This window comes from Epinephelus lanceolatus, chromosome 16, assembly GCF_041903045.1.
Source record: "Epinephelus lanceolatus isolate andai-2023 chromosome 16, ASM4190304v1, whole genome shotgun sequence".
Taxonomy (NCBI): domain Eukaryota; kingdom Metazoa; phylum Chordata; class Actinopteri; order Perciformes; family Serranidae; genus Epinephelus; species Epinephelus lanceolatus.
Genome location: NC_135749.1, coordinates 21,904,794 through 21,976,631, shown reverse-complemented (window position 1 = coordinate 21,976,631; position 71,838 = coordinate 21,904,794). Strand labels below are relative to the sequence as shown.

The 71,838-nt window shown below is 39.9% G+C and overlaps 4 protein-coding genes across 5 annotated transcripts; 2 read left to right on the top strand and 2 right to left on the bottom strand.

Annotated features, from left to right (window-relative positions):
- Window positions 1–18,872: 18,872 nt before the first annotated feature.
- LOC117264176 (TBC1 domain family member 20) lies at window positions 18,873–38,613 on the bottom strand. Of its 2 annotated transcripts, XR_004502253.2 has the most exons (11): window positions 38,386–38,613; window positions 36,766–36,820; window positions 34,807–34,937; window positions 34,619–34,699; window positions 33,750–33,936; window positions 33,537–33,638; window positions 29,596–29,737; window positions 28,596–28,780; window positions 26,669–26,778; window positions 25,376–25,734; window positions 18,873–23,935 (listed from the first exon to the last, which is right to left on the bottom strand). XR_004502253.2 is itself a non-coding variant. In XM_033638032.2 (10 exons), the coding sequence occupies exons 1-10, from the start codon at window positions 38,453–38,455 to the stop codon at window positions 25,553–25,555; spliced, it is 1,245 nt and encodes a 414-aa protein (XP_033493923.2). In that variant the 5' UTR covers window positions 38,456–38,613; the 3' UTR covers window positions 18,873–25,552. The 2 variants fall into 2 exon arrangements, 1 of the variants encoding a protein (XP_033493923.2); XM_033638032.2 differs by having other exon boundaries at window positions 18,873–25,734.
- A 1,646-nt stretch (window positions 38,614–40,259) lies between these two features.
- dgat1a (diacylglycerol O-acyltransferase 1a) lies at window positions 40,260–56,947 on the top strand. The gene is made up of 17 exons (XM_033637310.2): window positions 40,260–40,732; window positions 43,142–43,229; window positions 49,079–49,119; window positions 49,292–49,377; window positions 49,909–49,961; window positions 50,472–50,577; window positions 50,733–50,861; window positions 51,375–51,449; window positions 51,550–51,653; window positions 51,838–51,876; window positions 52,047–52,088; window positions 52,229–52,273; window positions 53,035–53,147; window positions 53,239–53,304; window positions 53,519–53,606; window positions 53,743–53,805; window positions 53,892–56,947. The coding sequence occupies exons 1-17, from the start codon at window positions 40,449–40,451 to the stop codon at window positions 54,057–54,059; spliced, it is 1,590 nt and encodes a 529-aa protein (XP_033493201.2). The 5' UTR covers window positions 40,260–40,448; the 3' UTR covers window positions 54,060–56,947.
- A 98-nt stretch (window positions 56,948–57,045) lies between these two features.
- On the bottom strand, window positions 57,046–59,441 carry LOC117263704 (cilia- and flagella-associated protein 20). Its single transcript, XM_033637311.2, has 6 exons — window positions 59,080–59,441; window positions 58,118–58,197; window positions 57,902–58,013; window positions 57,583–57,771; window positions 57,347–57,460; window positions 57,046–57,155 (listed from the first exon to the last, which is right to left on the bottom strand). The coding sequence occupies exons 1-6, from the start codon at window positions 59,161–59,163 to the stop codon at window positions 57,150–57,152; spliced, it is 585 nt and encodes a 194-aa protein (XP_033493202.1). The 5' UTR covers window positions 59,164–59,441; the 3' UTR covers window positions 57,046–57,149.
- An 8,407-nt stretch (window positions 59,442–67,848) lies between these two features.
- On the top strand, window positions 67,849–70,909 carry LOC117263042 (G-protein coupled receptor 20). The gene is made up of 4 exons (XM_033636175.2): window positions 67,849–68,034; window positions 68,226–68,482; window positions 68,584–68,716; window positions 69,707–70,909. Exons 1-4 carry the CDS (start codon window positions 67,849–67,851, stop codon window positions 70,286–70,288), a joined length of 1,158 nt encoding a protein of 385 aa, XP_033492066.1. The 3' UTR covers window positions 70,289–70,909.
- The last annotated feature ends 929 nt before the right edge of the window (window positions 70,910–71,838 follow it).

The window sequence follows — 71,838 nt, the reverse complement described above, 5'->3', positions numbered from 1 at the left end:
ATGGGCCTTAATACTGCAACATCTACATCGCAACAGAAGATGTTTAAAGATGGCGGGGATGGCGCAATCTGGAAATACGGAACCGGAAATGCGTTGCTACCAAGCAAACCAATCATAGCCCTCTCGGCCTGTGCTGGGTCTGTGTCGCCTCGACGTGTAGTTACATTTTTGGGGAGGTGCACTTCAGGCTACGCTGGGGGCTATGGCGAGCCTTCTGCGTAGCCACGTACCCTACGACGTAGCGACGTCGTTGATTTAACGCAGGACCATAAATCAGGCTTAACCTGTGTGCGTGTGTGTGTGTGTGTGTGTGCGTACTTGAGATGCACATCCAGCCCTCTGCCAGTTCACCCAACAGCAGCGAAGAAGCTCAGCGTAGCGTGAGAGAGCAAAGCATTATTCTATCTAAATACATTCAACTCCCTCTGTCTCTCCGCTCCTACAGAATCAATAGTCATTACACTCAGAGTGAATTGATCTCTCAGTGCTGTTTGCTGATTCCTTGGACTAAACTAACACCAAACGAATCCTGGGCCCTCTGTAAGGGTCGATGGTATCAGGTGAATGAATGTCGAATGTGAGGCGGCCGGCAGGGGAAGTGGGAGAGGAGCGGAGGTCACATGTAATAGGATCTGGCTCCTTTCAGAATGCCACATCAGTCCACTATGATCTTTATGTTTACCTGGTAAACCAGCATGCTGGAATCAGCGAACAGGCTGGACTAAATGGCTGCTGATTTACTCAGCGTTATGTGGTGGTGATGGAGGGATGAGTGGTGGGTCAGAGAGGAAAAGCTGAGATACAGATGAAAGGGAATGATGGAGAGGAGGTGTGAGTGAGTGGGAGAGTGAATATGTATAATTGAGAAAAGACATCAAAAGAAATCCTTCCGTGGCATTTGAAAATGATCATAATATTTTCAAAAGTGAAAATATGAGGTAGAGTTTTGCTAATGCACAGAAACCTTGCTTGGATGTGACTCTGATCCCTTTGTTTATTCTGAAATAATAAACCTGTAAAGCATTATTATTAAATAATCTGCTGTCATAGCAAATGTCTTCCTTTTTTAAGTGTTATTTTGGTAATAAAACAATAGCTGACCCCCTTTATTTTTCTACTATGTATACCATCAAATAGATGAAATACTGTTTTAAAGCAATATTTTGGGAAACAGTAGCTACGGCGTTGACATGGAGCCTCATGGTGCACCTCCCCAGTGCTGTAACTACACGTCGCGGAGACACAGACCTTCTGTCTATTTTTGTAAGCTGAAACCATTTCCCTCAGTGGAAACAAATCTTTTATTTACTTTTATTTCACAGATAAGTAACAATAAATTGTGAAGACAATAAAACCTCCACAAAAATAGCATTTTAAGTCTTGTGTGTAATTTATCCTTCAGGGATTTATACTTCGGGATTTATCCTGGCTTCATATGAGCAGAGGAAATCTTCGCTCATTGCTAGTCTAATTTATACAATGTAAAATGCCATAGGCTTGTGGCTACTAATGTTAGCATGTTGTATTTGTTTGGAAAACGTGTTTAATATAAGACAGTTGTTTTGTCAGTGAACTTTGAGAGTCATAATAGAGTTGAATTTTGTAAAGTTATCTTTGTTAAATGTTGCTATTGTCCCTGGTTTTACATGAGAAGAGGAAAAGATCGCCTGCCGCTAGGCTAATTTATGCAATGTAAAATGCTATAGGCTTGTCCTAATAACATTAGCATGTTGTATTGGTGGGGAAAATGTGTCCAGATAAAAAGAAGTGTTTGTGTTTTGAATCAACTAAACTTTACGGCACTTCACAGAAACCCTGTCGCCAACTAGTGTTTTGGAGGTGTAACTGCAGAGTGACACAGACACACCACCGCACAAGTATAAATCCTCACGATGGTGTAGGCGTCGTGCGTAGGCAACATGCATAGGCTACGGTGTAGGGTCTACCGCACGAGTATAAATCCTGCTGAAGTGTGCTAAAAAACTTTTTTGGTTTCACAGCGTAAACAAACAAGTCTCAGAGTGAAAGTCCAGAGTTGTTTGACCCATCTACCTCCCCATGTCTTTTCTAGGTGGACTGTCTCGCTCTTAATATGGCAGTTGCTAGGAGTGTCAAAAAATACTGTCGCCTGGTGTGTCTCATACAGCCACTAAAAGGTACCTTGCTGCGCTGGCATCTGCAGCTGACGGCCCTGACCTTGCCTGGGTCCGGCCCTTTGAATTCACCCACTCCTCGGAGCTGACCGATTCATCTGGTTTCTTTGTTAAAATAAAAAACAACCAATTATTAGCAAGTCCGTACCATGGGCAGGACTAATGCCACTGTCAAGCTGTTGTCAAGTGGAGGGCCGAAATCAATGAGGAGTAATAACAACAATGGCAAGTGCTTAAGACAGGATAGATGCTGCTATCGAGGCTGTTTTAAATCAACATGTCGTCTCAATTTTGCCCGACATCATAAGTTGTTGTTACTTTGCTTCTTTCTGCTCTTAAAACCTTGACCAACCAGGTATGTTGGCATGACTACACATCAGTATGGGCTTAAAATATCTTTAGATTCAAGCAATTACATTGGTCTGTAGTGGGAAAATCGAATCCCCTCCCCTACAGAAATCGGTGAGAGTGGACGCAACGTCAGACTGCAGATGGAAACAAAGTATAACAAGTTGACAGTTCTGTCTGATATCATGCATCCACTGTCCAAGTGTCAGTATTTGATGAGCTGGGAATGAGACCAGGTTGAGTTGATATCAATCTCATGTCTCTGTGTGGTTAGTTTATCTCAGCACAAAGACTGAACATAAAGACTTTGCATCTAACACTCAGAAACAAAGAATATACGCATATTTGTCAGAATGTTGAACTGTTCCTTTAACACATTTTATGGGGATTAATGGTAGATGTTTGTGTGTATCTGCTTATTTTGACAGTCTATAGATGAAAAAGAGAAGACACGACAATATAAACTATATAGACAGCCAGATACTGTAGATCTACCGCTCTTTATAGTGGGTGGAAGGAGAGAGGGAATTACCGCGCGTGTGTGTGTGTGTTCTTGAGTTTCTGTCCTCCAGCACGAGGATATTTTGTCAGTTTTCATTTCCCAAACTGCCGTAAACAGAAACATTTAAATATATGGTGGAAGGCAACTTAAGCTGATAGTCAATTCCGGCTCGGAGCGGATCTGCGGATGAATGAGATTGAAACGTAATGTCACGTCCAAAGTTGTGACAGCGTAATCAAACATCGACTTGCACGCGCTCAGAAACACTTATTTATAACATAATCTGTGGTCATGGATATGGGTTTATGGCTTTGGATCTCACACATACACTCACACACACACACAAACACAATCCTGTTAGTACAATAACAACAGTGACTTCTTTGCTTGGGAAGAAGGAATGATTTGCATTTTTTCCTCCTCTTGGTGACCAACCTGCTGCTAGTAAAAAGACCAATTCTGATAGATCTTATCGAGGCCTGTCTCGAGGTGGTTTAATGTCCTTTTATCCTCTGCCGTCTCTTGTCTGTTTTGTTGACAGAGCTGACACCAACATCTGGAGCTGTAAATCGGTCCTTGCAGCAGTGCGTCTGTTCTGCCCTGAACAAGAATAAAGGACAAGGCCTGAAGCATCATGGTGTAATGCAGCTACATGGCCAGTGTAGCATAACTACTGAACCAAGAGATTAGATTTGGAGCTACTCTCTCACAAAACACATTATTTGTTTTGTGGTGTAGCTGAATGTGGATTGTAAAGGAGTAAAAGTCTTGAAACTGGAAGCACCTGAAGGCTTTATAAAGGACTATAGCCCTTTGCTTGTTCAGGATCTGGAGCAGTGAATAACTTTCAGCTCTGAGCCTTGACACGTCTCCTCTCTCCGCCTCTTTGGATGGATGAATATTTAGTGATTATGAGTCCTGCGTCCTGAAGTGCTCCACCGTGGTCAGCCATTTGATGTCTAATGGAGCGTGGACCTCATTTTAAAAGTTTAGGAAGTAGATCACAGCTCTCGTCTCCATGTTGGCGGCAGGGGTGTAATTTGTTCACCTTTTCTAGGGCTATTTCCATGTTAACTAAGCAGGGCTGTCCTTAAAAAGAGGCTAAATCATTCAGAGAGTTGCTGAAAGCCGAGGGTGCTTCAGTCAACAGTCACCGCCGCAGAGCCGCCTACATGCAAGTTTTAGGCTGCAGCACCAGTGTCACTTTACACCTGCTGCTTTGTCTTCCCTTCATGGTTTCATTTCCAAAAATATGATTATGAAGTAGACAGTGCGCACTCTCTAGACTCAGCAAACAGCTGCAACTTAAGTTTAAGGACAACACAAGTTTTTTGGAGTGGAGCCCAGTGGTGACTCTATTTATACGGTCAGTGCAGTCTCAGAATCAGAAATAGGTTTACTGCTCAGTTGGTGTCACACACAAGGATTTGTCTTGATGTTTGGTGGATAACAATAAATAAAGTAAGAGAAAATAAAATTAAACCAAGTACTGCAAAAGTCAAGAAATGTACATAAAGAATAGAACAATAGAACAATAGAAAACAATGTATAAAAAATACTATAAAAATAGTAGTCTAGTCTATAATAGTCTAATAATAGTCTATAGGATGTGTATTAAAGGTCCAGTGTGTAAGATTTAAAGACAATTAGCAGTGAGATTGCAGAACTAAAATTTCTCCTGTGTGCCAAGTGTGTGGGAGAACTATGGTGGTCAATGCGAAAACACAAATGGTCTCATCTAGAGCCAGTGTTTTGTTTGTCCGTTCTTGGCAACGGTAGAAACAAAATGGCGGACTACGCTCAATATGTGGATATAACCAGCTCTGAGGTAATGAAAACACAACAGTTCGTATTTTCAGGTGATGATAAACGAATAAAAATATAGTTAGTAATATCATATACCATTTCTGACAACAGATGCCTTTAAACCCTACACAGAGGACCTTTAATATAATGCATAGAGGCAAATGTGGAGGCTTTGTATGTAGTTACACTAATGTTACATTACTTACCTCTCCTGGTATCTCCCCATGCAGATAGTTTGGGTTTTACTCGCTCAAGTTTTGAGATATCCACCTCTCAGATTTCTGCCACCATGCCAATATAATTAGGTAAGTGGAGTTTTGCTTGTTGTGCTCACAGCATGTTAAAGACACATTTAAAAAGAAATCCATAAACAGTGTGTTTCTGGGTAATCCACAAAACAAACTGTCAACAGATTTATAGGGTATTTTCTTCTGTAGACAGTAGTTAGTAAACATTAGGTTTCTGGAAAGACATTTTGTTGCTGGAGTTTTTTATAGATGTTGTGAAATCTCAGACTGATATCTTTAAACCTGGGCAAATAAAAGCAAATCTGCGTAAACAGATATGACAGGAGTTCAGTGATAAAATGTTTTTATGTAACTGGTAGGTAAACCAAGCCTGAAAAATATAGCAAGAGGATTTGGACCAATTCTATGAGCCTGCACCTTCCAAAAATGTTTCACAATAAAAGCCTATTTAGAAAATGAAGGGATTCTCTCAACTGAAGTTATAAGGGGCTTTTAATTTTATACAGAAACAGGAAGTGTTGAGTTTGAAATGATGGCCCGATGCATTAACTTTATCAAAGCAAACGGGATAAAAAATAAAAATATAAAAATACAGAGGGTATAATAAATAAATAACGGCCTGTTTATAATGCAGTCCGTTTCAAATGAAGCCGGTACCCTCTGCAGTTGTGGTAAGTAAAAGCCCCACCACTATTTTTTTAAATTTTTTTTTTTACTTTATGTCTGTCTCCGTTATGAAGAAATAACATTGTTTGTTCGCTTGATGCTAATGGCAGTACTCAGCGGGTTGATAAAGTGCCTCTGCTGTTTCACGCCATCATTTTTCCCTTTTAACTCTGTGTGGTAATGTCACTAGAGGAAATATCATAAAGGCTGGGGTGTTGTTGTCGTACAGTTGTCCAAGGCAGCAGATCGCTCGGTGTTCCTATTGGTCAAAGTGAGGGCTGTGACGGGAGAAATCATGAATGAAAAAAAGAAAATCAAACATGCTGGACTTTCTGTTGGAAAGTCGTGAGGTGTCCCAGACATTGCGTCGGTTGTCGTCTATGATGACATATTACACGAGATAAAACGACGGATTATTGTGTACGACACTCATTGACGTTCACGATCCATGCAGACACCGTACGGCGCTGCATCGGGCTATAATCAGGCTGATATCATGTAGTGTGAACCAGGCATTAAGCAAAGGCGAATGCTACAGCCTTTTTTCTCTGTGTTTTCTGGTTATGCCGCACCAATTTCAAAAGTATTTTTGTCTCTCTACTGCAGACAGCCCAGTCTCATGAAAATACCATCTTTCCAGCAGTGAAATACCTCTTTAATGATAAAGTGTATAACAGAACAAGCTGTATCTCTGCAGATATTTGCAAACACACTCCCTAAATCTTTGCAGTGATCCTCGTGCTGAACAGAAGTTAGTGTGAAGAGCTGAAACAAGAAAGTGACAAACAAACGTGCAACAAGCAAATCCATTCTAGAAGTAATTAAATTGCAACTACACCACCGCACTACTTCACTCTATACACTCTATTTTACACAAACTACACACACTCTGCTCCACTATGACAGTTGCATTAGAATGAATGAGAATCTCCAAACCAATCACTTTATAGCTTTATGGATCATCTGTCAGCTCAGCCATTAGACTGCCAACTTCTTGACATTTACCAACAAATTCATATTTCTCACAGCACACCCACACTCGTATGCACACGCACGCACGCACACACACACAGAAGAAAGACGCACACTCAGTCACCCTGTTGGTCCTCACTTTGGTAGAAGTACACCCACAAACACCCACGCAGACACACACTGAACGCTTGTTGACATTTGCCAGCTCTACACATTTTTTTCTGCCAGGCTTTTTCAAATGAAGGACATGAGATAGATTCCTGTGACTTAAGACAGATTGATCCGTTACCGCCATAAAACTTGTGTCACAGCCTCCGAGGATGTGCTTCTCAGCGGCGCGCACTCGCTTGACACAGACAAATCCAATTCGAGCATAAAATTTACTCGCCATCTCTTGTTAGCCTCTCTGCAGAGCGTGTGTGTGTGAGTAAATTAGATTATGCGAGGTTGATAAAATGGATGAAGGCTGAGCGGGTCCAAACCACTGAGAGCTAGTTTGAAAGATTAACAAGACATCAGAACTTAGTTATGACACATCTTAAATTAGTCAGCGCAGAAAAGGGAAGAAACTTTTAACCAAATGACAAACTGTGAAATCAGTCAGCAAAGATCAGCTGCTGTGAAACCACATGAAACCAGTCGGAAAATAGGTTTTTCATACAACAAACCATCAAGTTGGGAAATACCGTAAAGAGTGACTAAACGTATTATTTCTTCAACACATTAGCGAGGATCGTGTGAATATTTCACAGAGGAATCTGTTGTAAAGCTTTATAGGATGTTCAGTGTCGTACATTAAAGTAGCACAGAGATGGAATACAACCACAGTGGCTGTTAAACAATGAGGCAATACTCTCAACAAATCTCAAAACTCAGCCAACAATGATTGATTCTACAAAGGCCTGATATATCTGCCTCTAGAGCTCCATTGTTGTCCAAAAACTATTAAAACACATCAGTGAGCCACACCGTTCCACAGGCTGACATCTTCCTTTATTAACATGAACACACAACTGCAGTTTATTTTGACTCAGTCCAACATCTGCTGCTGTAAATACTCACTAGAGCACAAAATCCACAGCTGACAATAGGCCCCAACAAATCCACTACTTATTTGTCTGCTAAAAACTACAGTTCCCAGATGCTTTAGGAAATTACTGCCCCTTTCATTAAAACTAAAGCTGTACATTTGTGACCTGTTGTTAAAGTTTTATAAAATGTACAAAAATACAGATTACCAGCCTTTTCTGTTAGTGTAAATAGGATCATAGATGCCCCAAACCCTGCCATCGAAGCTGCCATGTTTAGCTTATTGAATTGCGCTGTGGCAAATATACATTATTTCATCCTTAAATAAATCTAAATCTAAAGGTAAAAAAAAAAAAAAAATACTCTCTCTGAATATTGGACAACACCTCGTCAACCTCATTGTTGGTCCCCATTTTGTTCATCTCTTGCACCAATGACCTAATATACAGTCTGTCTTACACCCACACAACACAAGGATGCACATGCATGCATGCGTGGGTGAGTGATACACACTCCTAGCATTGGTGTAACATTATTCTACTGATCAGTAAGTGGTGGTAACACACTGAGATATGCAACAATGTGCCAGCAAAGCAAAGGAAGAAGAAGACTGCAAGCTAGTAAACACGGATGTAGACAATGCTGGATTTAAAATACCGAGTTTTTCATAAACACTTTTGTAAAACCTCAAGGATCCACACAATGCATTTTGGTGAGTAATACTAGATGTTAACTTTTGTTGGTGCAGCCAGTGGTGAAGCAGGCTGTAATGTAAACACTTGGGCATACAGTAAAATTGCTTGTTTTTGCCACTGACAGGCTCAGACCATTATTCTAAGTGTCTGACAACATAATGGAAAGGATCCCTACAGAGATAAGACCTTTTAGTTAAAGAATAAAATCCAGAAAATGTCCCCAAAACACCAACTGCAAATCCACCAGACTCCATTTAAATAAAAATTAATTGTAATGTGTATAGAGGCAGCATAGTTTCACATCTAACTGGGTGGATTAAGGGTTTATTTCAAACAAACCAGAGTTGATGATTGTTGGAACAGTGGAAATACAAACTAAGACAGCGTTAAGGAGTTGTTGTTTTTTTCTAAGGAATTTGAATTCTATCTTTTACTATGATAACATTGCTGTTTATTGAAATTGGGTCTGGTGGGTTTGGACAAAATTATTTTGGAGCTGTTTCTGGTTAAACAAAAAGGATCCTACTCTATAACAACAAGGTCTTTCTCTGTGGGGATCCTTATAATGTTATTGGGCCCAGTCTCACTCCGAAGTCATTGAAATCTGATGCTTAGGCAGTGACTTGCAGCAACAGAGGGAAACGCGACGGGACAAGGACGAAAGTTAAGGCGGCAAAAGTCCGAGTGGGGTGGATGGGAGGGGTAGTGGATGGGTCAGACAAACCATGACTTTCACCCGAGAGAGCGGTGTTCGCGTCCCTTAAGATTCTAAAGCCAAACCCTGTTTCCTAAATCTGACCATGTTTTTGTTGCCTACACCGAAGCATGTTGAAGGGAAAAAAAACATCAATTTGCAGTGTTGTACCAACGTAGTGCATTATTTTGAAAGAGGCTGTATGTAAACGTTAATTTCCTGTGAAAACGGAAGTGTATCTTGAAAGAAGACAATGCATGTGACAAGCAGAACTTGACACGGTGTCCCAGAACGTCAACAACCGAACATAAAGGTCTAAGTGCTGTTCACATCCTTCTCCACACTGCCAGGAATACAACTTTGGTGAAGAAACACTGAATCCTTTGTTGTTTGTCATCATTCGTATTCATTGGCCCTATTTTTTTAAATACTGAGCTCACAATCAAACTTAAATACCCCCCATGTGAGTAGCTACTTGCCTCTGGCTACCTTTAAGAGTGGGGGTGAGAAACTGGTCATCACCGGCTACAAAAACAAATGTGGAGAAAATATGTGCTCTTCCAACTGCTGTGAAAAGTGTGAATAACTGGTAAGTTAAAAAATAGGTGACGTGGAGCTCCATTATCAGACTTTCTGAGAGGCTCCTGACACCACTTCCCAACTGTCCTAACAGGATGCCTAAAAGAGAATGTAAAGGCTGTTAAAACCTTAAAGTCAAACTATCTCAGCCTGCTCAGTGTGACACAAGACTCAGTGGGGCTCTTCCTCATTCCTCTGGTGTCCATGGGAACAGAGGTGAGGTCAGCAGAGGTTGGGACCATTGGGAGCCACGGGACTAAGAGGACGAGAGGTCATGTGTGAAAGGCACAGGAGGTCAGTCCCATGTGTCCACAAAGACACCCACCAAACGCACATTCAGAGCAATGAGTATTAGGTATTAATAGAGCTGTATGGACCAGGCCGGGTTTAGGCTAATGAGGCCCCGGGGTTATCAGACATTCACAGTAATATGGTACTTTCTGTGCTTTGTTACAAGGTGAAAGGAATATGGCACATTCAAATTTAAAAACTTGAATGAACTAAGTTCATTGGTGAGTACAATGTTATTAATAGGGCTGCAACAACGATTGTGTTTGTTACCAATTAAAGGATGGCTTCGGTATTTTTCAACCGGACCCTATTTTCCTTTTTTTGTGTCTAAGTGACTAATGAGAACATCACTTTCCAAAAAAATGGTCCAGTATTAAGCAAGAGGGCTGAAGATGGCAACGACAAAACAAGCTGCAATGTAACTACTGGGGGCATTTGGCATCATGAATTTACATCCACTTAAAGTGCTTGTTTTTTCCACTGACAGGCTCAGATTGTTTTTCTATTTGTCTGATAACACTATGAAAAGGATCACTGTCGAGGTAAACCTTTTTGTTAAAAAGAAGGAACCTTTTTGTTTAACTAGAAACAACCAAGAAATCACTATCGCCAAACCCACCAGACTTCATTTAAATAAACAGTAATTTTATCACCATAAAACACACTTCATTTAAAGTCAACAGAAACAAAATAAAACTCACAAAAACCGCCTAGGTTCGTCTTTCCACTGTGCCAACAATCCCCAACTCTGGTTTGGTTGAAATAAACTTTTAATTCACTCAGTTAGATGTGAAAATGTGCTGGCTCTATACAGGCTAAAATCATCTTAGATTTAAATGGAGTCTGGTGGGTTTAGCAATGGTGATTTCAAAGTTGTTTCTGGTTAAACCAAAAAGATTTTCCTCTTTAACAAAAGGTCTATCATAGTAGAGATCCTTTCTGTAATGTTGTCAGACACTTAGAATAATAATCTGAGCATGTCAGTGGCAAAAACAAGCACTTTTTGAGGACGTTAATTGACGGTGCCAAATGTTCTGAGTGGTTACGTTCACTGCTGCCTTGGTGGAAACACAAAATATGGGAAAATAGGGTCCAGGTTGAAAACCAAAAAGTTCAAGAACATCAAAAGTTACTCTTTAATCTGTAAATTATTCTCTCGGTTAATCGTTTGGTGTACAAAACATTAGAAAACTGTGAGAAAAGCCTGTTTCAATAACCTAGGGCCTAAACCAACTTCATCGACTGTCTTGTTTTGTCCAACCAACATTTCCAAACCTTAAAATACAAAATTGGCTATAATGCAAGACCAAGAAAAGCAGCAAATCCTTACATTTTACAACCTGGAAATGTCACATTTTTGCTTGAAAAATGACTTACAAGATTAATAGATGATCAAAATAGTTGCCAATTCATTTTCTGCCAACTGAATGATCTATTTAATGACTAATCATTGCTGCTCTAGTTTTCTTAAAAGCCAAAACTACAAAAATAAGGCACATTTTGTGATAAACAATTGAGGAGGATTACCTAATGCCACCATTTCCAGTCGTCTATGATGGCTCAGCCATTACTTCATGTTCTCTAAAAAGATTTATGTATCATTTCACTCTCTCAACATCCTTTTTCTACCCACCAGTCAGCATCTAAATCTGGAAGCACTGGGTCATACATCTCGTTCCCACCAGTGTTCAAGGTAACATGGGAGGTTGCTCCATTTGAAATATTCACACACAGTGTCAGAGCGTGCACGGTGAACATTCACACAGTCTATGTAGTCACTGTCGGATGTTCACGCACACATCTACTGTACAAGGTTGCTGTGAAGCTGTAAAGTCACATCAGCATGCAGGGACATGCTGCACGTGTGTTGCCTGTAAAGCACTTTGGGACATGTTCTCTGATCCATGACAGAGTGAAGGGCTGAGTGGGAGGGAGGGATGGAGCAGGAGAAAAGGGCTACAGACAAAGAGTTTGTGTGTGGTATGCATGGGAGTGTCTGGCTGTGCCTCCACACGAGCAAATCCAGCCTCATAAGCCGTTGTGATTGATGCAGCTTCACTGTAAATTAAATGTGATGTGGTCAAAATGTTAAAGTGTATCAGTGCACTGCTGCTCTCTGCAATGCTGATCTGAGAGATGAAGGTACAACACTCTCACTCAGCCAAAGTGGAGCATTTATCAGGAATAAGAAGTGACCTTAATGGGATCATCTACAAACAATATTTGTATATTAACAATGGATCCAGTCACTACTTATAATGTACAACAGGTAGCTCAACAGAGAACTGTTACATAACTCTGTTCCTCTCAGATCGATGTAGTGTTTTAGCCTCTTTCAGCTCATTGGTTTGATTTTATGTCCTGAAATGTTACTGTTTTGGTTCACTTTCACTTCATTCATCTGTGTTGTTTTAGGCAGCTAGCACAAAAAAAGCTCTGATAAACTGTATGCTACCTGCCCAGCACCAAACAATAGACAAAGTTAGCAGCAAGCTGGTGAACATAGTTGAACATTTAGCAGCTAAAAAGCTGGATAATCCCCTCAGGAGTTGATGGAGAGCAAAAATAAAGCTAAAGGGTAAGAGAGTATTGGACTTAAATTCATCAGGTGGTCAGAAACATGACTTAAAATGAATGATAATGTGTCTGCTGTTCAACATATGAATTTAAAAGGTGATGGTATGACACATATGTGTTTAGACACAAACACAAAAAATGAGTCAGCAGTTAGCAGATAGAAATAACATATCACTGGAAAAACAATTACTTTGTGAAAAAAAGTAGTAGTAGTAGTAGTAGCAGTACTGATTTATTTTTAAAACTTTTGGTGAAAATGTGAATAGTCAAACATTAAGATAATCAGGATATTTTGACGACATGCAGCAGCATGATGGTGCAGTGGTTATCACTTTCCCCTCACAGAGGCTTCCAGGTTCGAACAAGCGGCCTACTGGGGTAGTTTTAGCATAGTTTTTTTTTTTCCAGATTCACCAGCCTCTCTCCCACAATCCAAAGACATGCAGGTTAGGTCAGCTGGTGCCTTTAAATTGCCTGTAGGTGTGAATGTGAGCGTGAATGGTTGTCTGTCTCTATGTGTCAGCCCTGTGATGGTCTGGCGACCTGTCCAGGGTGTACCCTGCTGCTCGCCCAATGTCAAGTGGGATTGGTTCCAGCCCACCAGCGAGCCTCAAGAGAATAAGCAGTAAGAGGGAATAAATGAATGCTTGCAACAACCTGGATTTATGTTAAAATGATGACGTGTTAATTCTCCCTTTCTTTTCTGGGATACAATTTCCTAAACTTTTTACTTAGAGGAAACCTGATGTGCTCTTCCTTATTTTCATTCATATATACAGTATAATGTTACAATATCGGATGTTGATAGAAAATGTGGCCAAAATTTCAAATAATCAGGTTAACGTAAGTAAAAGTAATCCCTGAGAGCATACAAGCTGACGTCAACTCATGACAGGTTTTTTTATATGGTCATCTGCTCCAGGCATGCTACTGCAAGTGTTTACATTACACTGCATGAGGCTACATGCTAACACATGTCAGGTTGCGTTAAGAACCTTTGATTGGCAACGTTTCATAGCAGAAAGTGCTGCTATACTGTGTTACAGTTATTCCCAGCTGCTATGACAGTGCAGACACCAATGTCGCCAACTCTCTTCCGATAAAAGAAGCTAGCGCTAGTTCCCAAAGTCGCTATAAGTTGCCAGATGATGTCAAACACTCATTCGCATATTTGTGACATAATTGTGCATTAATGAAAGAATTAAAACTTCCCTTAATTAGATTCAATAGAGAAATAATCAACAAAATATTTGATTGGTATACGAGCTGTGCAGTGTACACTATAGTGCACCACCTTCTCAAGCTTCCAATCCACAGAGTAAGAACGTAATTGTAACCATAGAAATTCACTGCAACTGAACTCCAACAGCAAGCGGTATTTCCTCTCCCCTGCCTGTCCCACATCTACTGCACAGCACAAAAATAGAGAAGGGGGAGAGTCCCCATGCTGATGGTGGTAGGGCCGTGGGCTGCAATTACACTGAGCATCATGCATAGGAATTAATTATTTCTCTATTTTTTTCCATTTTCCTGTAGTAACTAAATTTGTCGCTAGTCACTTTTTAGAAAGTAAGTCACAAAGACGGTCTGAAAAGCCGCTAAATATAGCGAGAAAGTTGTCAAGTTGGCAACACTGTCAGAGACACTGAGATACAGAAGACCCAGACACGTTGGCCAATCAGAGCACACTGGGCTTTTTCAGGAGGGGGCTTAAAGAGACAGATGCTAAAAGGGAGCGTCTCAGGTAGAGGGTGTACACAGGTGTTCCAGCACAGACAGCATGAGGAAAATTAAGTGTTTTTTTGAACATTTAAGCATGTAAACATTTTTCTAGTAGAAACCTAAAATACAAGTACGAACCTGAAAATGAGCATAATAGGTCCTCGTTAATTTCGATAAAGCCTTCATGAGCTTTACTTTGGGCAAAAGATCAAAATCAACAGACCAAACCAGCCGCAACATTAATTAATAATTAGTAATTACGGTAACTCATGAACATAGGTGTAGAATATTTTCTCACGGATATGAGTTCCTAGGAAGCTCCGTGTCCCGTCTGTTTCTTAAAAAGCAAAAGAGATCTTAATTTGATACATTTCAGTTAATCAGTGTCTGGCTTTAGTGCATGCCGTGATCATCCCAAATGTCACTTTTCTCAAGTTAATTACCATTGATTTTCATGCATTTTTGAGACATTAGCATGAAGCCTATTAATTAAAGGTCTGGCAGAGTTCCAGGGCCACAAACCACAGGGACGAGATCAACTCAATCAGTTCATAACCAACACAAAACAGGCAACATGCAGCTTATTTTGTTTGTACAACTGAGTCCGACGAATGGATTAAAATTAAAGTCAGCAGTGAAAGTTGAGGTGCTGCTGCTGCTGCTGCTTTCGGTGGCACTGAGGTTGTGTGAGTGCATGCATGTGTGTGTATGTGTGTGTGTCACCAGGGACAAAAAAACATCAGACAGACCCCTGGAGCAGCTGTTGTCCCCAGCGTGCCCAATGTTTGACACACACAGATACGCAGTACTTTATTCTGCTTGCACACACTCACATACAGTACTTTCTTTACCAAACTCCACTCTGTTCCTTTGTGTTCTTCAATTGTGTGCTCTAAGCTAAAGCAGACACACACACACACACACACACACACACACACACACACGTATACACACATTGTTGCTGGGCTTATGCAACCTCACAGAAAGCCAGAATCAAAGGTTTCATTTACCAACAGATGTAAAAATCTAAAGTGCTGTTTGGGGTCGAGTGCCGACATGGTGGTTCAGAGAACAGTGTGTGTCAGTGTGTGTGTGCTGAGGAACCGCAGCCATCATTTAGTGTTGAAATTAGGACCATAACACCTCCAGACAGCTCCGTGCATGAACTCAAACACCACTTTCCACATCTGCTCTCAACTCTGATCCAACCTATGCTCACCTCCACTACAGCTCATTAGAAATCCTCAAGGGACTGCGCTTAAATCCGTGTTCTTGAGGACCTCGTCTACCTCCAACACGTCCACCAGATGTGTTTCTCTACAGTGTGAATCTTTCCCTCATCTCATCCCTCGCTCCTCTTTAACCCTCGCCTTTCTGCCTCACCTCATGTCTTTGATTTGCTCTCTATATCTAGTCATCTCCCTGGAGGTCAGACGGACAGATGCGCAGCCTTGTCCTCGCCACACACACACACACACACACACACACACAAAAACAGATTTCTGACCTAATTTCTCCAAGGAGGCCAGTTTAACAGAGCCTATGAAAAAGACAACAGCTGTACAGTACAAATAGACACAAAGGAAAACCTTGTTTTATTTTCCTTTAGAACTGCATAGTGACAGAAACACACAAACTTTTCAGAATTACTTTACATGCATTAAGACTGCAGCTAATTTCATCATCCATCAATCTGTTTTTCCATAAAATGGCAAAAAAACAAAACAAATTATATTATGCCTATTATAATTTTCTAGAGGTCAAGGTCAATCATGTGGGGCTAAAGCCTCTTTTACACAGCCTGTTCATGGCAGGAATGTCAAGCTGTTATTCCACCTCGCCATTCTGTATAAAAAAGTATGATCAGGGAATGGGGGGACGGCTTCATCTCGCCTTTAAAGGGCCAGTGTGTAATATTTGGCATGGTTTATTGTCAGTCTGAATCTGAATCTGAATATTTTACCCATTAATATATTTATACAAGTGTATGATCGCTATAAAATAAAATTCGTTTGGTTTTCGTAGCCTTATAATTATGCTTTAATATATATATATATATATATATATATAGCAAAGGCCTTGCTTTACAGAGGTCGCCATCTTGCGCCGCCATGTATGTACGGCAGACCGAGTGGACAATCCAGCCAGCCAGAGAACGTGTTTCACGTGTATAAAAGAACCAACGAAGACAGCGGAAGGAAGGAAGAAGGAGGAAGAAACAGCAGAGTGTTAGTAGTTCATCGATAGAGAGTAGTGAAAAGTTTTTTTAGTTATAAAGTTTGCGAATGGACCACACTTACCACGCAACAGGAGAGAATGAACCCGAACCGTCATCTGCGAGGAAAAGAAGACGCAGCTTCACTCCTTGTGATGCACTCTCTGCGGTGCTTTTCCTCCTGATGATATATCTCCCCAACGATGGTAGCAGTAGCACCGAATCCCATTCTGTGCATTCAGCCTCTCTTCTCGCCCGCTCAGCATCAAACACATGGAGTTCCTCATCTGTATGCTCCGGCTCAAACAGGTATGGCTCTGGGTCTGTGTCCGCTACAAGAAACTCTTCAAAATCGCGTTCAAAGTCGTCCATTGCAGCTACTATAGTCCGGAGATATTGCTAGGCTAAATAAACAGCTGAGCTCTGTTTACAGGCTACGCTGTCAGTCAGTGTGCGGGCTGGAGGTTGGCGGAGCAGAGAGGGGAGGGGGGTCCCCACTCGGTATGGTAAACGAGTATGTGTGTATGGTGTGTGTTACGCTAGAAGAGTCAGAGTTTGGGACGGAGTCTTTTACCCCCTGGAGTGTTACCGGAGTTTTTGGAGTGCTCAAATTAACTGGCCTTTTTCCCGAACGCTCCTCTGGTCTCCTGCTCGTGAGGGATTCATTACAATATCGTAACATGGTTTAGATTTCTAAATAAACATTCACCTCGTCGCTAGATAGACCTACTCCTGAAAAACTCGTGTGCAAGGCTTTTTGTCCCTACGAGGCCACCGTCATTTACCCAACGGGAGGGGTGAGCGAGTGAGCCCTGCAATCTAGAATTTGACCACTGATGTCACTGTTTTCAACCCATTTTACACACTGGGCCTTTAAGCCAACAGCAGCGGTAGTAACAGGGTTGAATAGTCATACCTGTTACACCTCTTTTGCTTCTGGAATATATATATTTACTTTGCTGTGAGACAGCCCTGTCTGACAGGCAACCGAAGCTGTTATCTTAAAGCCACCAGACTCCACTGACAAAAACAGTCATGACAGAACACTGCAGCTGCTGGTCTACTGCTGCCAGTGTGTACGGTGAAGCTGTGAAAATATTCCACATATAGCGTACACTTTTGCCTTTAAGTTTTTATTAATTAATTTTAAACAGACAAAAACAACAGAAACAACAAAACTGACACATTGTTCCAAGTGATGCAAACGAGATACACAGTAACCATGAGTCAGTAAAAGAAAATTACCAAAAAAATAAATAAAAAAACACAACAAACCCCCAATTTGAAAAAAAAAAAGAAAAAAAAAAGGCAGCAATAACGTATCAGTTTTACATCTCATGAATATCACAGAGCTTATACATATATATGTAGAGACGCATCAACCCAGGAGCTTCGGCCAATCTCTAAAATCAATACCAATACCGCCGCTATGGCCGACAGCAGATACCCACCAACAACGACAGTATAGCGTACACTTAAACTGATAACTGATTTTTTTAGGTGGCTAAAATCCATTTTTCTACGGCACCCATCCACAGCAGTACATTGCTTAGCTTCCGTGCTGGTAGATTTGTTTATCAAAGATGCTAACATGCTAACAACAGCAGGATGAAAGCTGAAGTGTTTGGGGCTACATTATCTGCTCAGATTCAACTAAATGCTTCAAAACTCATTGGACAATGCTTCACAGTGCAGTTGGACAACGACCTGAAGCATATTGCAAAAGCAACCAAAGACATTTTTAAGGCAAAGAAGTGGAATGTTCTGCAATGGCCAAGTCATATCATCTGACCTGAATCCAACTGAGCATGCGTTTCTCTTGCTGAAGCCAAAACTGAGGGCAAAACACCCAAAACACAAGCAGGAAGTGCAGACGGCTGCAGTAAAGGGCTGGCAGAGCATCACCAGGGAAGAAACCCAGCATCTGATGATGCCTATGTGTCCAACACTTCAGGCAGTCATTGACTGTAAAGGATTTGCAACCAAGTATTAAAACTGACTGTTTAATTGATGATTATGTTAGTTTGTCCAAATACTTATGAGCCCTTAAAGTTGGGGGACTGTGTGAAGAAATGGTTGTCATTCCTACACGGTTCATACTACATTTTTGAAAAAAGCCTTAAATGAAAGCTGAGAGTCTGCACTTTAAGCAGGTATTCATTGTTTCATTTAAAACCCACTGTGGTGGTGTACAGAGCCAAAATGATGACAGCTGTATCACTGTCCAAATAATTATGGACCTGACTGTATGCAAATAGCTCCAAAGAAAGCAAGTTGACATTGACTTTGATTCTTTTTTTATTTATTCTTTTTTTTTTTCCGGCAAACCATTGTTTCCAAGGTCAAGAATGAACTTTCACACCGTAACCGAAGTGTTTTCTTCATCATTTATTTATTGTTTTACCTCATAGACAAAATCAGCTTCATGTTGAGGTCGAACACGTCTCAGTACAACTGCAGTACAAGGTGCAAAGAACCTGATATGTTTGAACCAAGTGTTTGGTACCCATGATATGAGAAACATGCATTACAATGCCCACAGAGATCATACATACACACACGCAAATTAAGGACTTACATCATTATCTGTAAAAGCATTTGGTGCAATCAAGTCTTTTGGGAAATTTTTTGGACCTGAGGGGAAGACAGAGACGTCACGAGAGGATTGACGTAAGCTCGCTGGGAGTTCACATCCAGGCTCTTCATCACACCACAGTGAATTCATAATTTGGCATGAAATTCAAGTTATTTTCATGTACCGAAAATGTTTTTGGTTTAAATCAAACAAAATGAGTTGCTGTCAAATAACATCCACGGCTTCCAGCTATTAAAATAACTCATATTCCTTTATTTCTTATTTTATGTTATTTTGTTTGTTTCATTCAACAACAACAAAATTGTTTCCAAATGTCTGTGTTTAAAAAGATGCATAACTCGTTTCATAATCAACACAAAAGCTGAGCAGATCTGTTCAAATTATTAAAACTTTCTGGAATGAATCATCTATGAAATTTTGTTTGTTAATTTGGCAAACAGATTTAACAGAATGGATAGTAGGTGGAGTGCAAAATAGCCTTAAAAATCTCTGCAGATGTGGGCTGATATCAAGTGAGACAAAAAGATAATGAAATGCATCTAAAAAAGCATTGATTAAATGTGGACTATTCAAACTACTATAAACAGAGCTATTAAAAGCAAATTGTTGTACTACAGTTAAATAAACTGATGAATCTTCTCTATTTTCTATCCTCTTAAAAAGTTTTCCATGAATTTAATGGCTCCTGAACCTGTTTTTTCAGTCAACTTTCAGTCAACTTTAGATGTGAGATCAACAGCATCCATCTTCTTACTTGTACATGTTGGGTTGGTTTCATCAAACCAAGTAACAGGCTTCAATCATTTTTCATCAAAGGCCTCTGCCAGACTGAGACCAGTGCAGGTGTTTGTGTAGGTGTTTGAGTGTGAATGTGAGAAGAAAGAAAAAAAAGACAAGGAGAAAGTGTCTTGAGCACGCCAAGAGCCAGGGGCAGGAATTAAATCCTCATTATGATCTGGCACCACCACCACTTTCTCCCTGTATGTGTGTGTATATGTGTGTGTGTGTGTAGGTCTACATGGCACTAATAATACAACTGCACAGTAGCAACATGAGTTATGTTTGAAGATCACAGACCGACTGCAGAAAAGGCTTTTCCCTGCATATTTATGTCTTAGGCAGCTAATCAAGTGTAAGCAAAAATAACATGCATAAAACCTGCTTTTTAAAAGTGAACAAGCAGCATCGCATACAGTCACTTTAAAAGTACAGCCAGTGGTAACAGAAATAACTTCACTGCAGAATGAGCTGTTTATGTAATAGGAGCAGGATGCACATCAACCATGCACCACAAGACAGTAGAAGTTCCCTTTAAAATGTCATTTGTTTATTATTTTAATCTGAGAAGTGAGCCAAATGTTTAAAGGAAAAGTTCCACATTTTTGGGAAATATGTTTCTTTGCTTTCGAGCTAGGGGTTAGATGACAAGATTCATACCACCAGTTCAGTCAAACTTAATTATCAAGATGCAACAGATGTTGTTTTGTGTCTCTTTGATGTAATTTTGTGTCTTTCTGGGATATTTTGTGTCTCTGATGTAATTTTGTGTCTTTTTAGATAGTTTGTGTCTCTTTGATGTAATTTTGTGTCTTTTTTTGGATATTTTGTGTCTCTTTGATGTAATTTTGTGTCTTTTTAGGATATTCTGTCTCTTTGATGTAATTTTATGTCTTTTTTTGGACATCTTGTGTCTCTTTGGTGTAATGTTGTGTCTTTTTGGATATTCTGTGTCTCTTTGATGTAATTGTGTGTCTTTTTTGGATATTTTGTGTCTGATGTAATTTTATTTCTTTTTTTGATATTTTGTGTCTTTTTTAAGTAATTTTGTTTCTTTTTTTGGATATTTTTTGTCTCTTTGTAATTTTGTGTCTCTTTTGGACATTTTGTGTCTCTTTGATGTAATTTTGTGTCCTTTTTTTGGATATTTTGTGTCTTTGATGTAGTTACGTGTCTTTTTGGATATTTTGTGTCTTGAAGTAATTGTGTGTCTCTTTGTGGTTGTTTTGCTCTCTTCAGTAGTTATTTTGTGTTTCTTTGCAGTTCCTTAGTGTCTCTTTGTGGTCATTTTGAGTCTCTTCCTGGTTGGTACAAGTTCATTTAAATGACATTTTGCAGATGAAGAACAGGGGGGCCCTAGGCTGGTCCCCAGTAGGCTCCTTTAGTAATATATATAATACATTATTCAGTAATACATCCATGGATATGATATGTTAATGAGTAAACTGGAGCTAGTAGGAGGACTTTGTTATCTTTGGATAGAGCCAGGAAAACTGTTTCCCCCTGTTTCCTGTCTTTGTGCTAAGTTAAGCTAAACAACTGCTGGCTGTAGCTTCATATTTACCTGTCCTTCAGTATAAATGGACCTGCATTTGTATAGCGCCTTTCTGGTCATCCAACCACACAAAGCGCTTTAATATTACATGTCGCATTCACCGTAGGAGGTGCTGCCTGCTACTCAGCTTAAATATACTCACACTCCCATGGAACAGCAATCGGGAACAACTTGGGGTGCAATATCTTGCCCAAGGACACTTGCGCATGTGGACTGGAGGAGCTGGGGATCGAATCACCGATCACCACAGCCATCAAATGTAAGGCATTCTGCCCACAATTTGGGTGGTGTCATGTTTGACTGAGATGTGTTTCAGCATATAAATAACCAAGGTAGTGCAATCATTCTTTCTTCAAATCAGAAACATTGCAAAAGTTCAACATTATTTATCTCAAGCAGACCTTTAAAAAGTCACCCATGCCTTCATCTCATCAAGATTGGATTACTGTAATGCCCTGTATTAGGGGCTCAACCAAAAGGCCAGTTCCTGTCTCCAGCTTATTCAAAACTGCCTGACTTATAACAAATTTCAAGAGACAAAACCACATCACCATTGCCCTTGCAAAGCTACAATGAGTACCTGTTGGGTATAGCATTGGGTTGGGTATAGCATATACTGATACTTTTTAAGCCCTACATGGCCTTGCTCCTACATACATTATAGATTTATCCCTGCGCTCCTCAGGTAGGAACCTCCTAACTGTTCCCACAGCCCATCTAGTTACAAAAGGAAACTACATATTTTCCTGTTAGAGCCCTGCAGCTGTGGAACTCCCTACCTGAGGAACATAAGTTAGCAAACTCAGTATTTTGTTTTAAATCTCTCCTTTCTACAGAAAGGCTTTTTTTAACAGTAAATCTGCTGTTTGTCTAGTTTATATTCCTTTTTTATTTTTTATTGTACGCATTTTTATTTGTTGTAATTTATGTTTCTGCTATTTTTATCCTGACTGTGTATATTATTTTATCTTGTTCTGTAAAGCAATTAGTAATTTATTTTTGAGCTATACAAATTCAGTTTATTATTATCATTAGTATTATTATTATTTAGACATGAGAGTAGTACCAATTTTCTTATCTAGCTCTCAGCAAGAAAGCAATGATGCATGTTTCCCAAAATGTCAAACTATTCTTTTAACTTGAAGTCTGATTTTTAATGACTGACCACATACAAAATTTTATATGTAAAATATTGTAATACCTTTAAAAAATATAAAGCCACAGACTGGTGATATTACAAACCATAATTACGTTGTTTTTTTTAAACTGGCCCACAATTCATTTTAAATACATTCATGAAATATAATTAAATGTTTCGCCATTTAAAAAACAGCCAATCAGATTGTTGCCTTTAAAATAAATAGACTGTTAACGGTTTATACAAAGTAGCAACACAAAAAAGTAAAATAAATAAAAAGCATTAGATGCCCAGCGAGCTAAAAGGAAAAAACTGACCTGTGACTAAAGCTAACATATCTATCTCTCTCTCTCCCTCACACACACACACACACACACACACACACACTCACTTATTGCATTTAATCACATCGGACATGCACACATGTGATGTTTGACATGATGTAGAGCTTGTCAGGCTGCAAAGTGGAACATGCAGAGGCTATTTAAACAACCACCACAGACTGACGAGATGTCTGAATCCTAACTGGCTTGCTGGCCAACTGACTACCTGAGTTACAGGCCTTTGATTGATTGATTGACTCTCTAACACAATAAGTGACTGATTACCACCAATCAAAATAAAAGCAATTGGCTGAAGAGTGCCTGAAACTGACAACTTAGTGACAGATTGAATGACAGGTTTGTTAACTACACAGCTCAGCAATCCTTCTCCGATTACTGGAGGCTAGAGGTTACATTTGTACAACACGTACTGTCATTTCATTCGCAACAAAGATGTGAATTCATGCGCTACAAAGCAACTAAAATCAACAGGGTAAATTTCACATCCAATCCGACTGTGCAAAGATAACACACATTTATATATGATGACGGAGGAACAGGAGGGATGAGAGTATTGTGACTCTGGTGAAGCTGTGTTAACAGATGCAAGACGGCAACATGCTAGTAAAAAGATAAATATTTTAGAGCACAAGTCAACACACAGAGCATGCATTGCTGTTTGGGGAAACCCAGCACGCTGTACATACCGTGTGTATGTACCTCAGTTGGAAACAACCTCAATTATTAATATTCACTTTTCAGGCGCTGAAACTCAATAATTATGTTTGGTCCAACAGTAACTACAGGGTGTGTGTGATACAGCAGGTAGTTAACCTCTTCCACTAATAGAAAAACAACATCACATATGTTTAAATAATCACTGCAGCTATAAAATGCTGAAGGGAAACATGATGCAGAAGAAGAACTGAGTCCATGTAGTTCTGTTGATGGCTCTTTAGGGTGGATGTTGATGCAAACCTGCTAAATATTTCAAGAAAGTAAAGGTACTGGTGTCCTCCCCATATTCATTCAGCAGTGAGCAGAAACAGCTACAGAAAACAGAAAAATATCATATTAAATAAATGAGTATTTCAATAACTACTGCAAAATATATCTGCAAAAGGCCCACTGCTTTCATTGCGTGCTAACTGTGTGTCATGTTCACATTTTGGGTCGGCAACAGCTTGTTTTTCGTGTGTCAAACTCTACTGCAAATGTAACTGGCTGACACCTGGAGTAAAGCAATTAATACCAGTGACTCACAGGCAAAATCTCCCCCTCCATCTTTCCCATTTCTCTCCCGCTCTCCTTCTCTGCTCACAACTGGAAGCTTTCAGCAGGAAAACCCGCTCTTTAATAATTTGTATTCATGTGTCATTGCGCTGGCTACGGGCACTTTTGGCTCTCAGATATGGCTGCTGATCCAACAGGCGCACTAAAACACCATCAACTGAAATGCAACGAAACAAGCATGACAGTCGAAAAACGAGTTATCAGCAAAAATAATCAGCTAACAGCAAACACACAGCGACACGTGTAAAATGTTACACCGACGGTACCGTGTGAGCAACAGCCTGAGAGAGCAAAATGTGTTAGTGTCTCACATGCATGGATGGATAATGAGACGATGGGCCCCTGGGCACAAACAAGTAAAAGCCCCCCGTTCCTCCTACATAGGAGCAAGACCCAAGACTGAGAGAGACTTTTTCTATTTCTCTGTTGCAGGGCTGCAACCAGCAGTTATTGTCATTGTTGATTACTTTCTTGATTAAGTGATAAGTTGTTTGGTCTATTAAATATTAGAAAATTCCCAAAGCCTAAGATGATGTCCTAAAATGTCTTACTTTGTCCACCACTCAAAGACTTTCAGTTTAATGTCATATAGGAGTAAAGAAACCAGCAAATATTCACATTTAAAAAGCTGGAATTAATTTTAAATTACTCAAACCAATTCATCGATCATCAAATTAGATGGTGAAAAATGTTATAGTTGACGACTCATCAATTAATCATTGCAGCTCTACTGTCTGTGGTCATTTTGTGTGTCTTTGTGGTTGTTTTGCATCTCTTTGTGGTCATTTTTGCACCTGCCTGTGGTCATTTTGTATCTCTTTGTGGTTGTTTTGAGTCTCTTTGTAGTCTTTTTGCATCTCTGTGGCCATTTTGCAATCCTTTTAGGTCGTTCTGTGTCTCTCTGAGGTCACTTTGCATCTGTCTCTGGTTGTGTCTGTTTATTGTGGTTTAGTCTCTTTTCTCTCTCGTTGTGACCGTTTAAATCACTTTTCATAAAGAAATGTTGACAGTCACTTCACACAGAAGCTCTGGCCCAAGCGCCCAAGATGTTAGAGGCCCCAGCAGGTGCTTTCATGCAACATGCAGCACACATACACCCACTCACACATGCACATAGATCCCGAGGCTGGCTAGTGGCTAACATATGTTCATTGTGGTTGAGTAGCAACAACCTGTTTGGCACTAAGATTACTGACCTCCTCCTGCTTTTCTCCAATGTTTCCTCGCAGCAGGAGAGACGAGCTTCAAGTCTTCCACGTCTTTGTTTGAGTATGTATGTTTGTTTATTGTAAATCCGTCTGAAGAGCAGATATGCGTCTGCTGTCACCATGTGTTAATGTATGTGTCTAACAGCCCAAATCCCCACCGCCACGTCAGAACAGTTGTAGTAACACGTCAGGTCCCCAGTCCATAGCTGTCTGAGCCACTGCGAACACGGCCGCCCCGAGCGTAGCGGACAGCCCCCACACTGCCATCTTCACCATCTTGTTCCCCTTCCCCCACAGCTGGCCTCGGTCTCGGGGCAAAGCTGCTTCCAGACCTGTGTGTCGAGAGGCTAGGAGCACAGAACAAGGAGGAGGGGTCAGACTGTGAGGAGCGGAGACATGCAGGGGTCAAGAGGATTCATGAAGCTGGAAGCTGAACCAAAAGGAGGATCAAGCTGCATTCTGTTACTAGGACTGAAAACAAAATGGGGGTCAAGGGATGTCAAAACACACGGAGCAGAGAGAAGGAGGGGGCAAAAGTGTTAAATAACCAATCCTGCTCCATGATCTTTACTAAGCAGCGCTCTCACTTTAATTAACTAGAGGCCCAAATAGTTATAAACTCCACTTAAAGTTTCACTTCACACATCAGCCAACATTCCTCCCATGTAGACAGCAGGTTGTCTCTTACTGACTCCCATTTATTGTCTGTTATGCACCTCATCCTGAACGCTGCTAATTGAATTTTGATGAAACTGCAGGGAATGATGTGCATCAATTTTAATATTACACTGTTTGGCCTGAGGGGAATATTACAGCATATTTTTTGATTGCCTGTACATCACAGACAATATGTCAGACACCTCTGATCAGATTGCCAGAAAACCAACGGGAATAGAGCTGCTCTTTGTTCTGTTCTGGCATATTTAAATATGCACTTGATTGGTCTGATGGGTGTATTACATCAGTTGTTTACTTGTTATTGATTGGCCCAAAGGGGGCAGCGTTTGTGGGGGATGACATATTTATTGCCTTGTTCTGAGGAGTTGGGTTCCTCACTAAGGCACCAAAAAATGTGGAAAAATGTGAACCTATCAAACAAATTTCATGTTTGAAATATTTGTTTTTTACAATCTCACAGTCGATAGTCACTCATCCCAAACTTCAAAGAGCATCCAACAATAATTCACTTTTATTTCACTCATCTGCACGTGTGTCTGTGCTGTCTGTGCATCTGCAGTCCTTCTTCAGAGTCAGTAATAAAATTATAGTTACTATTTTTACCGTGTCTGGAGGTGGTGGAGCCCTGGGCCTTGGTGAGGCGTTGGAGAACAGAGTCGGGCCTCTGGTGGAGGGTGGAGAGCTGAAATGCTTGGAAGGTGCTGATTGACAGGCTGCAGAAAGATAACAGAGGAAGGGAGGGATGGAAAGAGGAAGGGAGAGTTAGTCAGAGTCGGGTTTAAGGTGAAGCACGGACAGCTGGTTTGACATGAAGGGATGGATTGAAGGATCAGCTGATGGATAAAGACGTGCGAGCGGAAAAGTGAGAGGCAACGTGGGAGTTTTGCTAACTCAGTCGCTCCTGTATATAGGAAGCTATAGGAGTAATGCATTATGGGACATCGTTTAGTCAAGGTCTTGTGTAAGTGATGTCACTTCCTCTCCTGAACAATGACTGTGAGTAACACTGAAGGACAAAGAGAGGGAGACTGATGAAGAGAAAATGGATACACTGAGAGAAAGTGTAGTTGTGCATCTAATGTTTCCTCCTCAACAATAAAAACACACACACACACACACACACACTAAATGGTCTGTGCATGTCAGCAGCACTACATCTGTAAATGTTTGTAGAGCACCCCCTCTTGGTGACTGAGCGAATTACATCACACCTCCAAAAGTCAATATAACTGGTGGAATGTAACAAAATAAATTTACTCAGGTACTGTACTTAAGTTCATATTTGAGGTACTTGTGTTTCACTTGAGTATTTACTTATCATGGCACTTTATACTTCTACTCCACTACAATTCAGAGGGAAATATTGTACTTTTAACTACGCTGCATTTATTTGACAGCTTTAGTTTACAAGATTTTTACACATGAAACAAATTAAGAGTTTATAAAATGTGATGCTTTGTTGAAAATTAAACTACCCAACAGTATATTTTCAATGCAGAGCTGAAGCAATTAATCGATTGACTAAATTGGCATATATTTTGATATTTGTAATTTTCCTTGCAAAAATGAAAAACATTTCATGGTTCTAGTTTCTCAAAGGGGAAAATTTGCCAATCTTTCTTGTAATTACTTTAGTTTATTTTTAATAATTGAGACGGAGAGTTCTGTATTGAATACTTTTACTTTAAACATTTCTAAATACTTAGTTTTACTTAAGTTACACTCACAGTGTGGTATTCATACTTTTCTAAAGTAAAGGATCTGAATACTTTCTCCACCGCTGTTCAATACACACCACCACAAAATATCTGAGTAAACTTGTGGTTGGACTTTTGTATTTGAGTCTTGTGTCTCAAACTGTTGAGCAAAAAAAAGTAAAAGTACAGGAGCAATTTAAGTAATTTATTAGCTGTTTGACCCACACTAACAGACAACAATAGTGATTATGGATCATAATCGTTTGTCATTTATAAGCAAAAATGCCAAAATTTGACAAGTTACAGCTTCTTCAATGTGAACACTTACTGATTTTCTCTGATAAAGTCATTTAAAGATAATATGGGAGAATGTGATGAGCATTTTTTACAGTTTTGTGACATTTTGTAGAATAATCAGTTGATTGTGTAATCAAAAAATCATTTACTGATTCATTTATAATTAATATAAGCCATTGTGCATCAAGCTCTGCCAATGATGGCAAGAGAAAAGTAACATGTGTGCCTGTACTTTTATATTTTGCCAACTTGCCTGGACAGATTTAAGTGAATCGGAATGCAACAAGTAAATTTTATTTATGTAGCACAGTGGGTTTTACATCCTCTGTCCTTAGACCTTTGATTTAGATCATGTAAAACTCAAACATATGGATGAATGTGCTCATAATAATGATTAATACTGAAGTATGTGACCCAGCATGAAATGTTTTTAAGCCTCATGTGTCCATTAAGCACCAATCGCTGATGTGTTCATTGAAAAGTATTAATATTATCATTACTAATATCCATTTTTATTTCAGTTCTTGTCCCCTCACCTCTTGCGAGACTGCAGTGCTGCACGTTTGGCGAGTACAGATGGAGGGTACTGCTCAAAGAGGTCCTGGGCCTGACCAATCAGAAGTTCGTATGGGAGATCCTGGGGGATGCGCGAGAGGAGGTGGTGGACCATGGCCATGTCGCACTCTGTCTTCTTCACCTCCTTCTCTCTGTACAATACAATCTAAAGACAGGAATAGGAGTTAACTCTGAACAAAGTGCACTCTGATTAACCTTGGAGCAAATGTAAATTAGAATCTACATACTGGGCTGCTTCGGTAATACAAGTGAGGCAGTGAAATAGGCAGACGACGAGTTAACCCCCCATGCTGTGCGCTGCACTCAGCCTTGGAGGAAACATGAACTACATTCTGCTTTGTTGTTTCAAACACTTCAAACAGACCTCTCCCTTTGCCCAGCCCCTGCACACAAACACTAAAACATCCTCAACTGCAAACGAGCAAAATGTGCTCAATTGTACAACTAATCAACGTGCTGTTGAAAAGGCCTTTTCACACTCAAACACTCAAAAATAGGATGCATGTACACACACATAAATCACATACATGTTCCAGTAGTTAACATTTTCCACAAAACAGCTGGTGTGAACATACAGAGGAACAAGCTTCACAGAAAAATGAGTGTAAACAGTCACAAATCAAAATGCTTTCCCCTTGTAATCTGCTTCTCCTTCTGAGTCAAACATGAGTCGGCTCTCCTTGTCATTCTGTTTCCTGATGCAGTCCTCGTCCTTTTCCCTCTCTTCCCTCTTTTATCTCTCCCTCTGTAACCCTCTGTCACTCTCTCTCTCATCTGTTCATTAGGAGGTATCTAATTAAATAGTCCAGTGACTCCACAGTACTCTGCCTCACTGTGCGCATGAGTATATGAATGTGTGTGTGTTTGGCAGCATGTATTCACATGTGAGTGTCCTGGATTACTGACAAAACAAAGTCGCTGCCTCTTGTTCATTTCCTGTCGGCGTCTATGCCTTCTTACCGTGGCGGCGAGGTAGATGGGCATCAGTGGGTGTGAGGCTAGGAAGAAGTCGTACAGTCTCATGGTGTGTTTGAAGTCTGACAGCACGTGGCCGTACCATGTGATGAGCCAGGACAGCGCGAAGATCGTTCCCACCTCCGCTCTAATAGAGAAGGCAAATATATGAAGAGATGTAAACAAACACAGGCCACTAACAAGGACTGTTTCTTTTTTATCTTAATATAACCTTTATTTAACCAGGAAAGCCTAGCTGATATATAAGCTCTTTCTCAAGAGTGTCCAGGCCCAGATGAGCAACAGTAAGTTACAGATAACACAAAATACGTAACAAGAGAGCAATATGAAATAAAAATGCAATTATAAAATCACAAAGTAAATGTCTGGTGGGAATAATATGAAGGTATATGTACAGATTACACTGTTTTCCTATCTTCCAGACAGCAAGTGGCTTCAGTTCATTTCAAGCTGCTCACATCAAAAGCGCAAATAACTCTGAATACCGCACACACTGTAATTAAAATGAATAAAACCAATGGCTGCATCGAACACAGAACAATCATTGTGAAAACTAAAGGCACACCAACAGGTGTACAGTAATATCAAGGATAAGCAACTAGTTAGTGGGATAAAATGCCCCCCCAGAAAGTGTATTATCTGGCTAACCTTGGCCAAAAAAATACCTCTACAAATTTAGGGTTCTTACACGAGACAGAATACACCAGTGCAGTTGCAGTGTAGATCCATGTCTTTCCAGACTCATGGAATATATGTAGTGAAGACTTCGAAGGAATTTAATAAAAGTAATGGTGAAATGTAAGTTTTCACTATATTGACATGCATATTTCAAGTAAATAATTTCCAGTGAGAAATATGCCGCCTTCACTTACAGACTATTTCTACAGAGGAGTCATCACACGGTGCAACGACAGTCACCTAAAGCTCAATATCAGCAACACCAATGAGCTTGTGGTGGACTACCAGAGGAACAACAGAACAGAACACAAAGTTGTAGCCATGACAGTAGACAAAGCTTCAAATATGGACATTGCTGCAAAGATGCTACATATTCTAGAACATGGGACACTTCACACACATCTTCAACCCAGCAGCGCAGAAGATCTACACAGTCAGCACAGTTTCAAGGTGAGCGCCCAAGACTAGTGTCACCAATTCAGTTCTTGACCAAATGTCTTGTCTACTGTTCCTGAGTTATGGCATTGAATAATAGCCAGAAACATTGTGATGTCACGATTAACTTGACCTTTGACCTTTTGAATGAAAACCGTAATCACATTATCACTTCCTCCTGTTAGACATTTGTGTGAAATTTTAAACTGTTGACTTATGGCCAAAAACTTGTTTTTTTGAGGTCACAGTGACCTTTGACCACGACACCAAAATCTAATCAGTTCATTGTTGAGTCCAAGTCCAAGCGTTCCCGAGATATTGGTGTATAAGAATGGGACAGACGGACAACCTGAAAAAATAATGCCTCTGTCCGAGGCTGTTTCCGTCACAGAGGCATAAAATAATAGTCAAAGCAGAGGCTGAGATTCGATGACTTTTAATCCCAGTATGGTTCGAGCTCCAGATATGATGCATCTAATGATTCCCAAAATGCAATTCAACTGTGTGTTTTGGTTGGACCCTCCCTGAGAAACATAGGCCTAATGTTTTTTTAAATGATCAATTGAATTGGGTATCGAGAATCATGGATCTCGCTGGTCTTGTTATCGACAACTAAATTTATGGTATTGTGACATGCCTAAATATGACTAGTATTTTTCTTGATTTATAAACTGATCTTAATTTGTTTGGATTAATCCAAGGATGATGAAACACAGCAATTTCTAAAGAACGGCCTTGTGAATTTTAAAGAATAATCCATTTTCTTTACCTTCACATACTGTTTAAAACCCTCCTGTGCACTTCCTCTGTATTTCTTTGTTGTGTGCAGACATAAAGAGGTTGATATTGTTGACAGAGTCTCAAGTAAATTGGATATTCTTAGAGGTAGTTGATAAATATTAGATAGGAACATTCAGGGAGGAAGAGGGATGGGTACAAGAGGAAGTGAGTGACAGGTGAAAGGAAATGGGTGGGAAACGTGATGGACAGGGGGAGGGGTAAAGAGAGGGCGCAAAGGGCAGGGAGCGCGTGTGATGAGAGGGACATAAAAGAAATATGACGAAGTGGGAGAGAGGGTGAAAACAAAAGGAACAAAAAAGAAGTGGGAGCGAGAGAAAAGGGAAAGAAGAAAAGAGGCAGAGATAAGAAGGCAGGTAAGGGGAAGTGGAAGTGCTCACAAAAAAGAACGTTCCAAACTTTGAAGGTGGGTGTTGTTTATCCTGCCGTTTTTCCGAGAGTGCAGTGTCTTGTTCTTTTTTTTTTTGTGCTTTTTGTGTTTGTGTGAGCTTGTATGTGAGTAGACGGGTAATTTGCAAATATGGAGGATGCCAGCACAGCATCAATTATGAAGAGGCAACAAGACAGCAAAGGCACTGTCAACACACACGGGCACGCACACACACACTTATGCACATATACTGAAATACCTTTGAGGACAATTTATTGAGTTGCAAACGTCCCAAATCCTAGTCGTCGCCACACACCCCAACATTAACCTACAGTAACTGGTTGTATCTTAGATTGTTCTTCTGTTGGTGTTTCAATAAAAAGCAAAAAGATCATGAATCATTTTTTGGCTAATTACACCTCACAGATAAAGGTAAATGTGGTGCACACCTTGGTGGGACAGAGAAGACTCGGAAACAGCTGTTGGACCATCTGACATGAGAACTCCCAAATGAGACCACTACTGATGTACTGATGAGTTCCAGTTCAAACAAGACACTGAGCTCTTTGTCTTTCTGTGAAGCTCACAGGTGAAGAGCAACACATCGATGCCCTCTAGTGGTGATTACTTACATTACAGCATGTCCAAAGTGACTTACAAAAGGTACACCAATCAGCCAAAACATTAAAACCACTGACAGGTGAAGTGATTAACATTCATCATCTAATTACAAATGCAATGTCCTGCTGGGAAACCTTGATTCCTGGCATTCAGGTGGATGCCACTTAACACACATCACCCACACAAACACCGCTGCAAACCAAGTCCACCCCCCTCAAGTATGGCACCATTCGGGAAATGGCCCGAGGAAAGTGACAAAAAGCTCAAGGCATCACCCAGGCCTCCATATTAGCCAGATCCCATTCCAACTGAGCATCTGTAGGACACGACACTACACCATCTTGCAACCTACAGGACTGAAAGAATATGCCACCAACACCCTGGAGCCAGACATCACAGGACACCCCCAGAGGTCCTGTGTCCATGCCTCAACAGGTCAGAGCCAGGTCTGAACCAAGGAGGCTTGACCCTGGATCAGGGGTATCCCTAGGGTAACAGCACATCTCACAGATGCTCTAAGCATTGTGCATTCAAATTTGAATATGTATTTCTCCTCAAAAAGACAGGCAGAAGTGCTTCTTGTTTCAAGAAATGAGGCATAAGTGCTAGCAATTACTGGGCAGCAACAGCACGTTTTAAAATTGAGTGTATGTGTGTGTTGGTGTGTGTGTATGCATGAGTAAAATGAGCACTTTGATGATAGATGGAGCAGATTGCACATTTGTCATTCCCACGATCAATCGCCAACACTCACAGCCGTCTGCTGGCTTGGATGTGCACTTATTCAGACAGTCCTTCCATCCTTCCGGCTTTCTCCTTCTCTCTGTCCTCCACGTTGCCTCCCTCTCTCACCTTATCCTCTCTGTCCCTTTCTTGAGTTTCTTTCATCTTAATCCTTTCTCACACTCCTCTCTCTGTTTCCTCCCTCCCCGTCTCTCTACTCCACTCTTTCTGACATACTTCCTGCGTCTTGATCCTCTCATTATTGTTCTGCGTGTGTGTGTGTGTGTGTGTGTGTGTTTACCTGATCATGAAGTCATGAAGTTCTGTATCAACCTGTTCCAATATAGGCATCAGGTAGTTTAAAATGTGTTTAGTGTTGTCCATGGTAGGATCCATGAAATCCCTACAGACAGAGAAAACACACAGACGTTAAAGAAATATTACTGCAAAATAATTTGAATTCTAAGCTGATTAATATGCCTCAATAGATGGATTTATTAAATGTGTTTTCAACCTGAGATGGTGATTGGACAGAGTGTCCAGCATGGCGATGGCCATCCGCTCCCCGACAACCAGCAGCAGAGTGACGGCCACATCATGGTAGCCTTGGTAGTAATGGAGCTGAGGGGTGCGTTTCAAAACCTCCAGTATGATGTCAATGAGCTGCTCCTGAAGCACAGATCTCTCTGTGGCTGGCATACCTGAGGGACGGCCAAGGATCATAAATATATAACATCTCAATACAGAGAAAAACACATCCAAAAACAATTTAGAAAGGCTTGTGACTGTCTGTGTGGTGAACAGGTAAACACAGATGATCTGACACTATTCTGAGTGCAGATGTGGTATGCTGCATGGTATACATTTAACCTCTTAGTTTTCTTGCACCTTTTAACAGCAAAAAGACAAATCAAATACTGACTTTGTTGAGTGGCTTAGTATACAGAGTGTGTCTAATGTTGTGAGTCCAACTTTACTTCATTCCCCGCTGTTTCTTACAGTTGTTTTTTCTGATAATGTGTTGCTTCCTCCTGGCATAAATATTCACATATAGTCAAAATCGCAATTACCTGGGACTGAACTGGCAGCCTCTCTGTTAAATAAGACACTTTTATCTGTCTCTTTCCCCACATTGTGATTTTAGCTGACAACACAGGTGTCTAGTGACACAAGAATCTTCCCTGGTGCAGCTTTTACTCAGTTCATTAAATATTAAACCTTGTCAGATATCTGCATGTTGATATACGCACGGGGGTTACAGTTTGATAAATGGAACTGTGAGCTTCACTGCTGTCTTCAGAGATACAACACACACACACACACACACACACACACACACACACACACACACACACACACACACACACACACACACACATTCACCTTTAGGGAACCGCTTCATGGACCTCCTGACATCCAGGACTACTTGGTTGTAGTCCTTGTGGTCCTCCCTAACATCTCGACCTATAACAGCAGAAATGCTATTATTACTGTTGTCAGTATTAGTAATGTTAACAGTAATATGTAGTATACATCTACCCAGTAAATACCAGTATCAATCAACCACTTACCAGGTTTGTTTGGTAGATCGTACACATTGATGTTCAGTAGTTTAGGCCAGACTTTCCTCCTCAGTTCATCAGTGAGCAGTCCTCCCTTACTGGCTGCTGCTCTCCTCAGGGTCTCAATGTCCACTGGATCACTGTCAATTCAAAAGTCAGATTAGGACACTGTTCAGTTCGATGCACTACTTTTAAGTCCGCCAACACGGCAAAAACTCTCCAAGGTAACTGTGTCCATTACGAATAAACTCTCTTCAGGAGTTAATTGTAATTTCTATTGATTTTAGTGCAGTAATGTTACATACCTATGACTCTTAAAAGCATGATGTGACAATAAATTACCTACTGAAATGGATTTTTATGAAGCACAGAATGCTTTAAACTTGGGTGGTATTAAATTCTTCTACAAAGATAGAATTTGAGCATAGATTACCTGCATTCAGGATTTCAAGACTGACTAAATATAAAAGGCATAATATATATAACTTGTATAACTGAATCTAGCTCAAAGAATAACTTGTATAAAAAGCAAAGATCTCTTTGTGCTCAGCTGAGATCTGGTATTCCAACTTTGTCTGGTGACACCAGACGTAACATTAATCTGGACACAGAAAAGCGGATCTGTCAAATGTGTTGTCTAAACAATATACATTAAGTTTCATTTTGTTTTCTACTGTCCTTTTTTATTATGAATATTTGGTTAGTAATATAAAAGTTGTAACAGATTTTGTAAATATGATAGACGCACAAAAGACTGATAACTATTCACATATGAAACGTATAAATTAGCTGGGAGAAAGCCTGGGAGAAGAGGAAAAAATCTTGTTACTGAGATTGAAATCTGTAAATATTTGGTCGTTCCTTATATGAACATTTATTTGGGATATTCTTTTTGTTTTGTTTTTGGTTATTTGTAATTTTCCCCTTTCTTTTTGCACATTTTGTATATTCAAGACTGAGAAGGTTTATGAAAACTAATGGTGTCTTGTAATCCCATATGGGACTGGCAAAATGTTTGGCATGACACTAACAATCAATCTCATTTCCACATAATAGATTCTTCTAATGCACTTTTGCACACTTTCCCATTCGACATGCTTTTTAAAAGGATTTTTTTGACAATTTCACACTCAATAAGTCAAATTCCATTCATTTATCAATTTCTTTATTCACTCCACATCTGTCTGACACTGTGGCAGCACGATGTGTGTCCACATGTCTAAGTCATATGGACAGAGAAAACTGTATTTCTTGTGCAATTAAATGTGAATTCACAAAATCAGCCTGCTCAGTTCTGCATTAGCTTTCCTGTGCCATTTCTCCATCAAGTCCCACATGCTTCCTGACACTAATGTCTTCATGATCCTCGTCACACTATTCCTCTGCGCTCATGTGAGTAATCTTCATGTGTGAAATTAGCTTAGCAAGGAGTGATGAAGGTCACTAACTAGGGATAAATGCATACCATCTAATTGTGGAACAGCAAACACCAGAGGGAGGAGCTTTCCCACCTGGGAAACACATCCTGTGGCCAACTGCTCTAGTGCTTAACGGAGGCATTTTGTATGATGGAAACTGTCAATTTTTTTTGTTGAGATTTGTAGAAATATATTAAGGCAGATTTTTAAGGAAAGCTATTGTGGGGTGAGAACCTTGTATCTACTGGGCAAACCTGAACACCCAGAGTCTTGTGTTCATTCACTGTTCTGGTGCTCTTTCAGTTTTATTGATCACAATAGCTAAATTTTATGTATTTGTCTGTAAGTATTTCTCATAAATCTTCTCATAATAAATATAACTGCAATCCAGAACATGTTTTAACAAAATGTGACAAATTCCTGAAAGGGAAAATTAATTAATTAATCGTGAATTGATTAATTAATTGATCTCTTCCTGGATGCCAATCAGAGCACAAGGAAGAGAAAGCATTCTTAACAAGCAACTGCAGCAGATAATTATCATTTTAACCTGATCAAAGCCTGATGGATCTCAGCCAACTTCTGTTTCCTCCCACAGTCCTGTTCTGTAAAAAAAGGACAGAGATGAGGAAGAAAGAAAAGAAATACATGTCAGAAAAGGAGGGATGAAATATAAAAGTGAACATTTTGGAGGAATTAAAAAGGACAGCACAGTATCATGTTGATGTCACAGAGGGTAGCAATCACATACTTGAGACACACATACAGACACACATTTACAAAAACAGTTTTTAGGTTTGGGACAAATAATAAACACACAATTAATGGATGTAATACATTAACTGTAAAGTGTCACTGTTTTTCTTCAACATTTAAAGCAGTGGTTCCCAACCTTCATCCTTAAGAGACCCCTTTCCTGGTGCTGAGTGAACTGATGACCCCTGACTAAGTGACTTATCTTATGGATATTTTATATTATATTCAATGCATTACAATAACAGCACAGAAAAAACTGCTAAACTGTGCAATTAAACCAAACCGTGAATGCATAAACTGCAGAAGTTTGTGTAAGACACGCAATTTGGGTTAATTTTGAGCAGATTATGTCCTGTGAGTGTTGCATTAGAGATTAGTTTTCCTGATAATTTTACAAACCTTTACGCCTTCTTTTTTGACAAATTAAGTTTTTTCTTGTCCCTGATGCTTGCCCATTGTTCTATTAGCTCTTTGACTGTTTTAACGGTGTACTTTTCTAATGCTGAACAAGGCTGTGTAGCAGAAAGTGAAAGCACTGTGACTATAGCTTGTGTTCACGTCATCACTGCACAGTTATCCTATAAGTTGAATCTTGAATAATAAACATATTAATCGTCTCTTACATCCTATAAAATCAAGACCACCTCGTGACCCCAGTTGGACCCCCAAGATGGGAACCAGTGATTTGAAATATAACTTTTACAAGAACATTTGCTAATTTTGTAGAACAGACAGAATAGATTTGAAATGTTACCTCGTTCAGTTACTATTGAATGATTCTTTTGACTAACCCATTTAGTCATGAAAACAATGCTGCCATAGCAATGATGAATTACTAACTGATCATAATGACTCATTAATATAACCACAGTTATCATATGTGTGCTCCTGAATGCAGTGAGTTGGAACACATTCAAAATAAGGTGTTAAATGTTAACATAGCTTAAAGAGTTCATCCTAAATTCAGTGTTGAGTGCAGCCATCTTCCATCTTCCTCTGTCTGTCTGCCAGATGCAACTTTCCCAACTGTACAAGTTGGCTGACAGGCTGCCACGCAAGCACCAGTGGCATACAAGAGGCCAATGTTTACTTAGGCAACAATGTAAACAAAAGGGCAACAGACGGTTAGATACAGGTTAGGACGACAGTTGACAACTCGTGATTCGTGTTAAGTGGTTTGTGTCAGCTGGCTGCAGTGATAGTATTAAGTTCACTGGCATTTCGCCACATAAGACTCGACTGGTCAAGTTTCTGTCTGACAACTACACGCACGGAATATAGATATATGAATATACAGGGTGGTTATGATGTTACAATTAGCGTTAGCTTTGCGTGGCTAGCCTGTATGTATGTTTAGAGTACGTTTATTAAACACTACCTAACGTTAGCTAACATGATCTGTTGATTGACTTACCTCTTGTGACAGATCCATTCCCATTCACTCCAGCTCCTGCGTTTTGTTTCTTCCTCTTGAGCCTTTTCATCCCCTTTAAAAGTTCACAACCAAATGACGAAGTCTGTGTTGTGCCATAAGCAAGTTAACAAATAAAAATATGTCTCTTAATAGGTAAAAACAGTGATAATATTTGGCTATACGTGAACGTTTCCCTCAACAGCTGTCCCTGAGAGAATCAACCTAACATCGAATCTCCACGCTACGCTGTGATTGGACAGACATGACATGTGATCCAGTGCACGAATACTATTGGCTGTCATCGACTAGCACTGCAAGAAGACTTGACTGTAGTTTTGTAGTGATATTTGAACAGCGTGGGCACAGCGTGCTTATTGTATTTAGTTTAGTTTTATTTTATTTTATGATGACTTTCACTTGATGATAACGTGATTAGAGACACAATTATTTAATCTATGTTTTCACCATTTTCATTTTCAAGACGACAGTACAATGCTAAGTAACAGCTGACTGCTGGGAAAGATAGAATATTAGTGTGAACAATAAATAATAACATGTTAATGTGATAGTGTAAATGGACCTCTAAGTGCATGTGATATGTGCAATATTTTTTTCTTTTTCTGTCTCTTTTCTTAGTGAAAAAATATACCTAATCACACAACCTAATCACACAAAATAACACTGACATGAAGCACTTGCTTGTGATACACATGAAGCACTTGCTTCATGTGTATCACAACACGGCAAAAACACAGTGCCTACTGAAACTACTGATATTTTTTAATTGGTTTATGTTTGATTAACCTTAATTTATTGGACTGGATTAAAGTGTAAAGGTGGAATCTGTGTTGCAAAGGCATGATTGTACTCACAGTAAAGCTATGTTAATAGAGCCATATAGTGCTGATGCAGGGGAAATCCTTGGTCTGAATGCTCCCAATTTGCTTCTGCAAACCAGTTTCCTGGATGTGGGGTGAAGGGTCATTTAAGGGCATACAGAAGCCTTACTGCAGTTTAATGCTGCCCTGAGTGTTGCCTCTCAGGTCATGAGTGGTTGTCCAAACACCATCTACAGCTTTGGATCCAATAAACAAATACCACATTTAAGTAAAGACAGGACTTCTTCTCCAGACTACAAGAAGACCAAAACTGGAAAAGGTGTGATTCTAGGAGGAACACGTGCATAAGTATGCAGTATTTGCACAAGTATTTAGGTCTAATGGGTGGATTTAATGGGTCGTGGGGATCCTTCAGTTACTTGCCTCCCGTGCACATTCTGCTTTACTGTCAATCCATGCAGCCATACTATTACCAACAACTTAATCAGATGCTTATTTGTTAGTTGGTGGTGGTTGTGTTGGGAGTAAAGCTGTCTGAGCGGCTAACCTCATGAAACAATCAGAATCGGATTTAGTGACTGTAAATAAGGTTTAATGCCAAGTAAGTTGCCTTTGTGTTTGAGTGCAGGAGAAAATAACAATAATAAGCAAAGTCAAAGAGCATGAAAATAAAAGAGAAAAATCACAATAAAAATATGAAAAAAATACCACGAAAAACAAACAGTGTACTTATTTAGTGTTTATATGATCAATGAGTAAATAATACAACAAAATCACCATAAATGCATACATTTAAATTAGCTAAGGTATATTTTCCTCTATGATAGGCTGTCAAAGGATTATGGGAGCTGTAGTTGTTGACGGTTGATGAAATTATATCCTCTAACAGTTATGTTATGTTACACACACAATAAATGTCATTGTTCATACCCCGCAGTTTATATGCAGTATATGTTCATGGGCTAATCCGGAAGTGGGTTCAGATTTATGTTCGATGGGGGGATGTCAGTTGAAAACACAGACCTGGCAACCCTTGTGACAATTGCAATTTGAACTGTAGTGGTGATGAAACGTCTTATCATTCATAAGCAGCACCGCCGACACGACTTGGGACTATTCCTTCAGCTCTGGGTGTAACGCAGCGGATGGAAACAAAGACACAAGTGACCGCAGGCTGACCAGTGATGTCAGGCAGGTAAAAACTGCGTGATTGAAGCCGCTGAAATGAGCGACAGAGCCGAAATGAAAGGGCCCGCAACCCGCCGGAGGAGGACGACCATCTCCGGTGCTGCTGGTGCTGCGCCGCCGCCAACGGCCAAACAAGCCAACGGGAGCAAGTGGCACGATGCCGGGCAGAAACCCCCACAGTGTCCCGCTAAAGCCAAAAGAGGCGAGGTGTCCAGGTATGCGAGTAACAACGGGAAGGTGGACAGAGAGGCGGACAGACACATGACACACAGTCCGAGGAGACAGAAGACTATGGTGGAAGATATTAACGAGAGACTCAGGTAACGCTTAAAGCTACGGTGACTTACAGCTATTTTTCATATTAACATTAAAGCTGTCCTACTGTGTTCATTTACAGCATGTCTCATGTAGACCAGTGTTACTTATCCCCATGATATCTCGATTTATTTTGGATATTCTTGGGCTAATTACCTTTATCACAGAGGTTTAATTAGCCTGTCTGTCAGAGGGTTGTCCTCAGATTAAAGGGGGGCACTTTAATGACAAAAACAAAGATACTGTCACCTTTAATTGCATACTGATATACAAAATAACTTTGCCTTGAGGACTGGGACATCACCTTCCATGTCCAACACCTTCCTTTGAACAAAGTAAAACTTTCTTACCTACATGTTAGTGGTATTTAACTACCACAGCTGTGGGTTAGAGCCAGGCAACATGGAGAAAATCAAATATCACAATATTTTTGACCAAAATACTTCAATATCAATATTGCAAACATAGGGTTGACTATTGGTGCTTTTGCACAATTATCACAGAGATTTTTAATAAATTGTCACCAGTAATGTGGATAAAATGAGTGAGTAAAGGCAAATAATGGAACAGTTAGATCAGTTAAATTCAGATTATTACTTCTTGACTTGCCTTTAAAACCATGAAAAGAATGGTCACAATACTTACGATATTACAGTCTCCAAAATATGTCAATGTCAATGTCTTTTGATGGTGTAAAACCTGCTTTGCATAGACATGTCAGTGTAGCACCTGGAAATAATAAGGAAATGTAGACTTACTTATAAAATGCTATGATAATCAGGCATTGTGGATTTAACAGTGGGTGTTCGTGTGTGTGTGTAAAGGGAGGTATTATTACAGCTGCTTTGCTTTCCCTGAAACTTTTACTCTGTGAAACAGAGAGGGGTAGCTGTAAGTCTGGATACATGTCAAGAGAATAAATAGTTTGTACAAGTGCGACAGTCACAATAGCCTGACCCTTACCCTAAACAATTTATGATAACACACCCACTTCTCCAGATAAGTCTTTACCTTTGAAAACATGCATTTCTATAGGAGTGAAGCCGGTTCTACCCATTGTTGTAATCTGCCAAGAACAGATGCAAAGATTGGTCCTGCAGACTGGATGATTTGTCCATGTGTAGTGTCACTTTCCTGTATTACAGCAACTGTGAAACAACAATGGCATGTGCTTTCGCAATCCTGTGCCTGCTTACTACGGTTTTGGCTGCACGTTCCTCTGCTGGTCTGGTCTTGCTGTTTGTGTCCTGGTACTCACTGAGGAAAGTTTGCTCTGTGTAAACACTGCTTCCCTTCGTTACTGTACTGAAGCCACCCCTGTCTCTTCACCTCATTTTACCTGGCTTCCTTGCGTACCTGTCTCTGTTTAATACTGCAGTATCCTCCACCTTATCTATCTGTGTACTTTCTCCTCTTACTTCTTTTCAGATTCTCCCTCCTTCTTGCTTTACATTCTTTCCTTCCTGCTCCTTGATTGACTCAACCTTTGCTTTCATCTCCTCTCTGATTTGTCTCTGTCATCTGTGATTGTGTAAAACTTATTGCCTGATGACTGAACCCACTTTTCACAATCCCCTGTGGACAATCGGGTCAATACCCTTGACCTGAATTTTCACAACTCTTTGATTGCTTGATGCACTTTCAGTACTTTTTCACTCCATTATATACATTTTGTTGCAATAAAAATGACTGAAGTGAGACAAACAGACTGAAAATTTTACCTTATTAGATAAAACATTTGACAAAGTTCTCCATTGGGGACATAAGTTGCAGTTGGGAAAAAAGTAATGGTAATGGAAAGGTAATAATCACAATATACCACAATATTTTTTTTATCTTTTATGCAGTTAATGCAATACTCAGTATATTGCAAAACATTTGAAATTGCAATAATATTGTATTACGACTTAACTATTGTGATAATATCATATCGTGGAGCCTCTGCTGATTCCCACCACTAGCCTCTATGTTTTGGAAGTGCTGCCAAATTCTTGCTTTACAGCCAGGAAAGTCTGATACAGTGCATGTGTCAAACAAACCAACACAAAACAGACAGTTAATGAATAGAAATACTTAAATATTTTACAAGCAAAGGTCTGGTAAAATGTGAAGTTTATTTTTACCATGTTGGTCAGTACATGCCGCACCCTAACTTTAACTGTAACCCTGACCCCACGAGTGACTATTCTGCAGCCTCTAAACTGAATACGAACATCATACCAACATCAAAATTAATGTTTAATTTCAAGATACAGTTGAATCTTTCCTTAGCAGTGGTTTGAGAGTGTCCAGAGGGTTGCACCCAGTTACATAATCCTCGAGCTCATGGAGACAAACAGGCAGAAAGGAATGCAAAGAGCTTGATCGACCCTAAAAACCATCAATTAAACTGTTGACTCTGTGTTTCCATGCAGTTGCCACGTCCTCCAGGAGTCTCTCTTGAGTTCGGCCAGTGGCTACAGCAACTACAGAGGAATCCTTAACTGGTGTGTTGTCATGCTGGTGAGTCAAACTACGTGTCTGTTCAGAAGTGAAAATGTGCTGCATTGTGACTTCCACAAACTGCATGTCATTAGTAATGCAGTACCCCGGCACATCTGTTGCTCCAAACGCCATCAAACTGTGACACACACATCTTGTCTGTTTGAGTTGTCTGTGAGGAGTCTGATAAGTCGTCTTTAACGTTATCTCATTACATACATGCACAGTTACTCCCACATGGCATGGTTTGCTGTTTCCTGTACATTCTCATTTCTACAACTTTGATTAAGAGGGTTGATTAGTTACAGTTAAAGAGTGTACTTTATGAGTCGAACTTTCACTCTCATCACACTTTTTGTTAGATGCACATATATTCAGGGTGTTCTGGTGTACCTACAGTGACTATTCCAAGGATTGCAGTGACAGACAAGGTGTATATATCAAGCACAAAATAAGGAACATCATCTCTAAGTTGCAGGAGCGAGATGATTACAGGATGCAGAGTATGAAGCATCTATGAATACAAACAAACATAAAAAGTGTTGAAGTTTTAGTGTCTTCTTTAATTCGACCCATATCCATTAGTATTATATAATAATACTTTAAATCCTTGGTTTTAATAGTCACATGGTTTAATAGAATATAACACCACTTGCAGTACTTGCATGCCTGATTGATGTTTTTCTACAGCATCTTCTGCTCAAAGCGGAGTTGGCATGCTTGGCCAGTGAAGTTGTTTTTCTATGAAATTCTAAAATAAAACATGAAGCCAAAAGATTAATCGCCTAGCAGGAAATTGTTATTTATAGCTCTGGGAAAAAAATCCCCTGTGTGCATGACAGTTTATGCTTACAAATCTTAAGCTTGCTAGTACAAACTGAGAGGAAAAACTTGAAAGCAGCAACAGAAGCTGGCTGAGAAAATATATAAGAGCAGAGCAGCACTCCATATGACAATAGAATAAAGTAGCAGAAGCTCCTGTTAAAACGAGCTATGCTGCATATTGGGGCTGGGCAATATGAAGATATTGTTACAGAGATATGAGACTACTATCATCTTATATTTTGGATATTATATCATGATATGTCATAAATGGTGTCTTTTTCCCTCATTTTAAAGGCTGCATTAGAGTAAAGGGATGTAAATTTATCAACTTACCAGATTTTTCTATTTGTTTTAATGCTTGCCTTAACCCACTTAGTCATTATATCCACATTATTGATGATTTTGTCTCCCAGTCCTAGCATTAATGAAATGCTTCTGAGGAGAATTAAAAATATAGAGATATACATCAAGTATTTAGATACAGCTGAAAAATATTGTGATATGAATTTCAGAATATTGCCCAGCCCTACTAAATACACCGATCAGCCAAAACATTAAAACCACTGACAGGTGAAGTGAACACACTGATCATCTTGTTACAGTGCAATGTTCTGTTAAGAAATCTTGGGTTCTGACATTCATGTGGATGCCACCAGACATGCTCCACCCACTAAAACACCAGTGCAGACCAGGCCACCCCCCTTATTGCAACAGCACTCCCCAGTAGCTGTGGCCCTCCAGCAGGATAATGCACCATGCCATACTGCAAACATTGCTCAGGAATGGTCCAAGGAACGTGATAAAGAGCTCAAGGCATCAACCTGGCCTCCAAATTCCCCAGATCCCCATCTGATCACACATCTGTGGGACATGCTGGTACCCCACTTCACAACCCACAGGACTCAAAAGATCTGAAACTAATGCCCTGGTGCCAGACACCAAGGGACACCCTCCAGGGGTCCTGTGTCCTTGACAGGTCAGAGCCAAGTCCGGTCAAAGGAGGACCCACTGTGGACCGGGGGTACTTCTGGGGTACCAGCACATCCCTCAAATGTTCAGTCAGGTTGGGATCTGGGGTATTTGGAGGTCAGTTCGACACCTTGAGGTCTTACTCCCGTTCCTCTTGTCATCTTGTCAGCGTTTTTTTTTCTTTGGTGTGGCAGGGTGCATTGTCCTGCTAGGGGGCACTGCCATCAATGAGTGCTGTTGCCATGAGGGGGTTTATTTTGTCTGCAGCGGTGATCGGGTGGGTGGAGCACGTCAAGTAGCATCCACATGAATGCCAGGACCAAAGGTCTCCCAGCAGAACATTGCACTGTAAAAAGATGATCAATGTTATTCACTTCACCCACCACTGGTTTTAATGTTTTGGCTGATCGTTGTATACTGTACACATGTGCAGCCACTGTTCTAGACGAGGTTAAACATTGTTAATGGGCCAGGATGTACTGTGGTCCGTGGCATTTATTGCAGGGACTCCGGCAGTGGCTTTTCCTTTCTTTTTTTAAAGGGGGGGGGGGGGGGGGGGGGCATTTTTTGCCTTTATTTGATAGGAAAGCGAAGTGTGAAGTGGGGAGAGAGAGTGACATGCAGCAAAGGGCCACAGGCTGGAATCGAACCCGGGCCACTGCGGCAACAGCCTTGTACATGGGGCGCCTGCTCTATCCATTAAGTCACCAACGCCCCAGTGGCTTTTCAGAACTATCATAAAACATAAGGATGATGGAATGCTAGTTGGTTTGAGATCTTGACTGTATTGCCCTCCCTGACCTGCCTGACCCCCATCTTTGACAGTTGTGTTAGATGCAGAATATTACAGTCTCTGTTCAAGTTGCAGTAGTGATCAAAGACATGTCTCTGTCATGTATGTATGAAAATATCCAGTTAGCTATAATCCTAATGAAACTGATGAAGACAGCCACTACAAATGGAGCTCTATATATGTGTGCAATGTGCATGCTTTGCATACATGGTTGCATGCACAAGAGTCATTTTTCCCTGCATTTGCACAATAATACGTCAGCGTATATATGTGGCTGCTTTGTGGTGTATTTCTATGTTTTTTCCCCAAATCAAGCCTAATTTTGCAGTTCTGTGACAGGATTAATCCTGTCTTTGAAAGTTTCTATTGCTGTGACGACCACGTCCTCTACTTTGTGGTCACCAGGGACGGCTGAAACCGCTCGGTTCAGACTGTTTTTAGGAAGCCTCAAGGATTAGGCTGTAAGAGTGTGAAGTGGAACCACAGTCACTCTGTGTGTGTGTGTGTGTGTGTGTGTGTGTGTGTGAGACTCTGTCTGTGTGTCTGCGAGTCTGTGTCTGTGTGTACAGTTTAGGAGCTTAGTTGTGTAATTTGTCCTCAATAACCAGGACCGTCGGCTAAATTCTTAAAATGTCAGCTGCAGGAGCACATTTCTAGAGATCAGAGATTACATGTGTTGTTATACTTCCTTGATTTTTACACTCTGGATGTTGAAGCTAAGTGTTTACAGATATTACTAATTCAGTTCATGCACAACCTCCTGTAAAATAATTTAAAAAAAACAGCTGCACTTCTTCTTTCAATTCTCTTAAAGTGCTCGTGCAGTGGGCGTGCATGTTTGTGAGTGATATCAGACTGCTCTTGTTGAACAAGACTTTCTCCAGTTGTTTGGACAATGAATAAAAGTGCAAACTGTGTGCATTACTGATGTTTCCATCTGGCAACTGGGGAATCCATGAAGAGGCTTTGACTTAATTAGGGCGTTCATGGAAGCACTCTTGAATCTTGTTATCTAAAATGGCCCCACATTTCTTGTTTCTTACAGCAGCCATTGTCAGCCTGTAATGACATGTCAGGATGACGAACAGCATCCAAACTGTCTTTGGTCTGCTGGCATAAACCTGCCCATTTCAAGGTTTAAAGCACCCACTAAAAATACACACACACACACACACACACACACACACACACACACACACACACATTGTTATGCAGATTTGAATTGGTGCTAAAACATCTGAGCTTTGAACCCACAAAAACATTAGTGTTTTAAGACACTGTGTGCCTGGATGTGCAGCCAAACAGACCATGTGAGTAGCTTAAATGACCACAGCAAAACTTAACAGTGCTAGCTGCAGATTTATCACATTCAGTTTCTGAGCATATACCAAAACTGGTAAGACAGGTTTGCTCAGAAGTAAAGGAAAGGCTAGTTTGCTAATTTAATTTACTGGTCTTTCAACAACTTATATAATGAATGCAAACTTCTAAGTGCTTATGTAGATGCAGTCTTTGCTGTGTGTTGAAGGAAAACCTCAAACAGAAGACCTGAACCAATGTAAAATGTTTGATCATTCAATCTTTGCTGGCACCAGGTCATCTCTCAGGTCTGCTTTGTATGTCGGGCTCCTGAAGTTCAGCCAATCCCAACAGCTCTTTCTATTTTTAACCTTACCGACCATGTATTTGATACGTTGCTTCTATCCACAGCTAAGGACACTGAGATACAGTTTAATTAAGTTAAATAACTGAAACTTTATCACCATGTGTCATCTGGTTCATACAGTGTCATAACTGTTGTTTAAATCATATCACAGATTATTCAAAGGTGGCATAAAAATGGCCTATAGATTGTGAATTTTGTGTTACTTGGATATTATTTGATAAGCTGAGACATCTTGTCCTTCAAAATAAGGAAAAAAAACAATTTTAATGTCTTATCATGTGTTTTATTACTGAGAAAATTGCAAATGATTACAAAGGTAATTAGATAAGAAAACGTGTTCAACTCAGAGTATAGATATTCTAATCTTTGGGTGCTAAAAGACTTGATCTAACAAATCAAACAGAAAGATATTCATTTTTAATTATTGACACAAGATAACATTCCTGAGACTGAGCGATTGAATGAGCTCTACTGACTGCAAGACAGATAACAGCAGAAAAACACCTTACAGTAATTACAGCTGGACAGAAATGTTTCTTTAACCAGGCAGCCTGTGTTCAGTTACTAGACCCGCTGCTGAAGTGTCTTTGAGAAAGACACTGATCCCTGCTAAATCCCTGGGTGGTGCTCTGTATCTGACTTTGCATACTGACCTCCCTCAGCACAGGGACAATATACAGTTTGTACAGACAGGCACAGTTGTACAGTTAAATCATTGTGAAATCACATTTTGCAATGTTCTCTTTAAATGCTCTGCACAGGCCACTGTCCCAATAATGGCGTCCTAATACGTGATGGTCCACTCTTGTCCATGCTGAAGGCTACTAAGGCAAAGGTGACTGGTTCGGACAAAAGACATAGTTGAATCTTAACCACATTGCTGCAGGATGTTGGCAGGCCAGTGGGCTGAGGTGTAACATGCCACATAATTACTACAGCATGACCTTATCGCGTGTCATACCCTCATTGTACACGTTATCTTATCTGTCTCTTTATGTATTGAACGTGCCATAAAATGATCTAAAAAATACATGTATACATGCTATACATATGCAGTGTTGGCTCTGTGTAGAGGGGTTGGTGGTCAGGTTTATCTCAGATAGCTCAGATAGCCAGAGCTGGACTTGGACCTTGAACTTTAATACATAATATAATGATAAACTCATTTTACTTGACACATTTTAACAGAGTTAGCAGCAGCAGGGTCAACAGATCATGTGGATATCACCGTCTAAATATGCATCGCTAATTTTGCTGTTTCCGTAAGTTTCTCAGCATAATGGCAGCTTTCACACAGGACAGGTGTGTGTACCTGTGTGTACTGTGTGTACTGTGGGCAGCGGCTCCTTAACCATCCAAAATCACAGTTGTTTTTCAAGGAAACATTTTGTTTTTGTTTTGAACAACTCACTCAAGCACATCGCAATCTGCAGACTAATCACGAGCAGAGCTGTGGGCAAAGAAAATGATAAGCCAGATTTATAGCAGGGGGCTGAAAATATTATTTGGGTGTTAAACAAAGACCAGATTTAGTGAACGGCCGAAGAGAAAACAACCTTGTTGATACTGTGAACTGTGCTCATTACCTCCTGTTGGCTGTTTTGTCCTCTCTTGCAGGTGCTTAGTAACGCACGCCTCTTCTTGGAGAACATCATAAAGTGAGTAAGCTACACAAACCTACATTAATGTTATGTATATACTGTGCACAAGCTGGTGCTGCTTGAACTCACTCCCATTACATTACATTACATTAACTAACTCAACAGGAACAGGATCTAGATGTCATCATCTAAACAAACGATTAGAACCATGTTCTCTTCTCCTGTCTAGATATGGCATCTTGGTGGACCCAATCCAAGTAGTGTCTCTCTTCTTGAAGGACCCCTATAGCTGGCCAGCACCTTGCCTCGTCATCGGTATGGAGCATTCATTTGACTGCATGAGTGTTGTGTAAACAGATGTTAAATGACTTGTAGCGTTTGTCCTTCTGTAACCTCTGGATGGATGTTTAGGTTTAACTTGTGTTGTACCTGTTATTCTTGTACTTAAATCAGAGAACACTAGTCTTTATCACTGTAACACAAAGTGTTATTGTTGTGATAAAACATGTTTACAGGCTCTCCATGTCCCAAACGGGTGATCTGGTACAGGAGATTTATTGAGCCAGATGGTCAAAGACAGCATATAAAAGCACTGTTAGCATGAGTTCCTGTCCTGAATAGTCTACCAGGCTGTTATTGATTATTTACCCAAAGAAGGTTGACTCCTGACATTGTCTTTTTTGCGGCAACAACTGGCTTTATCCACCCAGGTAAACAGATTATGCAAAGGTGAATGAATATAGTTGTCCTCAGGAGGGATACAATCTGACTTATTGTACAGGGTAACAGTGAAGACAATCAGTTTGCTGTAGCTGATGAATGAGCGCTGTCTGCTCTGTGTTTCAGTGTCGAATGTGTTCATCTTAGCAGCCTTGTACACAGAGAGGCGCCTGGCTGTGGTGAGTACAGCGACTTGCACACACATTGTCCTAGGCTCAACTCTTGGTGACACAAATCTAATTCCTCAGTTCAGTTTGCTTTTGCAACATTTACCGATTAACTGCTGTGACCTTTGACTCCACCTGTGGATCGCAAAGACATAAGGGTGAAATTATAACTGTGTTCATGGTTTTGTCACAGTTAGATGAACTGTTTCAATCACTGTTTAGGGATTTCTAATCAAGGATGTTTGCCTGAGACAGGGATATTACACATCCTGTAGTCTACACATTAAACTCAGTGTCACAGCACCTCCCTTCTTTATACCTGCTCTGAACTCTGATAAGAACGCCACTGCTGGTTCAGATTAGATTAGATACAATCTAGAACGCTTCCGACAAATGCAATATTTTAATTGTAAAAGGGACATTAGATCCAAGCTGTGTTTCTCTTATTAAAAGAAAAAATAATGAAAGCGTTGTACAGTCACAGGTCAAAGGATGCTTCTGTTTTCCTTTCTTCATTTCTAGGGTACCATTTCCGAATCGACAGGACTTCTTCTTCACTTTTTTAACCTGTCATCATTGATGATCTTCCCCACAGTCACTGTGCTCACTGTGGACTCCATGACCCCAGGTACACACCAGATGTATCCATGTTTACTTACTGTGATAAAAAGACATAAATAAAGCATTTAAATAAGAATTTTTTTACACACACACCAGAGTGCTCCTTTCATCCATCATTTATTGCTCTTAGTCAATGGTCCATTGTTTGTGCGTGTGTTCCAGTGGGTGCTTTGCTCTCCCTAACAATCGACACAGTGCTGCTTCTCAAGCTGTACTCCTACCAAGACACCAACAGGTGGTGTCGAGAAATCAGGCAAGCGAAAGCCAAGAGACTAACGCGATCATACTCATGTAAGTATATCAGCATGAACTGTCAAAGAAATGTTACCTACATTGTAAGCAGGCACACATGTCAAGTACAGGACAAGAGCAAAGGTATGAGAGGCTCTTGAGCAGGACTTTTAACCCCAGAGTTGCTGCAAGGAAGGTTTAAAAAATGGATTCACACACACACGAATATCAGAGCATACTAACAGGATTATTTTGTTTGGGTTTGTTTAATACTGTGCTGCTACTACCATCCAGTGGTGACAAGACAATCTGCAACTTTGGGCAATAAAACACTGTCATCCACGCAGACAGAGATCAAAGTTGTGTGTTTTAAAGCTATTTTAATCCTAAAAGCAACACGATGGCTTTATCTCCTCGCTGTAGCAGCAGGGATAAACCAACTACACACATAGAAACCCTTGAAATCCAACATGCTAATCGTCTGTTGTGCTTATAATGTAATTTGGTGGGTTGTTGTAGAAAAATGAAGGTCTGGTAGTTTTTGAAATGAGCTTGTGATGTTGTGTGCTTTAGGTCCATCCGTGGCGCAGTCCAATGGATCAGCAGTTCATAGTCATGTCTCCTACCCAGGCAACCTCACCCACAGAGGTACATGTGATGTCTGCAGGGACATAAACAGTTTTTAAATGAAACACTGTAACGATCAATAACCTTAAAATTAACATTTTGTTTCTGTGTTTGTCTTTAGACATGTACTACTTTGTCTTTGCCCCAACGCTTTGCTACCAGCTCAACTTCCCACGGTCATCTCGAATACGCAAAAGGTTCCTGATGAGGAGACTTTTTGAAATGGTGAGAGAGAACACACACACACACACACACACACACACACACACACACACATACATTGTGTATGTTCTCCTAACAAACATTTAGATAATTTATTGTTGACATTTGTGAATTGATGCCGATTCGTTCACGTCTGCATCGCGATCCATCTAAGAAGTGATTATTTCCCCTTGTCTCTCTCTTGTAGCTTTTCTTCACGCAGCTGTTGGTGGGATTGATACAGCAGGTAACATTAGCATGACTTGAATCACACAGACAAGAGCTCAGAAAATTCTCTGCACACACACACACACATTGAAACACAACGTTCAACAGGAAGTCGTGGAAATATTTGTCTATTTAAATCTGTTTTTACCTTTAAAACAATGTAAAGCAATTTTCATTTGTGTTTCCCAGTGGATGGTTCCCACTATACAGAACTCAATGAAACCTTTCCAGGTGCGTACACACCACGGCACTGAACTGTATATGAAGATAAATAATCCTCAGGAGAGCACGAAGCAAGGGATCATAATTAATTTTGTGTTGAGGGCAAAACATTGTTATAAAAAAAATGTTGTTGTTTGTGTCTCTCACAGGAAATGGACTTTTCTAGGATGATGGAGCGCCTCCTAAAGTTAGCTGTGAGTATCAGTGCTTTACACAATAAAAACAATAACCATAGTTAAAAAAGTAAATAAGTAAGTTAAAATAAATAAATAAGTAACGAAGTGAAGAATATGCCAGCTAAAAATAAAAAATAAAAAACAGATTAATAAGAATAAATAAATAAATAAATACACAATAATCATAAATACAAAATTTAAAAAATAAAATAAAATGAAAAAATAAATAATAAAAATAAAATTAGATAAAATACAATAAAAGACAGCTCAATTTAAAGCCAGGCTAAAAAGGTAGGTTTGAATTTGCTTTTTAAAATATCAACACTTGTAATTGGGGCTTTTAATATATATTTCTATTATTTTTATTTCAACACCTATTTTTTTCACATACTTGTGTACATAATAGTCCTGTTTATGTTTTTTTCCTAATGTAGATCTCTGAACATGGAAACAGAGCAGAAATAAAATTGCTTGGGGCTTTTAATACAGTGTTCGGATCTCTTGACTGATTATAACTTCATAATTAAAAATCTTAAAAGAAATTAAAGTGAATAATACCGTTTAATCTTGCAAATTGAACCCTGGGGTCGTCTTGTAACTGTCTCATGTGTATCAGGACTTTGTGTATGAGAGAAGGGGTAGCAACATGACAACTATAGTGTAACCACACCAACCCAGGCACCTCCTCTTTCCTAACTTATCCCCTGACCCTGTCCTTTCCTCTCCTCTTCTCCCCCTCACCTCCCCTCTGCTCTCCTCCTATCCTTGTCCTCTCCCAGGTCCCTAACCATCTGATATGGTTAATATTCTTCTATTGGTTTTTCCACTCTTCTTTGAACTTTGTGGCAGAGCTGATGCAGTTTGGAGACAGAGAGTTTTACAAAGACTGGTGGTGAGTCAGAGGAACATTGAGTCACTCATCAGCCATCATCCAGATCACTCAATGCCAAATTCTCACACTGTGCCATTTTTGGTCACTGCAGGAACTCCGAGACTGTCACATATTTCTGGTCCAACTGGAATATCCCAGTTCACAAGTGGTGTCTGAGGTGAGCACACACACTTTCTACATCTCTCCATGGCATTGACATCCCGTTTGATGTTTTGGTCTCGCATTCTTGTTGTAATCTGGGTAAAATAAAATCCAAAACTACAATGATAAAAGAAATGGAAGTGTGGGCAGGCATTTATCTAAGAGATAAAGATCAGTGTAACTTGTCAAGTGTCTGTGTTTGTGCTTAATCATGTCTGTGTGTATTACAGACACTTCTATAAGCCCATGTTGAGGAGGGGGGTCAATAAGTTTCTGGCTCAAACCGCTGTCTTCCTGGTGTCTGCCTTCTTCCATGAGGTAAACCAGCAGCATTAAGTGTGACACAAAACACTACCAAAGTCTGACAGTTGTGAGGTGCTGCTGCTGAGTCAGTTTGATGTTGTGTATGTTTTTCAAAAATAATTAAGTGTATTTCTTTCTCTATCTTCTTCAGCTCCTGGTGAGCGTTCCGCTGAAAATGTTCCGACTGTGGGCCTTTATGGGAATGATGGCTCAGGTAAGATACGTCGAACGGTCACAAACCATTTTGCCTCCTCTGCTGTAGACCAACACACTTTGACCTCTGCACTTTAATCTCCTCAGGTGCCTCTGGCGTGGTTTGTGGGTCGATATTTGAACGGAAACTACGGCAACGCTGCTGTGTGGATGTCACTCATCATCGGCCAGCCTGTCGCCGTGTTGATGTACGTCCATGACTACTATATCATTCATTATGGGAGCACTGCGCATGTTCCCACAGCACACACATAAACATGTCTGAGTCATGTTAGAAACACACACACACACACACACACACACACACACATACACACATATATATATACACCAGCCTGGACAACTCAATAACTGAATGCGGAGTAAGTTAAGGTAACTTTAATAGGAAACTCTGCTAATATGGACCTGTCTGTGAAGAGCAGCAACTGCAGGAAAAATGTTTTTGACTTGTTGATTTTTGCACTACAGAGAAATGAACCATGGTTTATCAGGATATGATTCCAACAACATGAGAAGTACTTGCTTTAAAGAGGTAATCCACCTTATGTCGTCAGCCAAGCCTTGAGATCTCGAGTGAAACAGCACTTGGATCTCTGGTATTGAACGTGATCCTTCACTGTCAGACTAAAAACAAGTAAATGTGTGGTGCTGAGATTTCCTGAAGTGTCTAATATTAGTGGTTGATGAATCATGAGCTCAAAGATTAGGTGCAATTTCTTAAAACTTTAAAAGCACTTCAAAAATGGAAACTGCTTCTTACCAAACACTCCTCAAGTTCCGGAAAATGCACCTTGTGTGCAAGAAATGTGAACCACTGCCGAGCGAGCACAAGCCAAAGGAGGATCCTGCCTCCACAGAGCTGCTGTGAAAATGTTTCTTTTTTGTATGTGGTCGAGAAGTCACTTTTTCCCAAAGGCAATAGAGAAAATGATGACGCCGGATAAACAGGCTTAAAAATTGCCATTTAGGATGTCTCCAGGTTTCAAAATTGACCACAGTGAGGTCTTTTTAAACATACATTCTGTCCTGTATCCCTGTCTTTTTGATGCAGTGCAGTTGTTCAGTATTACAGAAGTTTATAATAAAAGATGGTTAAATGCAGTAGAGGCTAAAAAGTGAAGGAGAAAGCGTAGACGGACGTTTTTGTGACCTTAATTTGTACAGTCGTTGAACTCCAGGCAGCCTCTCTTCTTCTGTCAACTCCAAACATCAATGCAAGCTCTTGTTAATGCAACACTACATGCTACTGGTGTTATTTGTCTTGACTTTAGTGTCTTCTTTGTGTTGGATTTGCATTGGATTATTTTATACTTTGTATGATTTTATGTGTCCGTACGACAGTCTGCAGTTATGTTGTGCCAAATTACAATTTATGTTGAATTTTATTTTCAATGAATGATTTAATGCAGTAGTTGATTTACTGATTTGAACCAATGAATGTTATTTGCACTTTAAAGCGATGCATGCTGTTGACTAAAGCAATAGATTTCTACGAATGTATACTTTAAGTTATATCGATCGTGCGAGGAAAATATGTTTTGTTCAAATGAGTTGTATTTTTTGAAATTTGCATGTTGACATTTTGTTGTCATGTAAAGTTGGCTCAATTTTTATTTTTATTCAAAGTAAAACAGCAGCAGAGGTAATACTAAGAGTTTCAAATAGCCCTTTACTGCCAGAGGTTTTTTTAGTATTGAAATTCTAAAGAGTCCATTTCTTGGTTGAAACTGTCTTAATAGCTGCCAGTATGGATGTTGCCATATCTTAGTTAAATTTTATGTTCTTTTACATTATTTTTTGTTTTATTTGTTTTAATTTTCTTTCCAAATACACAGTAACAGCTGACTGACCATGGTAAATCGGAGTCTTTTCATTCTAAGATTTATTCTCTTTCAGGGAGAGCACTGTTCTTAAATTATAACACCAGTTACCAAAGAGACTGTGTGTTAGCATTTCTTATTCAAATTAACAAGTGCCTGCTGTAAAAATATGCTTCACTTCAAAATATAAAGAACTATAAATACCCAAAGTTTCATTTAAAAAGAAAAGACAGGCCGAATACTTACAATGGACATGAATTTCCTAATCTGTATCATCTGTAGCCAATTGATTCAGAATGCTTTAATATTCATGGTGTTTAGAAATGTTTACGAATTGAAGTCTTATTGCCCGTAGTTTAAATTCTTGTCTAAATGCAACCTGACCCTTTAAGAGTATAATACCTTTTGTTAAAAGTTAATTTTTAAAGCAGTGATTTCTAAGTTTTTGTAAAAAGATGTTATGTTAGAGGAGAGCCTTACTGAAGAGTCGTGCATTAACTTTATCATGTTATTGTTTTTTCAGTGCACACATCACCTTTAATTTCTGTCAGTCTGACACTGCGACCCTGTTAAAAATCTGTGTGAATTTTGTGAACTGAGCAATGGTGAGCTCATGACATTCGTCCAACCTTTTAATGTTTTAAATAGAGTGAACATCTGAGGATTATATCTAAGGCAGCACATGTAGCAATGATGTCTTGAGAACTATATTAACTACGGTGTCTCAGTGCAGAGAGCTGCTGTCTGGGCAGCAGAGTTTTGGTGCATTCTCCTCTTAGTTGTGGGAAAAACTAAAACACTAAACAGTAAAATTACCTAAGTCAGTTGATGTAAGAATATAATGGCAACATAAACAGAAGTCAAATTATTAAAACTTTAGTCGTTTACTTTTAATTCTGCCTTGCTTTATTTTGTTTTTTCTGAGTTTCCTCTGAGTGTAACATGGAAAGCATCATCCCCACAGCTTTAAATGGGACTCTCAAAAACTCTTCAGTGAATATGTTGCATCTCCCACTTTGTTTTAATTCACCTTGCACTTCCTGTTTCCACATTAATGCACTGTGTCTGCTCTTGAAATAGGAGTTGAAAATGCTGAGGGTGCTGCTCTGTGTTGAACTGTATTCTAAGTATTTTTTTTTTCTTTTGGGATGATTGTTCGCTGCAATATGTAGTAAAAATGAATGTATTACTGATTTGTTCATACTGTACACAGAAATCCAAAGTGAAACAAAAATTATATGTTTTGGGAATGCAAATCATTTTCATAGCTGTCCACTTGAAATTATTTGTGTCATTTGATAAAGATTATTTATATATGATGAATGGACTCGTCTACTTCCTTGCCTTCAGTATTTAATATGTCTTAACTGATACTATCACCTTTAAACAACTACAGCATGCATTAACCGTGAGGACACGAGTCCATAAAAAACTTTATTGCGCAGGGAGCAACACAAGAGTCTAAACACAAAACAATCTCACAGCTCCACGTCGAATCTGGGGGAACACTGCAGGGAGAGACTCTTCACTGCTGCAAGAAACAAACACACAAATGGACAAGTGTTAAGACAGACATCTAGACGTCCAACTATCCACTTTCTAATCTGCTTATTTGACTCTTAGTTGTTATCATGATGAAAATATTCCCATAAGTAACATTACTGTGACATGCAAACGCAATTAGGTGGTTATGTGTAGCGTTTGTTTGTTTGTGTGTTTCACCTTAGCCTTCTGGTTCTGTACAGGCAGGTAAAGTTTAAACTCTGCCGGGAGCTCCTCCTCAGAATACAGCCTGTCTGAGAAATACACTCTCCTTATGCGACAGTTGGCGTGGATCTGAGAAGAAAACAGGTCAGACATGAGCAACAGAGAGACGATACAGTCTTAGAAATTCACTGTGGGGATTCTACAGTCACGCTAGGAGACAGCTGGTTCCCCATCTGTCTCTGTTCACTAACCTGTACACGCAGTGTTTCAATGTAGTTGGTCCCATAGGCCCTCCTGGTGAAGTCCGACAGGTTGAACTGAATCTGGTTCCAGCCGTCATCCAGTCTCATAGGCATGGTGCAGATAAACGGCTTCACCCGTGTCGTGCTCTGATAGTTACTGGCTCGAAACCGCCGACGAACGTTTTTATCATCTAACACCTACAAGTTGTAAAAGATGGGGAGAAAGCGTTGAGTGACCATGAATCATAGCACACATGCTGTAGGTTGTGCACAGATACATATGAGTATATGGAAAGGGGGTCTGTATCTGCAGGACTGCCTACCCTACCTGGACTTCGAAGGTGAAATACTTCTTGAGGTTTTTGATGATCATGACCAGAAAAGGAAGCTTGATGCCCAATGTCTTCTTTGGGTCTGCGGGACATGTTATATATGTGGTACTGCAAGGAGTAGAAGAAATGAAAAGATGAGGGGTGCCGATGAGGGTGTGTAGAGCTCGAATGAGCCGACCTGAGCTGAGGATTCAGTTCAAACACAAACTCACCTGACATTTGTCCCCTCAACCTCCAGCACCAGTGAATGGATGTCATTGTCTGTGATTCTTTTGATGTGACCATTCCTCACCTGCGAACAAACAGAAATATTGTTTTTCTTAAAGTTTATATGGAGAAATCAAGCTGTATCTCACTGGTAAGGAGCGCTGTTACCATAATAAACATCACAGATATTAGTTCATCGCTGATATATCCATTTGATATATACCTCTGCCTGAAAATTACAAGATTGTATTGGCCTCTTAAATCTTTCATCAGTCAGGCTATAATTCAGATGCTGATGTGGGAGTAGTCAATTAACATGAAGTCTGCGAATACTGTCAAGACTGTCTACATATTAAAAGTGTTGTAAGTTAGCTAACCTCAAACTGTCTTTAACAAATTATGACGTTCTATATTTTACCATTCTTAACTGTTGCTTGGCAAAAGCACTTTTGGGCCCACCTTTTACCCTGTTGTAGTTATATTTTACAGTCAGTGGGAACCAGGAGCTTTCTGAACTCGTCACTTTATGTATTTGCCAGCATCATGGTAATACAAATTTCCATATTTTTTCAGCGCCACAAATCCCCAAACTCCCAACCAGGTAAATACCACTGTTTCAATCACTGCTGTAACCTATATCTAGTTTCAAAATATCAACAACAGACAATGTTAACTGGGAAGACCCTTGAAAAAGCCATTGAGAGTTGGCCTCATAACTAAATCAGGGAGTTTGTCTTACTTTTTTCTTTTGCCGTTGCAGATTAACCCCACTTATTAAACTGAATGTGAACGGCATATGCAACTATCACAGGCTTATTCAGTCGTTTGAACAATGCATCCGAAACACACTACTACAGAAAGGACAATTTTCCGCGAAGCCCAACAAACACAACGCTAGCTAGCGTTAGCACGGCTAGCTAAGGAAGCTCGATGCCCCACACAGCATTCAGTCTGAGTTGCTGCTCACCTTTTTGTCCCATATCTGCAGTGGTTTGCTGCCAATGCTGTACAATATAGACAAGAATCCACTTTGAAATGTGTTTTTAAACATATCCTTTGCTCTTAGTCGACCGTCGCTCCACACATGTGTTTACATCGCAGTAAAGCTGTTGCTAGCTAACGAGCGTTACGTTTGTTTGCGGATGTGGTTTCCGCCCCTGAAGCTACCGGCCCCGTGTGGTACAGAATAAACCGTTCCGCTGTCAGAGATTGAAACGTTTCGGTTGGATAAAAATCAGACTAGTCGTGTATTGTGATATTACCACATGCCTTTCCGTGGGACACGTAAAAAGAAAGACGACAAGTCGTACTTTCCACGTTATTTTGGTCTTGCTAGGGGAGCGAAACCTCTGTGCGCTACTCAGGCCGGTTCTTAAATGGTGACGCACCTCGGTCGCCGTGGTAACCAAAAGCCTGTCAAACGTTTTCTGAGCGTTTTGTATTAATCATCATTAAACTATATTCATATTATGCTATTTAAGCAATATCACACGAGAGTGAGTGATGTTGTACTGTGATATCGTCACTGCTGTGATTCGGTCGTATAGGCACGAGGCCGCAGGCCGACAACAGTTCAACAGTTAAATAAGCAAGGCTGATTAAGAAATGTTGAAAAATGAGGACAAAATAGATAATTTAAGCATTTTATTTGTCTTCCGCCAACAAAAATAGTTCCCTCAGGACTCCGCTGTCACCGTTGCTATGTAACGCAGACATGGCGTGCCAGGCACTTACTCTTTATACACATTTATCTGCACATTTCCATTAATTGTGCAGCCGGTGAAATAAGTCTCTGGTGACTGCATGGTGGACTGTCGCTTCACAGGCACAGCCAACTCTGCCTTCTGATCTGACAGTATGTTGCTTTTCTCCAAGTCATTGAGCTCCGCTGATGAAACACTGACAAACCTGGATGTGTGCTCAGATGGATTCAGCTTTTCCTCTCCCTCATCTTCCTCTGATGACCATTCATAGTTCAATTCAAAACTCATTTTAGGAAATAAATCCATATTTTTGGCTGTTTGACAGTGGATGAATTAATTAGCCTACAGTGCAACTGCTGACCTAACTGACACTAACCGTCAGTTTTGATTTGATTGTTGATTGCAATCAGCTGTGAGGCGGAGTGATACATACACAGTGAAATAACTGTGATGTTGTACTCCAATATCGTCACGGTTTTACTGTCTCTCGACCAATCAGATTGCAGGGCCGGAACTAACTTGTATAATATTAATTATGACTCATATTTTTATTATAAGACCATAATGTAAATATTCCACCGATGGTATGGACCGTATTACTGTTTATTCCCCTGTATTTGGTGCCTATATATTATAAAGATAAATCAACACGCAAAATAATGTCAAACAATCAAGTTGATTTTTATTCCGAAAATATTCAAGAAGTTGTTTCAAATGTAATTTTGAAAATATTGTGATAACTATTATCTTTTTATAGGACATAACTGCGTGTCACTATAACTTTTTCCACTTTTTAATCTCCTGTATTGAATTTGCCAGCCTGAGGCTGCATTAGCCTACAATGTGAGAACAAAGAAAACCCCCCCAAAAAGTTTTGTTTTTTTCCCCCCCTAGATTTAAACGGAATATTAAAGCTTAATTTTCCCTAGAAGAAGATGCATTAAAAACGAAAAAAGTTTAAATCTCTGCCTCATTTAGGCAGTTCTGTAAATACATCCCTGCTTATATGGTCATAATTCTGCTATTAGCACTGCACTTTCATAAAGTTTTGGAGACACAGATTTGATGAGAATTGTCAAATTAATTAATTAATATTTTAATAGACTTAGAATAATGCAATTTGATGACTTCCTATATTACAGTCTCTCTGGCTGGTAAACACCTGCAACTTTCAAATTCTATTTGTTACAAAGGCTTTCCGTTAAAAGGTGAACCAGTCAAAGGTGAACCAGTGTATACCTTTTAGGGCCATTTAGTGGCATCTAGCAGTGAGAATTGTAGACTGCAAGCAGCTGAAACTTCTCCCTGGTTAGAATTCCTTTAGTATTCATTGTTCAGGAGGTTTTGACCAGGAGCTGAATTATCTGCAAATGTGTCTTCCTCTCCAAAACAAACATACCCTGTGATGCAGGTGTATACCCTGAATAAAGCAGTTCACATCAGTGTTTCTCTGATGCTGATTGGCTCATCAGAGATGTGTGATCACCCTTTTCTCAGATAACTTAAGATGTTGACATTAGGAAGTTTTTATCAGGAGCCACATTAGCTGCAGAGGTCTCCTCCTTTTCGGATCAGGTAATTTCAAGTAAAAACACTGATTAAAGCAGTTTTCATGTTTTATGTTTACTATTTGGTTTGTCCATTCTGGGCCACTGTAGAACCATGGTGGTGCAACATGATTATATACTAAATTTTTTCAGTATATTATATTACATTTCTGCCAATATATCCCCCTAAATCCTACACACTGGACCTTTAAGTAGCCTAATTTTCTCAGACTATAAAGCTGCTACAGACCCTCAGAAGACATTTGTTGTGCAGCACTAAATTGACTTTTGCATGTTAAATTGTTGGAGTGCCCCTTTAATGTAAAAAATACAAAAATAGCAAAAGTTTCTAGAAATAGACTTCCTACACACAACTATATTTCAGAACTCCTTTCACCCTCTAAATCCCACTGACGTGTGAAGTGGGACATCCTTCCTCTCTCTCTCCAGCACTTTAAACAAGTCGGGCCGGGATAGATCCGACAACAGTTTCAAATATTTGAACAAGCCAAGAAACATTCAATCAAACATTAGCCAGGAGCTCTGAGAAATGACATCACCAGCAATGCAATATAAATCAAAAATCCTTCATTAGTTTCATATGAAGTGAAGATGAGGTATGTGCTGCGAGAATTTATGTGACATTTTGACATGAACAATACACAGCCTCACAACACATGCACCTGGGCGTACACAAACACACACAATCTCTGGAGTGGTGTCCATCTCTCTTCTTGTTTATGTGACTGTGGTTTATGAGGTGCTGCTTCACTCCAAATAGTATATCTCTGTTCAAATAAATGTAAAAGACCCCTCTCTCTCTCTCCACATGTGCTCTTTGTTTCTCCCTCTGTTCCTAGAAGTGTGTGTGTAAATTTAATTAAACTGGTACACAGGCTGGCAGCTTTATAAAAACATCTACAGAAACAGTTTAGATTTCTTCGTCTGTTTCTTCGCCATTATTCTCCCACTGCTCTTCTCTAACTGAGTCAGGTATTTACACAGAGACAAACAGAGGTGGAGAAGGACCTTTTTCCCCCTTTCAGACACTTTCAGTGTGGGACCACCCCAGAGACAGCTTTATATAAACTTTATTGAAAACCTAGTGGGTGTTGGTCTCTCCGTCCTTTTGTCTCACCAAGACAAGATAGTGTTTTGGGCTTTAATTTTTGCACGTCTTTTTTGTCTACTTACTCAACTGTTATTTCACATTGTGTTATAGCCGTCTTCAGTGTACACTGTGGTCTCAGAAAAAGTTCAGACCCCTTCACTTTTTGCACACTTTGTGTCGTAATTTTAAATAAATGACATTTTTGCACATTAATCTAGACTGAATGACCCACGATGACAAATGAAGCATGTTTTTACATTGTTTTGCTAATTTATTAGAAAAAAAAGAAGAAATCTCTCATTTACGTAAGTAAACAGGTCTTAAATTCAGTAGTTTGTAGAGCCCCCTCTGGCAGCAGTTACAGCTTTAAGTCTTCTTGGGTAAATTTTGCAAATGTTTAAGAAGTTTATCCCGTTCTTCTTGGCAGATCCTCTAAACCAACTCTAGGAACAGGACCAGGTCGTTCCAAACTTCTTCCATTTCACAAATATTGAGGCCACTGTGTTCCTGGGAACACTCACAACTTCAGGAATACTTTTATATCCAGATCCTGTCTTGCAAAATAATTGTCGCAGAGGTCTACAAAGCACTACTTGACTTAGTTTTTGTAGTGAAATGTAGTGTGAATCAGAGGACCTCATATAGACAAGTGTGTGCCTTTGCCCAATCAATTCAATTTGCCACAGGTGGAGTCCAGTCAGGCACATCTCAGTGATAATTAAAGCAAACAGGATGCACCTGAACACATCATGAAGTGCTGCAGCAAAGAAACACAATGATTCACTCTATTAATGTGGTCTGAATACTTATGTGAATAAGAGATTTCAGTTTTTGATTTTTAATAAATTTGAAAAGCATGTTTTAATTTTGTCCTTGTGCATGCTGAGTTAAATTTAGGGCAAAATGTCAAGTGTATTCAGTTTAAGTTACATCCACAACACAATAAAGTGTGCAAAAAGTGACTCAAGAATAAATGTATGTCTGCAAACCACAGATATGTTACATTTGTATGTTTCATATGTAGCAGATATGAGGTTTCTTTACATTTCAATATTTAATTTAATGTTGTGACAATGCTGTGGTTAACATGTGGTTAGGTTTAGGTGCAAAAAACATTTGCTGTCTTTTGCTTGGCAGCCATCTTGCGTAGATGTCACACCATCCACCGTCCTCTCCTCCTCCTGATGAGAAATGTAGTTCATGGACATGTTGAACGTCATACGTATATAATGTAATGTACAATACCATCATTTTATTCTGGCAACTTGGCTGGAATACGTTCTGAAGCCACTGCTTATATCATATATTATTAGATCCTGTTTTCTGCAAGTTTCTTGTTTGCCTTTTTGTTTGGTCTATCTTTGATCACATATGTTGCCAACCTTTGCTTGCCTCAACAACCAAATTATTTGAAATCTTGTTTTATTGAGCCAGTACTTCTGTTTTCCTTCCACTTCCTTTCTTCCATCCCTCCCAAACCATTATTTTAAGTATACAAAAAAGACTGAAACAGTAAAACTGATTTAAAGCAGGGAGGCAGAGGGAAGGAAGGTAAAAGGGATAGTTCAAAAGAGGTTGAAAAAGGAGAGTATGGGAGGAAACTACAGGGGGGAAACTCTTCTCTGTTGTTTTCTATTCTAATTTGTATTTACTCCTGTATCCTACCTGTGGGATGAGGTATGAGATGAGAAAGAGCTGAGAAGGAGGTCCAGCTGATTGATTGTGCACTCTGCTCTGCTGGAGGACTCGTCCCGCCCAGAGAGGTTCACACCCCATCTCTCTACTCACTCTCCTCTGTCTACTAACTGACTACAGAACGAATAGAGGGAACAAAGAAGACGGAGAACAGCAACCTGCCACTGTATTATAAGGATACAAACATTTTAACTTTAACAAGTTGTGGGTGGACCTACTGAGTAAGGGCTTTTTCACTTCAAAAGGTATGTTTCAGAAACATTTTAAGACATAAAAAGTTCATTAAAATGTCACACTGTGGCTTGTTTTCCATCAGGGACTAGATTACTTTAACCCACTGATCCCTCTGCAATTTATTTCAGCTTCAGCTGTGTTTCTCTCACCTTGTGCAGCTTATTGATTTTTGATGGGACATTATGTGAAAACAGGAGCTTTCATTCATTAAAGATTACTAAATGAGTTGAAATTTACTGATGTAAAGTTTAGCTTAAAGGAATCTTTAAAGATTTGATAGTTGACAGCCCTTAAATGTGCTGGGCGCTGGGTAACAATAATCTGCACAAATCTGTTATTATACATTGACATGACATGTACAAGAGATGGTCAAATCAGGAACCAGAAAGCAGCATGCGTCTTTTAATCCAGGCCCTCTGCAATGTTTTATTCAGCTGTCTGTATGATGATGAAGAGTGGAAAGACCTTCCTCGGCAGGACGTGTGAACAGATAGGAGCTCATCCATCTCTGGTACTTATGAGGAAAGGAAAGACATTTTTGGAGTCAGTCAAAAAAGACTTTTTACAACACGCTGCAGGGCTGTGATTTAGAGAAAATCCATTTGGTGTTCTGCCTGTTTTAGTGAAGAAAAACATAGTCCAGATAACTTAAATAGTCCAGATAAAAAATGAAACTATAAAACATTCACTCAGGTGCATGGATGGATTTTAGAACGGGGCCAACCCATGCACAGACCCAGAGACCCAAAGTGTCAAGGCCCCCCTGACCTTCACCTGCAAAATGACCTGACAGGAAGTGACACACACACACACACACAAAAAAAAAAACACACACACAAAGAGATGCAAAGGAACTGCAAAACACACAGAATAACTACAAAAAGGGGCAAAACAACCATAAAGAGACACAACATGACAAAAATATGCATAGCTATGGCAAAGAGATGCAAAACAGCAACAACAACAAAAGTGGCAAAACCACCACAAAGTCTGTGTGTCTTTCTCCTGTGTGGGAGAGGTGGTGAGGTCTTTTGCACATCTGCGCCCAGGGGCCCTTGTCTCATAATACAGCCCTGCTCAGGTGTCAAACTGGTAAGATTTCAATTATAACCTTTAACTGTTTTTCCTCAATCAAACTCATTTGAATTTGTTTAAATATCTTATTTCAAGTTACATTTAAGTGCTCATTTAACTGTCCTAGTCAAACCTGTCTTATTATCATTGTTCAGCTGCTCATATAATTATCATATTTTTTAATTAAATACCAAAAACATGTCAACACAACTTGATTGTGACAGGAAAAGTTTTGTTTTATGTTATGTAAAAACTGTAAACTTATATTACACATACACTTAGACATCTTTTGCAGCTGTAACAATGATGACAACCAAGATAAGTCTTATAATTCATCAAACTAACGTATAAGCATCAATGTTCATTCTTGACTTCAAAATAATTTCACCAAACAATCATTATTTTTCCAAAATATTGTACAACTTATTTGGGCGTCGCATACAGAACAAATTTAAATACACATTGCGACTTAACTGTATTAGTAGCTTACTCCCCATGCAAGTCTTATTTTCTACCATACCTCACATCCTCTTAGTCAAACCAGAGTTCCTTTAAAAAGCTTGGTATATTTTTAGGTTAATGTATATTCAGCTAACTCTTGAAAGTTAACAGAATCTGCACACTGAGGATTTTAAACTCTCTTCTCCCATAAACAGGACGTGTCACATTCATCAAATATATGTGACTCGTTCAGGACAAACGTATATCTCATGTTCAACACAACATGTGTCAACAGTGTGTTAGATAGCAGCACACACTGACATGGTTCATATTAATGCTGTGTTTAAAGTAACAGACAAGATCACGTACTTAACTTTGTTGAAAGTGTCACATCCTTTTAGAGCGCATATGAAGATGAATTCAGTCATCTCTACAGTACGAGAGGACGTTGTTTATAAGACGAGGATTTCTGAAGTCTCTCTCTCTGGATTAACTTCTGCTGATGTTGACCACTTTTCATCCCCAGGGGTCATTACTCTTTCTTTTAGTTTTTAGTACGTGTGTGTCTGCTCACTACGCTGGAATATGTTGAGTTGTTTTAAGCCAGTTGGAGCACATTGCATCAATTTAGACTTGAGCTGTTTAAGTCTATTTATAACACAGTATCAACGGCTGACTCCAGGGTATAAGGTTAAGACGTCTGTCTCCTGCAAACATGATGGGAGTCCCTGTCAGAAGTTGAAATTCCTGCTAAGTGATGGTTAAACATAGACAGCAACGCCACACATCTGGAAACAATCCTAACATGCTTTTAGCCTTTAAACTACAAACAAATGAGTCTGGGACAAGTGTCAAGTTTACCTCCTCAAAATCACAAAGGCACACATGAAGCAAAAGTCATTTCAATGCTATAATGACCTGTATAACTGCCAGTTGAGAAAAGCTAATAAAAGTCTCAAAGGAATTCAACACAGTAAACACAACATAAAATGGCCCTGTATGCAGACGATGATGCTGTTCTTACAGCATCATTTCTTCCTAGTTTCTCAGTGGAAACAATAACAGCTTGCTCTCAGGATAAAACTGATTCTCTATACATATATGAACAGTGCATGCATGGTTTAATTTCAGCCCATTATTTCCCGAGCTTGCAACTGTATAACACAGTCTTCATCAGTGGTTTGAGTTTGCTCAGTTTATTAGAAACATATTTATTACTGTGTAAGCTCAGTGGTTACAGAGTTTTTTTTAGGACTTCTCACCCATGTTGGTTTAAAAGTCAAGCAGTTTCTTTTCAGCCTTGGAGACGTGTACACAGCTCTGCAGTAGTTTGTCTTTCTGTTTTTTTTTTCTCTGGTGTGTCACATTTGATGTCACAGACAGGCCGGAAAACAGTAGAAGGCAACATGGAAGCCAGTGGTTATTTCTGTTCAGTATTTCTTACTTGTTTTGTCTCTTTTTCAACCTTGAAACAGACTGAATTTTAAATGATGTTCAAGTGCTGCTTGGGTGGAGACGGATGGTATTTTGTGACAGCATGTCATTGCATTTCCAACCTTTCCAATTAAATACAAAAGCCACAAACAAAACATACGCACATAAAAAAGTTTCATACATACAAAAACTTCATTATTAGCCCATGTACTAAATCCTCATGGCAAATCTTAGACATACCTAAAACTTTGCTACTTACTATTAATTTAGAAAATAAATGTAAAGCTGTTACTGCCACTGATATTATCACTATCACTAAATTTGACTTAACAGAGATTTATAATGTGGCACAAACATATATAGGCCATCCATGCAGCCTTGTGTTTCCAGTTCTACCCATAGCAGGTTTGATATTTCTATGTTATGCACAAGACTAATATCTTCTTTCTTCACTTCTCCCACCACTCAGACCCTCATCTATTTGTCCTTTGCAACCAATGGAGAGCCTTCCCACCAGTATCAGCTCCCCCTCCACTACTGAGACCCTCCTGCCCCTCTTGACCCCAGATCCAGCTAACTGCAGTGCCTGGGACCAGCGATGGGGGGCACCATACCTGCATAGGTTGGCCCACCTCGATGTGAAGCTTTACCAAGACTTCTATGCTGTGTGGGTCTCTCTCATGGTAAGATGAGACACTGTTAGTCCACTTAAAAATAAACTCAATTAATAAGAACTGAATAACTAGTATAATGTGACTTTACATTGTTTTAAAATACAGCCATGCTGGTTACCATGACTGACTCTGTATGAACTTTTCAACCAGCGTGAATCATCCATAGTTGTATTTAGAGCACACCATTCCTCCTACTGCAGGTGTGTAACTGTCTGATGCTGGTGGTCGGTGTGGTCCTCAACAGTCTGGCTCTCTATGTCTTCTGTGGGGCCTCCGCTCACTCCTCAGCCTCTGTGGTTTACACCATGAACCTTGCTGTAGCTGACCTGCTGGTGGCGCTATCGTTGCCCGCTCGCATCGCTCTGTACCACAGTGGAGGGCGCTGTGTGGCCTGCTCCTATGTTCACACTTTCAGCTACTTTGTCAACATGTACTGTAGTATACTGTTTCTCACCAGGTGGGTAACTTACTCCTTCATTCATAATTTGAAATGAAGGAACACTATCAGCAAAACTCTTTTTACCTCTTCTTTTTTCTGTGACTCATCTCCTCTATCAGTATCTGTATAGATCGGTACCTCGCTGTCGTCCATGCATCCAGTACTCTCCATCGATGCAGGACCACAGGGACAGCCAGGTGTGTCAGTGCCACAGTTTGGTTCATTGCAGTTGTGGTCACCTACTCGTTCCAGGTGAAGTCACATGCACGACAAACAACACAAACAGATAAGTTCACAGACGTTACATTTGCACATTCCATACCAGCCATTTCAACTTTTTTATAAAGTGATATAATACATGAGTCGACTTAGTCATAAGGAGGTGGAGGGGATGATGATATCATGGCACAGAGGCGAGATGCCTGCCAAGTGACAGATGACTGCAGAGCACTTACTGAGGCCAGAAAATGCCAAAACCATTTGTGATTTAGCAAGTTATTACTGTTTTCCAGCAGCATTTTAGGCTCTGTCATTGTGAGTGTCTTGTAGCAACCAGTGGGTGAGGATACTGCCATGAAAATCTGATGTTTTTACCAAAACATCTTTTCCTGCCAGGATCATGCCCCTCAAACCAAGTATTTCAAGCCAAAACATAATCTTTCCTAACATAACCAAGTGGTTTATGTGCCTAAACCTAACCACACATTAACCACAGCGTTGTTGAGACATTCAACATACCATCTTCATAATAACATCCAAATGTAATGTATTCATTTTTTGTAGAAACACTCAATGGCAACATTTATTGGGTTGTTTTGTCCATTCAGGCTTTTCAAAAGCCTTAAAATTCAACAATCTGAGAAGCAAAAATCTGTCTGGTTGAACTGATAACAACTGAGAACAGCTTGTGGGGTCCTCCAAGGGGTCTATCCTGGGTCCCTTCTTATTTACTGTATACATGCTAGGGTATAGGAGGATCTCAGGCAGGCGAACTCAGTATTCTTTTTTAAATCTTAGTTTTATGTCATGGCTTTATCTTAACAGGTGGTATTTGTTGTAATTAATCTTGTTTTATATCTTATTTGGGTTTGGGATTTTATTTACTTTATCATTTGTTTGTGCTCTAAAGGACTTGAAAGCTGCTATAAAAATAATGTTTTGTATCACACTTGTGAAGATATTGAGTATTATTTGAAGCTGAAAGAGCACTTTAAGACTCAGCGTGTATCCTGTTCTCTACAGACCACTGCGTTGGAGTTCAGCTCCTCCTGTGTGCTCCTCCCTGCCCTCTTCTACCTCACCATCCTGGAGTTCCTGCTCCCCCTCCTAGCAGTGGTGGGCTTCACTTTGCGTGTTGCCTGTTTTCTCTCCTCTAGCCATGGCCCAATGCCCCAGCAGAGCAGGGCGAGGAGGGCACGTGCCGTCAGGCTGCTGGCCACCGTCCTGGTGGTATTTACCATCTGCTTTACGCCATTCCATGTCCGGCAGGTGCTGGTTTACTTTCGGGTCAAAGTCAGAGGGGAGGGACTGAGTCAGGCGTGGCACATACTTGCCTATCACATCACAGTTACTCTGAGCAGCCTGAACAGCTGCCTGGATCCAGTTGTTTACTGCTTTGTGACGGACAGCTTCAAGAGAGTATGGAGGACGAGGAGGGGAGTGAGAGAGGGCGATGGGGAGGCGGGGCACACAAGTGGGGGAGAGGGGGAGAGGAATTCAGTGAATACATGTCCAGGTACGGCCCTGGCAATAGCTCACAGTGTGGCTACACTCACCCTCACAACCTCTCCCATCTCTGCGGCCAACATGGAGCACTCCATTTAAGGACACCTGTAGGGAGTGACTCAACAAGAGTGATGGATACACAAAGAGAAAGATTCAGAGGGTGGAAAAGAATGAAATTCATCATCAAAGACAGATGTCAAAAAACAGAAATGAATATAAATGCTGCAAATTTCTCTTTAGTATGGACAAAACACACCACTTCTAAGGATAAACATCACTTTGGCTGCTTTCATTCGTCCATCCATCACGTTATTTCTCCATGTCCTTGTCTTTTATGTCCCCCATGACCTTGCTTGGATGTTGTCTTGAGACTGGTGAGAGCAAATACTGGACCACAGAGGGATGTTTTTGCTGTGAAATCAGTGAGCTTGTACTGTTGGAAAGACCACATTTAATTGTGATGTTGAAAACAGAAAAAATGTTTTTGATACAGGAGACCTTGAATTACAGCTCAGTCTGCCAACTCACATGAAGTGCAGTACTATAACTACGGAGTATGTACAGAGTTGATATTTTGGTGTCTTGGTCACTTTATTAGGTACACCTGTAAAATTAAAAGCAATCCATTATATAATCTCTATATAATCTCGATATCTTTGATATCAGAGAGTTGTTTATTTAACGGTATGTTTATTATTTAGTTTGTAGTTAACGGTGACATTCTACAAGACTAAATTATATTTAGAGGTGTTTCTAATGTTTTGCTGATTCCATTTACAAACATGGGGAGGAAAGAACATTTGCAACATATTTCAGTATAATGCAGTCCAGTTCAACACCACCACAAACAATGACCTCAGTGATAAATATAGCCGAGTTGAAGGTCCAGTGTGTAGGATTTAGGGGAACATATTAATAGACATGGAATATAATATGATATATTCTTTGGTTTATCTTCACCTGAAAATAAGAATCGTTGTGTTTTTGTTTGCTTATGAGCCAATTATATCTACATAGGGAGCAGGTCCTCGTCCATGGAGATCATCATGTTGCACCATCATTTTTCTACAGTAGCCCAGAGTGGACAAACCCAAAGCTGGCTCTAGATAGCGCCATTCACGTTTTCACATTGACCACCATAGTTAGCAGCCCCTCTGGACCAAGACGAACAGCATCAAACAAACACCAACTTCTAATTTGTAACTGCTTTATTTAGTGTTTTCATCAGTTGAAGTCAAAGAGAGGGAGACCTGCAGATAATTCAGCTCCCGGTAAAATCCTTCTGAACAATGAACACTGAAGGAATCCTAACCAGGAGTTCATGCTTGGCACATGTGAGAAGTTTCAGCTGATTGCAATCTGCAGTTCTCACCACTAGATGGCACTAACTCCTGCACACTACTCCTCTAACACTTGTAAGAAAGTTTTAACAAAATCTCCATATCACCTTCACAGCAGAAGACTATATGGCAGAGCTGTTGTACTGCATTGCATTGTGCAATTTTTCTTTTGCAATTTTGTCTTGTTTCTTAAAATAATCTGTGACATATTCCCTGTATTTGAAGCTGCACCATGTAACCATAAAACTCCAACATCCTGTCAGGACTCAGGACAGACCCAAAGGCAGAGCAGCAGGCAGGTTTGAGGTT

Bases quoted from the DNA above. Each gene is read 5' to 3' on its own strand.
- LOC117264176 (XM_033638032.2), bottom strand. From the start codon at position 38,455: ATGAAAAGGCTCAAGAGGAAGAAACAAAACGCAGGAGCTGGAGTGAAT. The intron at 29,738-33,536 runs GTAAACACACAC...CTTCTCTATTAG, and splicing joins CTTCATGACTTCATGATCAG to AGCGGAGGTGGGAACGATCT. The intron at 25,735-26,668 runs GTAAAAATAGTA...CTGTGCTCCTAG, and splicing joins CTCCACCACCTCCAGACACG to CCTCTCGACACACAGGTCTG.
- LOC117263704 (XM_033637311.2), bottom strand. From the start codon at position 59,163: ATGTTTAAAAACACATTTCAAAGTGGATTCTTGTCTATATTGTACAGC. The intron at 58,014-58,117 runs GTGAGTTTGTGT...TACTCCTTGCAG, and splicing joins GTTGAGGGGACAAATGTCAG to TACCACATATATAACATGTC. The intron at 57,461-57,582 runs GTTAGTGAACAG...TTTTCTTCTCAG, and splicing joins TTGAAACACTGCGTGTACAG to ATCCACGCCAACTGTCGCAT.
- dgat1a (XM_033637310.2), top strand. From the start codon at position 40,449: ATGAGCGACAGAGCCGAAATGAAAGGGCCCGCAACCCGCCGGAGGAGG. The intron at 52,274-53,034 runs GTGAGTATCAGT...GTCCTCTCCCAG, and splicing joins AGCGCCTCCTAAAGTTAGCT to GTCCCTAACCATCTGATATG. The intron at 53,148-53,238 runs GTGAGTCAGAGG...TGGTCACTGCAG, and splicing joins GAGTTTTACAAAGACTGGTG to GAACTCCGAGACTGTCACAT.
- LOC117263042 (XM_033636175.2), top strand. From the start codon at position 67,849: ATGGAGAGCCTTCCCACCAGTATCAGCTCCCCCTCCACTACTGAGACC. The intron at 68,483-68,583 runs GTGGGTAACTTA...CTCCTCTATCAG, and splicing joins AGTATACTGTTTCTCACCAG to TATCTGTATAGATCGGTACC. The intron at 68,717-69,706 runs GTGAAGTCACAT...TGTTCTCTACAG, and splicing joins TGGTCACCTACTCGTTCCAG to ACCACTGCGTTGGAGTTCAG.